We start from the raw sequence: 72089 nt of genomic DNA, 5'->3' as shown, positions 1-72089 counted from the left end.
TGAACATGTGTAAAAACTAGCCATGGTACTGTACCAAGGTGAATTTCACAACTGTCGCTCTGCCCACTTTTACCTCTCTCCCTGCCCACCATGGGAATGTGGCCCCCAGAAGATTTCCCTAAAAGGAATTTGGCCCTCAAGCTGAGAAAGATTCCCTATCCTAGCCATATGTGAACAGCAACACACATTTGGGCAGGGTCTTCCCCTACTGAATCATAACTGCTAACAATGACATCGCAACAGACAGAGTAAGATGTGATTTAAGAGAGCCTTTTAGCTTTCTGTTGGTGTGAATGAACATAAGTACCGGTTGTTGGTATACTGAATTTATAACCTGCCTTTTTAGAAAATAAAAGAGTCAACTTGTGATTGAGATAAATCATCAGCTAAAGGAACATCAGCTGAGAATTCCTCACCACTACAGAACAGCATTTCCATGGCAATATTCAAAGATGCAATTTTAATAAGCTAATGTATGGGCTTGAGCTCCTGGACTAGGATTCCTTGCTGCTGTTGTCAGGGGACAACTGCTCCTGCATCAGAAGATGTTTGTGAAGATGGCTCAGCTGCCAGCTGGCATGGGTCTAGATTCAGAATGAAGGCACAAAACAGAAAGCTGTGTGGATCAGAGGTGTGAACCCCCAAGTTCCTTGCATTGTTGTTCAGTTGTCTAATGGAGCAATCCTATGCACAAGGAGCTGGTGTAAATTTACACCAGTTCCAAACCCCATTCAGCAGCAGTTCTGTCTAAGTCTGGCAGAGGGGAAAATAAGCCTTTATGATAGTGCTCTGCACTGGGTTGCCAGGTCATGTGATGTCATGAGCTGGCTGGATGCTAAGGAGTAGTGGGAGGCTGCAGAACTTCTAAGGGAACCCTGAAAGGAAGAAGGTTCAGAGCCACAGGATTGGTGGTGGGACAACAATGAGTGGTCAGAGAGAGAAGGAGCAGACTGGGAGGAGGAGGTGTTGTAGCTGAAGAGGTAAGAGGGTTTGGTGAGCTGGAAGAGGCTATGGCAGAGGGCAGTCCAAAATCAGAGGCAGAAGTGGAGACTGGAGAGGATGGGAGTCAAAAGGCAGAGATCAGGCAGACTGCTGAAGAAGCCAGGGAGTCTCCCCCTCCTTCTGTGACCAGCTCCCCTCATCCCTGGTCTCCCAGAACACGGAGAGGAAAGAAGAGGATGGAGCAATGAGAGACAAGATGAAGGAGCCTCAGGCTGTTAGGCAGGTAACTGGGTGAGGAACCTTAGAGAATGTTGGGAAGGCAGGGACCTTCAGTCCTCGCAGCTGCCTCATTGGAGCAAGAACTACTGGGGAAAGTTGTTGTGAACACTAGGCCTGTGCTGGATTCTTTGAATAATGAGTTATCTTCACTAGCATCCTGTTTGCTTGTCGCTGCTCACAGTCCCAAACAATTTCCCTGTCTTACATCATCCAAACTGAGATCTTACACAATTTAAACCAGGGGTGGGCAACCTAAGGCCCAGGGCCGGATGTGGCCCAATCGCCTTCTCAATCCAGCCTGCGGACGGTCCGGGAATCAGCGTGTTTTTACATGAGTAGAATTGTGTCCTTTTATTTAAAATGCATCTCTGGGTTATTTGTGGGGCATAGGAATTCGTTCATATTTTTTTTCCAAAATATAGTCCAGCCCACCACATGGTCTGAGGGACGGTGGACCGGCCCACGGCTGAAAAAGGTTGCTGACCCCAGCTTTAAATTCCTAGGAGTTTATCTCAGTGAAGACCTTATTTGGAAAATAAATACAATCCAGGAGGTTAAGAAAGCCCAACAGAGACTCCATCTCCTCAGAGTATTGGGGAAGAACGATGTCAATCAACATTTGATGATCTCTTTCTACCGGTCAACAATAGAAAGTGTCCTTTCATACGGCATCACGGTGTGGTACGCTGATTTGACATCATCTGATAGGAAGTGCCTACAGAGTGTGGTGAACACAGCACAAGATATTATGGGCTGTCCCGTGAATCCACTGGATGAAATAGCGGAAGAACATTGCCACAGGAGAGTGAGGAAAATTCTCAGGGATCATTCACACCCTGGCCGGCACTTTCTTGATCTCCTGCCCTCAGGCAGAAGATATAGAAGCACGATTAGTCACACCAACAGGGTAAAGAACAGCTTCTGTCCATGGGCTGTTAGGCTGCTGAATGAAAAGATAACAACAGGGCAACTGACTTTCGGGTTTGGTGTGTGTGTGTGAGTAAACGAGGGGAATTAAGACTAAGAGAGCTGAGTGGGGGGGGTGCTCGTGTAATCTCACTGTATACAAGTTTACAAGTGACAATAAAGTATTTCAATTTCAGTTTAAACCCTTCCTGTCTCTTCCCACTAACACACAATTTGAGGAGAGGGCCCACCCTTCGCCATGATGGCCTTTTTGATGGGTCATAACTTGGCCTTTGTCCCCTTAACAACCCACACTAATCTCGCTATCATCAGGCTGGCTTGGCTTGTTAACAGAAGCTTAATCCATTGATTTAAGTTTGGCACAGTTTAACTCCCCAAACCTTGATTAATTCTAACTTTTTGGGGACCCAGAAATTAAGGGTGCCTCACACCCCACAAACCTATAACAATCTATGGGTACAAATCTGCACCTGAGTTACTACAGAGCATCAGTTGGCCTAACAGCCTAACCTGAAAGAAGAAATTAGAAGTCTCTTGTTATTGTTAAACAATTAGAAGTCAGTTACTCTTGTAGCAGGGACGCAGGTGGCGCTGTGGGTTAAAGCCTCAGCGCCTAGGACTTGCCGATCGAAAGGTCAGCGGTTCGAATCCCTGCGGCGGGGTGCACTCCCACTGCTCGGTCCCAGCGCCTGCCAACCTAGCAGTTCGAAAGCACCTCCGGGTGCAAGTAGATAAATAGGGACCGCTTACCAGCGGGAAGGTAAACGGCGTTTCCGTGTGCGGCTCTGGCTTGCCAGAGCAGCAATGTCACGCTGGCCACGTGACCCGGAAGTGTCTCAGGACAGCGCTGGCCCCTGGCCTCTTAAGTGAGATGGGCGCACAACCCCAGAGTCTGTCAAGACTGGCCCGTACGGGCAGGGGTACCTTTACCTTTACCTTTTACTCTTGTACTCCTATCCAGGGATCCGCCAGTAGATGCGAATGTACCTTCTGTCAACCACTTTTCTGAGAGCTGTGGAAAATGCACCCAGAGCACAGCATATTGAAGCACAACTATAAAGTTTTTACGTCCCCTTTAGGCAGACTATTAAATGACTAACTCCTAGCTCAAGGCAACAGGGAATGGAGTCCCTAGTGTGTGTTACATTTTCATTAAACCTAGCAGTTTATGGACTTTAGGGCTATAAATCCATGTTCTGTAAACATATACATAAAAATAAAACCACCTGCATCACGGCGTCCAAAGATAGTGGATTATGTTTGTTTTTATGACCCTCAGAAACATCTAAGGCTGGAAGCAATCTCAGGCCTGGGTAAAATAAGGATTTGAAAACATGAGCACGGAAGACTGAATTTGCCCATGTTCCTCATTCCTGGCTTTTCTCTCCCCAGACTGCCTTATCTGAATTTGAGATAAGGGGCTCCAGCAATGACTTATGTGGGAAAGAATGCTGTTATGTGCTAAATGTGTTGCGCTAAAATAAAAGCACTGAAATCCATGCATTTGTGAAACTTGGCATTTTCTCTTTCTTGCTCTCTGGAGAAGGTGGACTTAGAGAAGAAGCTGAGAACAATAGCTCTGAGGAAGCTGAGTTGCAGCTAAGGAATCCTTTGGGATGAGCAAGATCAGTTGGGATGAACAGCTTAGGGTGCAGTTCAGCCAGCTGATTCCAAGCTCAACCAGGCTTAGGTATCGTTAAGATCCCAACCCCAGCACAGCCAAAGATGTGGCTGTCCCTTTACAACTTCTCTCCCCCCTGTCATGGCATTTTCCTTAAGTTTAGGCATCTAAATTTCACTCTTGCCAAGCTAATCTCTCCCCCAAAGCATGGGGACTAGACACCACTGGTAAAACTATTCCCACTAATAAAAACGCAAAAGCTGGCAGTCACAATGAAGCTCTACGTTCACACCTTCTCCCCAATTTGCTTTATTTTCTCCCTTCCTCCATCAACCCAGCTTGCTATGGTATCCTTACGGTAAGCTTACAGACAATACTTTAGCTTTTAGCAGACACTTGTCTGCAGCCCTTTTTTGATGTCTGAATCACTGAGATACTTCAAGGGTCCCTGCTTTGACTCGTGCCACTTTCCAGAGACCCCACATTCCCCAAAACTCTCCACAGGAGTGCTGATTCACCTCAAAATTTGTAATCCATTTGAATCATCAGATTTTGTGTGAGTGGAATGTAATCTATTGTACAAAATTTAGATCCCATCTGTTGCTCCATCCACATTTCAGGACCAGGTGAAGTTTCCATACTATCTTCAAGAGCAACCACACATCAGACACATTATAGGAATCTTCTTGGGAGAAAAGACGTGACAAACCTAGACAGCATCTTAAAAATCAAAGACATCACCTTGCCGACAAAGGTCCATATAGTTAAAGCTATGGTTTTTCCAGTAGTGATGTATGGAAGTGAGAGCTGGACCATTAAGAAGGCTGATTGCCGCAGAAGTGATGCTTTTGAATTATGGTGCTGGAGGAGACTATTGAGAGTCCCATGGACTGCAAGAAGATCAAATTTATCCATTCTGAAGGAAATCAGCCCTGAGTGCTCCCTGGAAGGACAGAGTGTGAAGCTGAGGCTCTAATACTTTGGCCACCTCATGAGAAGAGAAGAAGACTCCCTGGAAAAGACCCTGATGTTGGGAAAGATGGAGGGCACAAGGAGAAGGGGACGACAGAGAACGAGATGGTTGGACAGTGTTCTCGAAGCTACCAGCATGAGTTTGACCAAACTGCGGGAGGCAGTGGAAGACAGGAGTGCCTGGCATGCTCTGGTCCATGGGGTCACAAAGAGTTGGACACTAAACAACAACAAGGTGGAGATGACAAGAGGAGGAACGACTGAGACCATATGGTGGGTACTTTTTATTTTGCATTCAAAAGCTGGTATTTATTTCAAAGTAAAGTGTGTTTTCCTTGCGATTCTAACCCATTTTTAGGACTATACTACTACTGGGAGTGACACACAGGTCTGGAGTATGCTGGAGGAGATAAATGGGAGTGAAAAAGTAAAGGACCCCTGGACGGTTAAGTCCAGTCAAAGGCAACCATTGGGTTCAGCACTCATCTCGATTTCAGGCTGAGGGAGCTGGTGTTTGCCTACAGACAGCTTTCTGGGTCATGTGGCCAGCATGTGTTGTTGGAAGGGTGCTGGAAATGAACGACTAGAGGGATGGAGCGAAGTTATTCAAGCTGCTGCCCAGCCATGCAGAATTTAAATACGAGGAAGAGGCAAGTCAGTGCAGAGGAAAGAAAAGCAGACTTTTCTAATTGACATCAAAATCAGCTTTGGGGAAGCTAGATTTGCAGATGATCTCATATGCAAACAACGGGGCTAAAGTGAAGCCAGCTTTCGACATATAGACATTTTGGCCCTTGAGTGTCTTGCTTCCTTTCTGGACTTTCACTTCATAGCCTGGTTCAGATGGAGTAGTGCCTGAAATTAAACAAATGAAGGGTTTTTTTTTTCCTGGCAAAGATGCCTGACCCAGCTGGATGCAAGAAAATACTGGATGTGTTTCAAGACAGACAAGCTCTGCAGCCTGAAGAGCTTCAGTGATTTTCTATAAGCATCTGAGATGTTGGGGGCTCATCCAAGTTGGGATAACTCTGGGAAGGATGTTCCAGAGAATCACTCCTTGGCTATTTAGGTCCATTATGGTTTAAGTGCTTTTTACATGAGGCATAGAATCTGCATTACAGTAATGCCACCCTGAGAGGGACCCTGACTTTTTGTATTTTGGCTATCATTCACAAAAGCTGTTACACAAAAGCACAGCGCCTTCTGTTAGAGTGATTCTGGGGATGCTTGAAGAATTTGTCATTTGCAAATTCCTATGCAAAAGGACCTGATTTGCACATCTCACTCCAATGTGCAGACCAGAATTTAGCTACCTACCTGATTTTGCACATATCTAAACATTATGGCTGGAAGTTTAAATGTATTAAAGTATATATTCAAATATGTATTTAAATGGAAAGAAATGGCATTGGGTGTAAAATATGGGACAGTCACACAGATAAGAAATAGATCTGTCCATTAATCAAACCACATTTTACTGGTGCACCTGAAGTGGAAACTGTGGTTAGCAGTACTGAATATTATTGTAACGTCAAACTGTGGTTTCAGACCCTGGCTTGTTCCAACCTCAAAAACACAGTTTTCTGCTTCAGATGTAACAGGAAACTCTAGCCTCCTTCAGGAATTATGTCTGAATGGGAAATATCAACATATTTTCTCTTTATTTATTTCATAAAATTTATGCACCACTTATTATTATATAAAAAACCCCTCAAAGCAGTTTACAAAAAGATACAACCATAACACCAGGAAGGATTTACAATACATTAAAACATACAAGAAGTTACGATGCTAAAACAGATTAAAATTCACATCAGTTTATGTCATGATCATTCTTAGAACATATTACAGTGTGAGGCATAAACACACATGTTGTTTCTGCCTCCTATTTTCCTGTTTGCTCAGACTCCACCCTTACTATGTCGACTTACCATATGTTAGGGCTGCCATACCTCTGGGTTCATCTGGACATATCCAGGATTCATCCATCGGAAATAGTGTCAAAAACTTCGAAATTTTGGAGATTTTGCAAAAAGAAAAAAAAAGCTTTGGCCAAAGAAGAGAGAGCAACTCTTCACTTTTTTGAAATCTCTCAACCCTACCATAGGTGCAGACTTGGGGGGGGGGTGGCATGTGATGTTAGCCTTTTCTTTAAATAAAATTTTGTTTTAAAGAGTCTGTGAAGCTAGACTGTGGATTTTCCCTCCGACCTAAATAGGAGGCATTCGGTTGTGAGAAAAACACAAAAACTGGCTTATTTGTCAGTGTTCAAATTCTGAGTATAGAATTACTCGGAGTTGGAGGCAAACATCAGTCATGGGATAAAAAAGACCAGGGTCAGTGCCCTCAATAGCTGGGATTGCAGAAGTGGGAATTTAGGAAGGCTGTTGGCCAGATTTAATGCATTGCTTATTACAGCCATTTCAACAAGAGCGCTGAACCATATAGCCTCTAATACAAACAACAGTCTCGTTACCTATTTATTAGGTCTCTGGGTATGCCCTGAATTTGTACCTAATATGGAGAACTAATAAACTCAAAGGGTTTTTGGAGAGAGACTTCCATTCCTCTAATATGACTTCAGTTGAAATAAAGTACCATATTTTCTGGCGTATAAGACAACTGAGCATATAAGACAACCCCCAACTTTCCCAGTTAAAATATAGAGTTTGGGATATACTTGCCGTATAAGACTACCCCCCACTGGCAGCCAGTCTTTTCATCCCTGTATGCACACCACAGCTGGGGCGTGGGGGGCATCGCAGGAGAATGGGGAGGAGGGGAGGACGGAGGGGAGGACTTCAAAGCTCCACTTGCTTCATCCCTCCTCCATCCTTGGCGGAAACCAGCCCCTTGGAGCGGTGCCCCACGATGCTGGGCAAGAGGTGGCGAAGGTGTTTTTGGCACTTGTGGGGCGTCTCTTCAGACGGGACGGGAGGGGAAGTTGCAGGGGGTGTGGGGAGAGAAAGGAAGGCAGCTGGCAGAGCGACATCTGTCGGCTGGGAAATGAAACTCAAGCCTCAAACACACACCCCCCCGGCTCCCGTTTCTGGTCCTCCTTGTGGGGTTGGGGCAAAGAGGAGGAGGCAGGGACTGGCCGGCTGCTGCCGCCACCCCACACGGCGCCAGGGCTGGCAGCACCTCCAGCAGGCTCCCCATGCACTCTGTGCCCCTCTTGTCATGTTTGTGGTTTGGGACCAGGTGGTGAGTCCGTACACCAAGAAAAGCCACATGCCCTCAAGCCCAGCAGACAGCGGGGGCCCCAAGCACCAGCTCCTGCTCTCAACGCCACTTTGCTCGCCGCTCCTTGGAGCGAGGGAGACAGGCCCAGAGCTGCCAGACCCTCAGCGAGGCCAGGAGCAGGCACAGGCCCGAGCCCCCCAAGCTAAAGGCCACCAAGCGCCGCCCACCAAGCGCCACCAGGGGCAGAGCGCACACCCCTCCGCCACCTCTGCCGTCGCAGCAGCAGCAGCCCGAGGCAAGCGAGCCCCGATCGGCCATCCAGCAAAGCGACCCGGGCTGCGCTCACCGGCTCCCTAGCCTCCTTCCCAACAGGTGGCTCCAAGTCGCCACAACCATACCTGACGTATAAGACGACCCGCAAGTTTTGAGAAGATTTTCCTGGGTTAAAAAGTCATCTTATACACTGGAACATACGGTAATTTTCTGATATAAACTCATTTTCTCCAAAGTCATCACACACACACACACACACACACACACACCCTTTGACTGTAAAAACTCCACTGTATTTGCATTGGTTAAAGAAGAAAGCAGTCATCTCCATTTCCAGTGGGAGTCGCTGAGAATTGGAACAGCCTCTGTCCACATAGCTCAACCCCTCCACCAGCATATCCCTGTCATCAGTTCAGCCTCTTAGGGACCAATACTATACCACAATCCACCAAGAAGAGTGGGTTAGGATCCAGCAGACCCCCCACCTCACATGGCCACGGGCTCTGGCAAACCATGCTATGCCACTGACCTGGAGAGCACTATGCTAGGGGATGATGGGATGCCATGAGAGCAGCTTGGAATGCTGACATTTGGCTTTTATAAACAGAGAAGGTTATTGCAGCAACCTTCCTGGATTCCAGTCTTAAGTCTTCCCGACACGAACATTTCCTTATCTGCTGCACCCCTCCACACACTTCCCCTAATGATCTCTCTCTCCTGAGCTCTGGAGGGTTTGTAATTTATGTCAGCTTCTTCCTAGCGAGCGAGCTGCTTCTTCCTATGCTTTCAGCTGAATCCAATAACCAATTAAGCCCGTTAGAAAGCCTTATTTGACTCGGTTTTTAATTTACTGTTTCGCTGTAGAGACAGCATGAATTAGTGCTGTTCATAAGAAGAGTTCAGTAGTTAACAGTGAGTTTTGAAATGGCAGGATTCCTGCGAGTTTGAGGAAGGGAAAAAACAGAACGGCAGCCCTGTGCTAATTTTGCGACTCATTTTTATGTCTGGAAGTCTTGTTCTGCTTATCGTATGCTTGCCTTATCCCTGGGACAGCGAGAAGAAGAATTTGGCCCACTAAATTCCAAGGCACATAGCATCTATCACTTGTCAAGCATTGCAGGCTGAGAAATGAGACTGAAAAGCAAACATGTCCACAACAATAGGTGAACATGAGCAAAATCAATGCTGTGCATGCATTTGCTGGGCATGCAAAATCCATGAGTGGTTTAAGAATAGACTAAAAGCCACAGCCTTCCTGAACCTGAGGAGCTGTGCTTTGATCCAAACACTCAGGTCCTGAGGAGGTTTGTTGTTGTTTAGTCGTGTAGTCATGTCCGACTCTTCGTGACCCCATGGACCAGAGCACGCCCGGCAATCCTGTCTTCCACTGCCTCCCGCGGTTTGGTCAAACTCATGTTGGTAGCTTCTAGAACACTATCCAACCGTCTCGTCCTCTGTCGCCCCCTTCTCCTTGTGCCCTCCATCTTTCCCAACATCAGGGTCTTTTCCAGGGAGTCTTCTCTTCTCATGAGGTGGACAAAGTATTGGAGCCTCAGATTCACAATTTAATTAAATTTGAGAGGAGCTATTCTGCAAACGGGAGTCCAGAAGCCAGGAGTCAGGAAGCCAAGAGTCCGAGGTTCAGAGAGCCAGGAGTGAAGAAGCCAAGGGTCTGGGGGTCAGGAAGCAAGGAGTCACAAAGTCAAGGGTCTGAGGATCGAGAATCAAGGAGTCAAATGCAGCAAGGCAGGGAACGTGTTGCTGTGGCCAAGAGCCGAAGGGAAGATGCTGACCTTATATCCCTTCCCGGCTCTAGCCACCAGGTGCTGTGAGTTACCAATCGGCCTCACCTGTGTGGCCACGCCTTGCCTCTTCAGAACAAACTTAGGAAGGTCCCAGTCCTGCGAAGCCCTACTGGTCACAGGGCCTGGCTCCTGCACACATGCCTGACAAGCTAGCTGGAAGGCATCCTTGAACTATGGCAATGTTTCCTGCTTGCAGGGATTGAGGATGGAGTGGTGTGCATTTTTAAAGTGTCACTGTTTTCAGATTCATTCACATGCTGGCAAGTTGAGGTTGCACAACAGCAGCTGAATGGGAACTCTTCAACAAGAAACCCTCTTCCTCCAATGATTGTGTGTGTGAGAGAGAGGGGGGGGCGTGATGTGGGGAACACGCTGGAAGGAGAACATTTGCTTTGATGCAACATCCTCCATCTTTCCCGTAAATGAGGGAGCATGAATGCTCACCAAATAGCAGACATTGTTTTGCCCCCTTGGAAATGAGTTAGGATGAATGCTCAGACTGTCAATGTCCATTCTACAAGTGATCAAAGTCCCGGCTGAGGACGTCGGGACCGGGGGCAATGGGGTGGGAGCAGGAATGAGAGTCCAGAAGCCAGGGGTTTGAGGGTCAGGAAGCAAGGAGTCATGAAGTCAAGGGTCTGAGGGTTGAGAAGCAAGGAATCAAGAAGCCAAGGGTCTGAGGATCGAGAATCAAGAAGTCAAGGAGTCAAACGAAGCAAGGCAGGGAACGTGTTGCTGTGGCAAAGAGCTGGAGGGAAATGCTGGCCTTGTAGCCCTTCCCGGCTCTTGCCACCAGGTGCAGTGAGTTACCAAGTGGCCTCACCTGTGCGGCTGCACCTTGCCTCTCCAGAACAAACTTAGGATGGCCCCAGTCCTGCGAAGCCCTACTGGTCACAGGGCCTGGCTCCTGTACGCACTCCTGACACAGACCACCTGGAAGTGCAGTTCATTTGGCCACAGGCTTGAGAGTGCTCTCATTCTGTCCCTGAGTCTTTGGATCTCACGTTACATTTCGCCGGGAGTTTATTCACGCTGCTCCACAGAGGGTCCCATGTGTTGCTTTCCAGATGGAAAATGCAAAGTGTGTTTTGCTGAACCAAGCAAGGCCAGCTTGAAACTGCAACCTTCTTTGAGACAATCAGCATTCATCACCAAGAAGGGTGTCCACTCAACTGCAGAGCATAGTGGTGGAGACGATAATGAGATGTCATGTCACAGCAAGATAAATATACATCGGGAGGTGTAGCCTTCCCTCCTTTCCCCTTCAAAATGAACTACCTGCCAATTTCCCTGAGAGGTTCCTTCAGCAGGGCGGGGTGGGGGTGGGCAGGGAACCCTACCTGTCTATTTTTTTCAAAGAGGCATTTTGAGATGGGAAGCATGCTTGTAGTGCAGCCATCAAAGCCTCTGCCTTCTCTGTGGGAACCCTTGAAGGCTAGTTCCATTAATGAGCAGATGATCTGCCTACAGACTTTGGACAATAAGACAATTTGTTACAATGGAGACATGCATTGCTAGGAAGTTGATCAGGTAGGGACACAGTAAGCCTGACTTACACATAGGGATGGCTGTTGCTATCTAGTTTCGCTCTGTTTCTAAGTTTTCCAACCTTAAGAGTTCAGGTCTGCATATTTAAATACAAGGTCTGTATATAACAAAAACGGGATGTGGGTGGTGCTGTGGTTTAAACCCACAGAGCCTAGGGCTTGCCGATCAGAAGGTCGGCGGTTTGAATCCCCGCGACGGGGTAAGCTCCTGTTGCTTGGTCCCAGCTCCTGCCAACCTAGCAGTTCAAAAGCACGTCAAAGTACAAGTAGATAAATAGATACCACTCCGGTGGGGAGGTAAACGGCATTTCCGTGCGCTGCTCTGGTTCGCCAGAAGCGGCTTAGTCATGCTGGCCACATGACCTGGAAGCTGTACGCTGGCTCCCTCGGCCAAAAAAACGAGATGAGCATCGCAACCCCAGAGTTGTCCGTGACTGGACCTAATGGTCAGGGGTCCCTTTACCTTTACCTATATAACAAACATCCATTTGTTATATATATAGAATCACAGAATTGTAGAGTTGGAAGGGACCCAATGGTCATCTAGTCCGACCCCATGCAATGCAGACATCTCAACTAAAGCATTCATGACAGATGACCATCCAATTTCTGCTTAAAAGCTTCCAAGGAAGGAGAGGGAGATCTTTCCACTGTCAAACAGTTCTTACCATCAGAATTTCAAAAGTTCAACACAGTGAGTGAACTGGTGTGTATTATTTTTTTAAGTTCATGACCCTTAATAAAAACATATGGAGCAAGCTTCTTAGGCTTCTGAATGCAGGCAGGAGACTACATGTTTGAAAGCTTCCTCATTGTAAAAATGACCTCTCTCTTTGAACAGCTAGCATGTCATGGTGAGAGCAAGGATGAATAAACGCCTTCTCCTTGAACAGCTAGCTTTCTGCAGGCAGGGCCCATGCACGAAAGAGCATTCAAACATATAACGTGTGGCTTTTTTATCTCACATAGGTTGATTGGAGTTTACACACTGTAAGAAGGAAGAGCTAGGATCTTTACAGTATGAAATTGTAATTCTGAATGCTTTTTGTGTAAGGACTTCCTGCATGTAGAGAACTAGCACACCAGGGAGAAGGCTAAGCTGAGAAGATCACCCTTCCTTGCCTGATCACTCTCGGTGGGCAGAGATGAAGGACAAAACAGAAATGTGCATCCCTGACGTACATATATATGTATATGTATATATGTGGGCCATCAAGTAGTCAATGAGGCACCCATCCTGAATGCAGAGAGGTTTTGTCAGCTACTTCTACAGCTTTTTTAGATGGGCCTGTAGCCCTGTCATCCTTGCCCCTGAGTTGCTAGCAAATGATTTGGCACATTCTTAATTGCTGAATGCCTATATAATCATCTTTGGCAATACATTCTCCTTTCCTGAGAAATATCCCATCCTGCAAATCAGCGCTTAATAGCCAGGAAACTCCTATCAATCAAGGTCCGAAGTCTGTATTCTGCAGCACAAAGTGCCTCATTGCATTTCATTTCCAATGATAACTCTCCCGAACATTTTGCTTGTTTCTGCCATTTTGGCCGTTTAGGGAAAAGCAATGGGCAGCCCTTCAGAATGGATTTTCCATTTTTATATGCTTGCCTTGGCAAAATCTCATTCTGACCATATATATCTAAACCAGCGATACAGTTGTTGGTACTTTGCCTGTGACACAAGGGCAGTGAGGTGATAAAACTTGAGATCTGCTGTAGTGTGTAGACCAGGCTACATTCTGGTCGAATCAAATCAACCTTACTTGATGGTTGAAGTGGGACTTAAAGGCAGGTGAGGAGCGGACCACTCTCAATCAGGCCAGGTAGAGCCCAGGAGAGCCCAGACTCCTCCATTTCCTCCCTAGGGGTGGAAGGAGATCAGCAGGGCTTCCTACGCACCATTGGGAGATGGGATCGCTGAGGAGTGTGCTGGAACCATGACTGCCATTGTAGCAGCAGCAGCAGCGCTGGGGATGCTGCTCTGTGAATCCTGCCACCCAAGGTCATTGCCTCACCTTGCCTCTTGGGTTGGCCGGCCCTGACTGCATGCCTGCCAAGGTATGCTGGGCCCAGGGGTAACCCGAGTAATGCAGTCCAGGTCCAGTCCTGAATCCAAGGGTTCCGTGAGGAGTCAGTCCGACAGGGCCAAGGCAGAACACTCAAGGCAGGAAACCAGGCAAGGTCAAGCACAGGATCACAGGCAGGTTCTGGCAAACAGCAGCATTGCTCCCGCAAGCTGGGGCAGGGTCCAGCAGCCTTTTATCTCTGTCGGGGTAACGGCCGGTCCTGATCCCCCAGCGACTCACCTCCCTGTCTCGCCCGAAGGCGAGCACTCCTCCTGTGAGTACTCAGGTCTCTCCGTCTCTCAGACCTTAGTCTCTGCAGCTCGGGAGACGTTGGTGGGTTACTAGACCCAGAGACCACCTCAGCCTCTCCTGACCCAACCGGTAGTGGAGCAGCTGTAAGTGATGGCCCAGCTGAAGGCAACAAGGTAATCCCTGCATCTGGAGCCAGGGCAGGCTCAGGCCCCTGACTCGGCCCAGCTGGTGCTTGTTGCAGGGGAACCTGTGCAGACTGGGGCTCTTCAGAATCAGGCCACAGACTACCGTATTTTTCGCTCTATAAGACACACCAGACCATAAGACGCACCTAGTTTTTGGAAGAGGAAAACAAAAAATATACTGCCCCCTGGCTGTCCTGGCTTCTTGCCTGGCCGAGCGCAGCCTCTCCTAGGCAAGGGGAGCCTTCATCCCCTGCCCAGGAGAGGCTGCGCACGGCTAAGGCTCCCCCAAGAGCCACGCTCCCTTTAAAGAGCGTGCAGAGTGTGTGTGTTATGTAGTGAAGTTTCACCCTGGGCCAGCAGGGGGATACTGTACATAGTTTTCACTCAGGTCTGTAGATAGTTTTCACTCAGGTCCACGTCAGTTATTTTAGGCGGGAAACTCTGGGTTGTTGTTGCTACAATGTTGACAGCCGGCTGCTTATAAAAGCAGGCCGGCTGAGCTGTTTGCTGTTCAGTTCTGTCCAGCTTGCAAGTAAAGAGCTGCTCTGGAGAAATTGCTGTGTCATCTGCTATGTTCGCCCACAACCTAACAGTGTGTGCGGCTCTTGGGGGCTTTTCCCCGAGGAGGGATTGCTGCCTTGGATTATGCGGTTGTAAGGGACCTCAAAGATCATGGGATGGGCTGCAGCAGAAGATCCCAGGTTGAATCTCTGGCATCTCCAGGTGGGATTAAGAAGGTCCACCGTCTTAACCCTTGGATAGCTGCTGCCACTCAGGGCAGACAATATGGACCAATGGTTTGGACTTTGTATGTGACAGATTCCTATGTTGATCATCTAATCCAATGCCATGCTGATTCAGGAAATCCACTACTGAAGCATCCTTGATTGGTGGCCACCTATTCTCTGATGGAAAACTTTTCCCTCTGATCACTAGAACTCATTTCTGGCCTGGGGGAGAGATGTACTATGCACCTTCTTGGACAGACTTCAAGCTCTTCTGAGTCCAGGAACCCGATTGCCCCCTTGGGATGTGGGGGGCTGACACATCCAAGCAGTTTAGGTTAACAGGGCACCCAGCTGACACAGTAAATAATCCATTCTGTCAGCAGGAATTCATCCTTTCTGCTAAGAATATTGCAAGCACACAATTTACACAAAATGGATTAGGCGATAGATCAAAGTTTTTCCACAATTTGTGAGGATGTTTTGTGTGTGTGTGTGACACCATTTTATATGCAGGAAGTCTTCCAAAGTTTCAAGCTGAAGTAGCACTTCTTTTTACAATTCAGCAGGGAACTTTGTCAATATCGTTCTCCTCTCCTATTTCTTTTCTTTTTATTAAAAAAAGAAGCAGCTGAAATAATGAACAATTGAGAGCCATGTTATTATTATTATTATTATTTACCATGTATTATCTCAACTGAACGATGCCTCACAGATGCTAATGAATTGCTTCTTCCACTAGCTGGTTATAGCAGGAAGGACGCTCACCTGAGAACACTATATTCAGTTATTCTGCTCAAGATGCGTTCAGGATAGTACCTGGCTTTTCTTGTCATTAAATTTAACTGCAGTGTTTGCGTTATCTTCATCCATCCCTTTTTATGGAGGCTGTGAAAAAAAAAGTGAGATGCAACATTCTTTGCGGGTAGAAAACTGCCTATTTCTAATTCTGTTTAAAGGATCCAGTGGTGTCAGGTGACACTTGAATAAATAAAACTTAGGAGTAGCAAGAGAGATTTTGTGAAGAAGATGATGCCAGATGTACTGCAGCTCTGGCACTGTGTAAGGTTGGGGAACCTGGGGGCTTCTAAATGGTGATGGACTCCAGTTTCCATCATCCTCAACCACTAAGCATCATGCCTGACTCCAACACCCATCAGCTCCAGCTAGAAATAGGGATGACTCAAAAGAGGGTCTTGTTTTCCCAGAGCTGGGGGTCATTTTGTCAAGCCCTCAGATGGTTCAGAAAGATTACTAGAGGTTTCCTGATCTTTTCCAGATGAGCTTGCATCAATGGAGCCTGGTCCATTAGGTCAAATGGCTCACTGTCCCACCTGTGGGAATGTTAAGGATTGTAGGAAATGATATATTGAATAAGTATTATCCTTCCTTTCACTCACGCTAGTGAGTGATGTAGCGAAGCAAATTCCCCTCAATATAGCTGGAAACTAGTTTGCAGATTCCTTTGACTCTCTTAGTTAAGATTATTTCCTGGTGTCCCCTTTAATCCTCCTTAAAAGAGTATTTCTGATAAAGTAACAAAAAGTTTACTCACATTTCAGTTCACGATTTGATTTCTGAAAGGCAGGCTTTACTTAATATTTCCATAAACAAAAGTGTGAGTTGATCTCATTGTCGGAACTCCGCTCGGCCAAGCCGATAAGGCCTCATCTTCCTCCAAGCTGAGCCTTTGAAATTGCCTCTGACGTGTTTAATGATAAGGCCTCAAGCACTTTCTATCCAGCAGGGTTCCCAGCACAGGGAAGAGACGAGAGGTTTGGCTACATTGTAAAGAGTTTTATTTCTAAACTACGCAGAACAGAAAAGACATCCGCTCTCTATGAAAGCAAAGAGCAACTGAACAAAGGAACAAAGGAACAAAGGAAACAGGAAACCACTAACGTCACATCCTGTCTCCCCTCCCGTGAGACTTCCAAGAGTCTGGACTGTCTCTGGAATGTAAACAGAGTCCTGTGACTCCACGCAGCTGCTCAGTGATAAGAACAGAAACTAACACTCATATGGAGACTGAACTCATGTGCTGCTGGCTGAGAGCCAGCAGACAGCAAAATTACCTTGCGAATACAAAATGGCTGCAGGAGAGCAGCGACAAGACAGCAAGAATCAAGACAGAAATCAAGACGAACTGCAACTGAGAAAATGGCTGTGTGACTCGGTTCTTTTATGGAGTCAGCCAGAGCTCATCCCATCTCCCAGGTCACATGCAGGGGGAGGATGCTCCAGACCAGTGGAACAGGAAGTTACACTGACTGGATGTCTCTCTGTCTGTGCCCACTCTAGGGAAACAAGGAATGTTGCATTTAACTGCACCAATAGATTATTTCCCACACCACACCTTTAACCAGACTGCTGCTCAGCTTCCTCCTCCTTAGTCTCAGTGTTGCTCTTGTAAAATTCAGCAGGGGGGAGGATGGGGGCAAAGTTAGAATGAGTTGGCTCTGCCTGTTATTTTCTCTGGCTCCCCCTACTGTTGGCCTCCCTACTTTCTGCTTTATGAGTTCCAAATGTCACCAGTCATCACTGGCTTGCATAATTTCTGGGTTCATTCAAGGGGAACTTTGGGAAGTTTGTCCATCTCTAATTACAAGGAAGCAGTGTTCGTTTTTAAGGTAAGGAAGAAGTTTTAAAAGCTTTAAACCCCAGAAGTGCAACGGCTGACCAATGCCTCCACCCAGAATTTTATGCAAACTGCATAAGGTTCCCTAGGATATATCTCCCAAAAAAAGAGTCAGTGCTGTGAATACAAACTTTTATACCATTGAGCCATTTCAAAAATAATTTTAATTGGGACCTGTCGCCTTCACAGCTGGGAGAGGTGGGGCATTATTTCACATCCTGAATCTTACTGAGAGGCTCTGCTTTTTAAATAAAAAAAGAGGATCTGCCCATTTTTCAGCAGGTCAACAGAAAAAGAGCAAAGAAATTTGTCACCCTTTTGGAAAATCATTTTCCGGAGCGAAACAGAAAATGGCAAGAGCTGTTTCAAAGTAGTTTCTAATGAGCAGGAATGGAGAGACTGTCAGATTTCTAGAGGCCTGCAGCATCACCTAAAAAGCTGCGTACCAGCCCTCTGCCACTCTTTCAACCTAAACAAACCACATTTCCTTTAATTTCGGATAAAGCGGAAGAACCACAATAATCAGAACAGACCCCTTTTGGAGATGGCTCACCGACACCAGGTCTCATAAAACCTCTTTGGGCTCATGAGATTAGTGACTCAAACCTGCACATTGCCTTGTTCTGTTCTCCTGTGAAACAGGAGGAACCATACATCTGATTAAATAACTATTTCAGTATGATACTATTTTATTCTAACAGCACAAATTCAGAGGCTTTGTGAGATTAGCGATAAGGGGCATAGAAACGCGGCGTTTGCTTCTGCATCTCTGCTGGTACAAACTTACCTTCAGTCATAATGAAGCCCTGGGTTTCTCTTTATTCTGCAGCACATGATATGTTTATTACAGGCTTCCGTGTTTTTTCATCATGCAGTCTTATCATTATACTGCATAGAGCCTGCCCCTGAGATAATGGCTTCAGAGCTGAGCCTTGCTGTTTCTGTGGCCTGAGCAGATTCCAACTTTTGAGCTTGAAAGAATGGACTCTGCTTTTATTTGTTGCATGGTTACATTTCTATTTACTGCCAAAACATCCTACAGTCTTTATGGGTACCCTGGTTTTTTTGTATGTTGTATGAAAATCTCAACATTTTATATGACTTTTTCTTTTAAACGTAAGCTGCTTGGAGACCTTTAAGGTAACAACTATCTAATAAGTTTTTTTTTATAATAATAATAATCCTACTTTTCCTCCAAGGAGCTCAAGGTGGCCTACATGATTCTCTCCCTCCCCATTGTATCCTCACAGCAAAGATCAAATTCAACAAGTTCATAAACGTTTCACAATGTTCCCCAAAATAAATGTGGAATTGTGTTTTCCTGCACCTCGTTGGCTGTATATGATTGAAAACTCGTTTTCTTTAACAGAGACATTGTCACTTTTTAAAAGGGACGTTTCTGCCTCTCTTCATGGGCTGAGCTGTGGCATAAAGCTAAATTGTGTGTTAAGGAATTGTAAATATTGAGAATCACAGCAACTACACACTCTTTAAGAGGATAGCAGTTCTTTCATGGATACTTTGATCTGGAGTAAACTTAAGGCCAGGGCTTGAATTATAATGGGCAGAGGGGCCCAGCTCTCTTAACTTTTGTGAAGTCCCCCTCCCCACGCAATAGCTATTGTGTTTTTAGAAAGCTATGGGGGATGATTTAACTAAAAAAAAAATTGGGGGGTGTTAGAAAAGTGGCTAAGCCTGCTATGAACTTGGGTGAAATCTAAATTATCCCTTTGAAATTGTGGTGAATGGGTAGCCAATATGGAAATGGAACAAGCAAGGAATCAAAGAGGTTATGTAGAATCTACAGTGGTACCTGGGGTGACAGACACTTCAGGTTACAGACTCCGCTAACCCAGAAATAGTACCTCAGGTTAAGAACTTTGCTTCAGGATGAGAAAAGAAATTGCACGATGACAGCGTGGCGGCAGTGGGAGGCCCCATTAGCTAAAGTGGTACCTCAAGTTAAGAACAGTTTCAGGTTAAGAACGGACCTCCAGCACAAATTAAGTTCTTAACCCGAGGTACCACTGTAATTGCAACTGTTGGAGCATCCAAAGGACAGCAAAGCATGTTTGAGGGTCTACAGGGAAACATTCGCACAATCCAACAAGCCTGTTTGAGGGATTCCAGTTGACCAAGGAGAACTGACTTGCAGATAAAGCTGCTTAAGAAAATAAAATCATTTACATTTCATGGAAAAGCAGGACAAAGAGTCCTGCACCACCTTTGAAGATGGACACATTCGATGATGAGAGATGCTTCCATGGCTTAAAGCAGGAATGGGCAAAACTGCAGCCCCCCTGTTCATGTGGGAGAACAACTTCCGGAAGTCCCAGGCAGCATGGCCAACGGTCAAGGATGAAGGGCACTATGCTACGGGGTGCCAAAACACGGTGCCACCTAAAGCCCACCACTTCTGGAAGGCCACATATTCCTCATCCCTTGACTAGAGTCCACTTTGCCAGCTGAATTGTGATCCATGGATCCACACATTCACTGGTGCTGCCACCACCACCACACTGGGCAGAATGGCAGAATTTGGCATGCAAAGGGAGAACTTTGGGTGTTGGGTGATTTTAATATTCCTTCCGAATTGCATTTGGGAGGGTAAAATTCAAGGCTAATACATTCAGGGCTAATGCAAGCATATGTCCGTATCTTTGGTACAGCTCCAATCTGCAATTTGCTTGTGGCTTTTCAATTTCCTGTGAAGGATGTGCTCATTTGATTTTCCTCCACCCCTTTCCCAACCTTCACTGTTTCCACAGATGCTTTTAACTACATAGGAGTCATTCTAGGAGAGTTTTGCAGCACTGCAGAATTTGACTCCATTCTGCATTGCTGTATAATCTGCCTTGCTGTATAATCTCAGCCATGGGTTGGTATTCATTGTTTTTGCATTCTGAAGCAACACCACCGACAACTTCATATTTGCTGCAAAGTTACAGTAGACTTCTAAACTCACAATTAGAAATCAGAATGAAGGTGACTTGCTACCCAAGATCTGCAATTAGGCCAATTTAATCACATACCCTCCAAGTGTCCTGATTTTCAAGGGGCATCCAGGAATTATGAAAGCTTCTAATTTGAACCTGGAATGTCCCCATTTCCCACATCAGTGCTGCCACCACTGAGCTCAGGGCTGCTGTGAGGGAGCAACTGTGTCAGGGACCGTGCTGAGGAGGGCTGCACTGAGGAGGAATGGTGGGAGCCACCCACTTCCCCTGATCCTGAGCCTGATCCTGAATCTTTCCAGGAGCAGGAGGACAGTTTAGATTTGGAGCAGTGGTTTGCAGAGGGGCATAGTTCAGAAGGCAGAAGCTGGGAAATACTGGGTAGGGAACCGCTAGCAGAAGCAAGACTAGAAGAGAGAGAGTTAACAGATTCACAGCTTCTGGACAGCATTCACCCCCCTTCCCCAAGGACATGGAGAGCTCAGAAAGTGTTAGAACAGAAAGCACAGAGGGTAGAAACTCATATTACAAGATGTAGGAGTGACGTAGATTAATGGGAATGGAGAAGGGAGTGAGCCTTAATAGGGAGCACCGTACCATTTCTAAGGAGGTGTGTTCTTTTGTCTCTCACTGTGATCATTAAAGATTCTAACTGGTAAGACGCTCCTTTTGTTTGATCTTTTGTTTACTGCCATGGGGGAGAAAGCCAATTCCCCGAAGCCTCAGAATCCCATTGCCTCTCCATGGCCTCTCTATAGCCACTGCTGCTGGCCTCCTCCCTTGGGCAACTTGTAGTGGCTGCTGAAGAATGGGCAAGGAGGAGGAGGAGGAGACACTTCTGACACCAAGGCCCAGACCAGCATGACACATCGGCTCTGATGGACTAGCAGAGGGTAGGGCTGCCCTGGGCAGGAAGAAAGGAAGAGTGGAGCAGAGCAGAAGGAGTCTTGGTTTTTTAAAAACAAACAAACAAACAAACATGCTTTGCGCATCTGCATCTAATCTTGCCCCCTTCTAAAATTTATTCATGGATATGTGTGTGTTTCTTAAATCTACCAAAGAACAGAATAAAATTGGGATTAAGGGATTTTCTCAGGACAGTGGAGTGTGTGTGTGCTTGGTCCCATCCGTAGTGTGTTAGTAACTCTTACCTTTCTTCTTTCTTCTCTACAGGGGAAGGGGGACAAAAATGGGGGAGGGTCAGTTAGTGGGGAGTGAGAAATGTCCCTATTTTCATCTGAGGAATATTGGACAGTATGGGAGCAATGCTCTTTTAACCGATACCATTCAGCCATCCCTGGACTTGGCGCCAAGCTGTTGCCATGTTCAATTCCCCTCAGTGCTCTGGGGTGTTTGAAGTACTGCGCTCTGGGGCATTGTGGGAAATTTGAAATTTCTGCTCATTGCCACTCATGAGCCTGGTCTATTGCTATGCCATGGTGAAGGATGTGTGTGACTGAGCGGAGGGCGTTTTGAAAGCGTGATTATGTGTGACTGCCCCAATAGCAAAATGAGCAAAAATCATCATGAATGTACAGTAAGAATGATTTCTGGAGGGGAACTACTTTGCATATTCACCATTGCAGGTAAATGCTCAAGGCATGCAAAAATATATTTCAGTCTCCCCAAGTGTGCTCTAGCGATAGTCCTGGATTTACAGAAGCCGTCCTGGTTTCTGATTTGATCCCAGAATGTCCCGCTTTTCCTTCTTTTCCTTAAAGGTAAAGGTAAAGGGCCCCCTGACCATTAGGTCCAGTTGTGGACGACTCTGGGGTTGCAGCGCTCATCTCGCTTTATTGGCCAAGGGAGCCAGCGTACAGCTTCCGGGTCATATGGCCAGCATGACTAAGCCACCCTCTGGCGAACCAGAGCAGCGCATGGAAATGCCGTTTACCTTCCCACCGGAGCAGTACCTATTTATCTACTTGCACTTTGACGTGCTTTCGAACTGCTAGGTTGGCAGGAGCAGGGACAGAGCAACGGGAGCTCACCCCGTCGTGGGGATCTGAACCACCGACCTTCTGATCGGCAAGTCCTAGGCTCTGTGGTTTAATCCACAACGCCACCAGGACACCCCTATTTCCATCGGAGAAATGTTGGAGAGTATAGAATAGATATCCCTATTTTCATCAGAGAAATGTTGGAGGATATGATATTTTCAAGATATTGAAATGTCTGGATCAAAGGGGTGTTTAAGGGGAGGTGTTGTGCCTTCCTAGTTCTTGAGCATGAAAGGGAAATGTGTTATCATGAGTCTTGCTCAAAAGCTTCTCCACAGGCAGCTGGTAAATCACAAGAGTAAATAAACTTCAGACACCTCTGTGAAACAATCCAGACAGGAGCTTGCCTCGTTGGTGGGGAATGATTTGTGTTCAGCAGGCCAAAAAAAAGGGAGGGGGGAAACCGATTGGTTTGCCTGACCCACCTCAGGTATGATTAAGTAAGACAGCAGCCTTTCTCCAGAGGGCACAGCTACAACATATGTCAGAGCTGGAACTTCCCCTAAATCATAATTTACTATGACATGCTGAGGCTTCCAGGATTCTCACCAGACAAATTGACAGTTTGGGAATAAAAATCACTGTCAGATTGCAACAACTTCCAATATGAGCTCCTTTCACCTGGTCTTCTTGAAGCTGCAGGAATTAAGTAACACACCGCTGAGCCATTTCTTCCTCCAAAAAGGAGTGGTTTTCAAGCTCCACAGCTTCTGACAACCCTTTCTACATTGATGGAAGCTCCAGCTGAGAAACTGCCGTAGGCTGGATCACGAAATCCCTGCATGTGGTGCAAGGAATTCTGGGAGAAGTTTTTGAGCAGAGACAGACAAATTAACTTGTTTCCAGAATGTATCATTTTCAAAAGTATTATTTATCAATATTCAAGATGCCATACATGGTGCTTTGTACTGTGGAACTGATCGATACCAGTATTTAGAAAATCGTTGTTTTGGGGGGAAGGTAAAACTGCAATCTGGGTTCGAGTCCAATATGCAGAAATGGCAAGACTGGTGGGAAAGATCAGAAACCAGGAAGACCAAGTATTTTTTTTATAAGACTGGAATAACTATCTAACATATTTGAGAGATCACTGTAAACAGTTGAAATCATTGTCAGGAATACAGTGACACTTGTAATGTAACATGGATTTTGGATACTATGATTATATAACAGATAGATTACAGCAGGGGTGGCCAACTCCCAAGAGACTGCGATCTACTCACAGAATTAAAAACTGACAGTGATCTACCCCCTTTTGGGGGGTTCAGGTCAAAGCTGTTGAGTTTTATTTAGGGAGGAGGAAAGCCCCAATTTTTGAGAATTCAAACCTGAGCTCAAGGGAGAAAGGGAAACAGCCACTCTCCGTAAGATCGCTGGGGAAACTGAGTAAATTCCGTCTTCCATTCTGCAGATCGTGCAACAGTGGAGGGAGGGATGAGGCAGGAATCTATTTTACCAATGCTAAGGAAAGGGACCCAGCGATTGACCGCGATCTACCAAAACCTCATGGGGATCTACCAGTTAATTGTGATAGACCTGTTGGACATTCCTGGATTACAGTAAAAGATGCAGGAATAAAATTTAGAATGGGAACCCATGGAGGGAAGGAAGGAGGCCTCAAAGTTTGAAAGAACCCTTTTTTAATGTGTAAAAATGTTATGTTTATGGTGTATAACTTTTATGTAAAACTAATAAAAGTGTGTGTGTGTGTGTGTGTGTGTAGGAGGTCAGTCCATATCTAAATCTCTCTTTTTAAAAAAGAATCAATCTTTTCATCGCAGGGAAAGGTGACAGTTGGTGGGCAGGCTAACTTTCCAGGCAGCCTGTCGACTTTTACTGATCTCTCACTGACAGATATCTGATAAGCTTCTGTCAGGCTGCCACCTTCACTATAATGCTTTAAACACCTGCTGAAATATTTTCTGTTTCAGGAAGTCTAGCCAGAGTAATCCTTTAGTTACACCTCCTCTAAATGTTTGTTGTTAGTTATGATATTTATGGATATTTGTTTTTAGTTGGTTTGTGTATATGTTGGTCCTGTTCGATATATGATTGGGCTTGTTGTATACCGCATGGAGACTTTTTCTGAGCAAGTGGGTTAAATGTTCTAAGCATGCAAGTTTCCAAGATTTATTCAGTACACAGTTTAAAAGCAGCTACTCTAAAGAACTAGAACCCTACACCAATTAGCCTCTCATTTCAGTTTTGGGGACGAAAGTAGTAGATTGGAAAGGGAAGAAATATCCTCCTCCAACCAATTAATTCTGAGTCTGGTCATCATTTTGATTTTGTATACTGCCATTGTTTCTCTTATCTGCTGTTGCTCTGACAATCTTTCCTTCTTGGGAGCTGTACCCTCGGCGATCCTAGTCAGCTGAAGTGAATAGGGTGACATCATAAAGCTGGGCAGACAAACAGATTTGACTAAGGCAAATGAAGCCAACTGTCAGTGAGGGCAATGCATTCTGGAACTGTTGATTGGGGAAGCCCAGCCAATTAGGGATCACATAGTGAATGGGATGGTGTCATGATGTGCCATAGCCAATCAGGGGTGGATAATTGATGGCATCACCGATGGTAAATGAAGCCTATTCACAGTGAGGGCCAGGCTTCCTGAATGGGAAGCAATCATGGGGTGGGATTGAGGTGTGACACTGAAAAACAAGGGGTATATTTAGGCTCAGTACTAATTCAGGCAACCATATTTTGAGTTGAATGAGGGCCAAAAGGCAGATGACATTTCTCTCCCCTTATATGCAGCACACATTTCTGTATGGTGGAACAAACGTGAACATGTGAATCTTTGGTCTAAAATAGCATCTCACCGTCTCAGTGAGATAGATTTTCATTCCTGACCACAGGTGAACATGTGATCCATTTGATCCAAAGCCCTTCCATTCCCCTGAGGCAGGGATCAGCAAACTTTTTCAGCAGGGGGCCAGTCCACTGTTGCTCAGACCTTGTGGGGGGCTGGACTACATTTTGGAAGGGGGGAAATGAACGAATTCCTATGCCCCACAATTAACCCAGAGATGCACTTTAAATAAAAGCACACATTCTACTCATGTAAAAACACGCTGATTCCCAGACCGTCCGCGGGCTGGATTTAGAAGGCGATTGGGCCGGATCCACCTCCTGGGCCTTAGATTGCCTACCCATGCCTTGAGGGGTCCTAAAACCTTTAGAATGGAAAAGAAACTAAACCTGAGTCCCTTGCCTCTTTCCTGAGTGACATGAGCTAGCAGGGTTTTGGAGATGGAAAATCACCCACCAATTCAGTCCTTTCCACACCTGCTATGCCCAGGGCCACAAAACTCTTAGTTGTTGATTTTCACTGTAACACAGAGACAATGCTCTGGAAACTGGGATCAAGGATACCCTTAACTTACAGCCCAGTGGCTTAAAGTTGGCATGTTACAGTTAATCATCTAATGCTTTGGTTGATGAACACAGTTAATTAAGGGTGGTAACTCTAATGATAATGCTCCACATTTGGATATTATTTCAGTCCTTTGGGGTTGGGATATAGAGGGTCAACAGAAGTTCCAGGGAGCCCTGTTCCGATAAATGAGCCCGTTTTTTTAACCTAATGTAGAAGGCTTGAAATGTAAAATCAAATAAAAGGACTAATGATGGAAGAGCAGGAAATGCACCTTTCAGGATAGGTGGCAGAGAGGCTAGAGCTCCCCTTTTCCTTTCTTCCTCACATATATAAGCTTGAAGCGTTTCCAAAAGTTTTGTCAGAAGCAACTGTAGGAAAGAGGCTGAAGATGAAAAGAACCTTTCCCTCTGGCCACGGAGAGTATAGCAAGAAATAATTGGATTAAGTTGAAGGAGCTGAGCAGCTAAGTATTAAGTTTGCTCTCCAGCTGAACTGGGCTCCTCTGCCTACTGGGGTCTTCCTTCTCACTGTTTAATTGCAATCTAGTTCCTTTGCTCAAGGAAGGTGTAAGGAGGAGGTGGAAATCAATGCACCGACCTCACCTAATCTCCTTACAAAACACATGCCCATCACTGCCGTATCCGCCGAGTCTCTCTCTCTCAATCTGCCAAAACTGTTGTGGCAGTTCAGGAAAGCCTCACCAAAGAACTGGGCTGCAATTACAGCTGAACTGAACAGGCCTAGCATGCGCATATATATATATATATATATATATATATATCTTCCCTAGTTGGTAAATAATAAGCTGCATTTTGTGCTTCAGTTCAGAGTGAATTGTGCCGGACTCGGAGAGTTTGTTAAGTGCATTTGCAATGACTAAACTCCAAACAGAGTTTGCCAGGACCACAGGTTTACCCATGTCAGATATGCTGTAGGGTAGAGATGCCTGAATGCCAGACCTTTAGGATTCCATGCTCTTTCTGTGCATGCTGAGTGGATTGTGGAATCCACTGTGATCCACTGGTTTCTGATTTGATTCTGGAATGTCCTGCTTTTCCTTTGTTGTTTTTGTTTAGTCATTTAGTTGTGTCCGACTCTCCGTGACCCCATGGATCAGAGCACGCCAGGCACTCCTGTCTTCCACTGCCTCCCGCAGTTTGGTCAAACGCATGCTGGTAGCTCCGAGAACACTGTCCAACCATCTCGTCCTCTGCTGTCCCCTTCTCCTTGTGCCCTCCATCTTTCCCAACATCAGGGTCTTTTCCAGGGAGTCTTCTCATGAGGTGGCCAAAGTATTGGAGCAATGCTGCAGACACAGGTGGAATCTAGACACATAGAAAAAACGTTGTGGAAATGCTTTTTTAAAAAACGTTTCAAAAAATATATTGAATTTCCCATAGCTCACCATCACCATCTAGTGTCACATTTGTATAACACACTTAAGAATGTTTGATTTGCAGCTCTATAGCTGAGTCCATTGACGTAGGCAGTTGCTTTTCCTGCTAAATCATGTTTCTTATTATCCTGCCGATCTCCCTTTCCCCCCCTTGTTCGTCACGTAGCATAGCACCTTGTTAAAGCGTTTGACCTTCCAGCCTGAAAGCCGGTGCTATTCAATTAGGCGGCAAGAAGATGGATTTGCCGCTAGAGTTCATTGCCCGCGTGCTGCCTCTAGCTCCCTAGTCTTCCTGCCTCGCTTTTAAAATAAATAAATAAACGTGCATCGATACGAAAATTAAATTGTGCGTATTATGCAGTCTGACTCGGTGAGGGGCTCTGCTTTTAAAGCAAGCTGGAGAATAGACCCTGGAATTTGTGCAGTTGGTTGTGCCCTGAGCTGACAATAAATGTTTCAGACAATTTGATAGAGAGGAAGGGCGTGGGAATCTCTACCATTATGCCCCCGTTGGACTTAAGGGCATGCAAGAAGAGCATTTCACGGGCAATAAATATGCAGCAGATCTAGGCTAGGGGTGCTCTATCTAGGAACAAGCAAAAACTTGGTCTGCATTGATCCATATAACACTGGTCTTGAAAGACCTACATTGGCTCCCAGTATGTTTCCAAGCACAATTCAAAGTATTGGTGCTGTCCTTTAAAGCCCTAAACAGCCTCGGTCCAGTATATCTGAAGGAACGTCTCCATCCCCATCGTCGAGGGGCCTTCTGGCGGTTCCATCACTGTGAGAAGCCAAGTCACAGGGAACCAGACAGAGGGCCTTCTCGGTAGTGGCACCCACCCTGTGGAACGCCCTGCCACCAGATGTCAAAGAGAACAACAACTACCAGACTTTTAGAAGACATCTGAAGGCAGCCCTGTTTAGGGAAGCTTTTAATGTTTGATGTATTACAGTATTTTAATTTTGGGGGGGGAAGCCTCCCAGAGTGGCTGGGGAAGCCCAGCCAGATGGGCGGGGTATAAATAAATTATTATTATTATTATTATTATTATTATTATTATTATTATTATTATTATTTCCTACAATAAAACATTGTATGAACGCAGTCAAAGTCTATCACCTTAACTTTTCCTTTCCCCCAAAGCATCACCCGCCCAGTACAACTATGGGGGTGTGGAGTTCTAGCGGTTAACCCTTTCCCACCACTCCCATGTTTGCAATGTAAGTTATTTGGGATTGGAAAGGGAGGAGGAACAATTCACCTGGCTACAGAATGTCATTTGGCAGTCTGGAAGCAGAGTTATTACCGTATTGGCCTGAATATAAGTCTCACTTCTTCTTTTCCAAATTCCGACCGTGAAAAGTTAAAGTGCGGCTTAAATTTGCGACCTTACAAGAATGGGCTTTTACGATATCGCTGCTGAAACAGACATACGGTGAAACGGAACCCCCCCCCCCCCCAAAAAAAAGTTTTATTGCCGATTTGCGAGCTTGAGACTGTTTATTTGCCGTTTACGGGTGTGAGTGCCTGCGGAATTGTGGCAATTGAATAGCGATTTTCGGGGGATTAAGATGACAGCGAAAAATGTGAATTTATTTAAAGATAATTATGAAAAATGCTGGTCAGAAGTGAAAAGAGATTTAGAAATATGGTCAAATTTGAAGCTTTCCTTGTTGGGCCGAATTGCAGTTATAAAATGAATGTATTGCCTAGAATGTTGTTTTTGTTTCAAACATTGCAAATTGTGGACAAGATGTACTGTTTCAAGAAGTGGCAGAAAGATATTTCTAGGTTTGTCTGGCAGGGCAAAAAGCCCAGAATAAAATTTAAGATTTTAACTGATGTAAAGGAAAGGGGGGGTTTTGCCCTGCCGGACTTCAAACTTTATTATGAATCAGCAGCTTTTTGCTGGTTGAAAGACTGGCTGCTTCTTGAGAACACAGTCATTTTGGATTTGGAAGGTTTTAATAATGCCTTCGGGTGACATGCATATTTGTGGTACGACAAGGTCAAGGTACATAAAGCATTTAAAAATCATATTGTCAGGAAAGCATTGTTTAATGTTTGGATAAGATACAAAGATTTATTGGAAAATAAAACACCAAGGTGGTTGTCACCAATGGAAGCTAAAGCTTTCAAAAGACTTAATATGGAGTCCAAATGGCCAAAATATTGTGAGATTTTGGAACAAGAGGGAGACAAATTGAAATTGCAGAGTTTTGAGAAACTAAAAAGTAAAGTACGAGACTGGCTTCATTATTATCAGATAATGGAGGTTTATAAATTAGATAAAAAAATCGGATTCCAGGTGGAAAAATCGAAATTAGAAACAGAATTGTTAGAACCTAAAACTAAGAATTTGTCAAAGATGTACAACTTGCTGTTGAAATGGAACACTCAGGAGGAAACGGTGAAGTCTGCTATGATTAAATGGGCACAGGATGTTGGACATAACATTATGTTTGCTGACTGGGAACAGTTATGGACCACCGGTTTGAAATTTACGGCATGTAATCCCTTAAGAGAGAATATTATGAAAATGATTTATAGGTGGTACATGACCCCAGTCAAGCTTGCTAAAATTTATCATTTGCCCGATAACAAATGTTGGAAATGTAAAGAGACTGAAGGTACATTTTTTCACCTTTGGTGGACGTGCCCAAGGATTAAGGCCTTCTGGGAAATGATTTATAATGAATTGAAAAAGGTACTTAAGTACACCTTCTTGACAAAACCAGAGGCCTTTCTCCTGGGCATGGTTGGCCAATTGGTACCAAAGAAGGACAGAACTTTCTTTATGTACGCAACAACTGCAGCAAGAATTCTTATTGCAAAATATTGGAAGACACAAGATTTACCCACTCTGGAGGAATGGCAGATGAAGATGATCGATTACATGGGATTGGCAGAAATGACCGGCAGAATCCGAGACCAGGGAAAAGAGTCGGCGGAAGAGGATTGGAGGAAATTTAAAGACTATTTACAGAAATATTGCAAAATTAATGAATGTTAGAATGATGTTGGACAGAAATTAAATGGTTACCAGCTGTAATGTAAAGGTTGAATAACAAGCTAAAATAAGTCACATTAAGTTATAATAAGGATTTGCTGAATTAAGAATTTGAATTGGAATACAAAAGGGGGAGGTGAGAGGAGGTCCGGGATATAAGGTAATGAAATAAGAAATGGGAATTATATTTGTTTTGTTTTGTTTTAACTGTGTATTTTTTTTTGTCTGTTGTTTTTCTTTTTGTATTAAATTTAAATATCTTTAAAAAAAAATTGAATAGCGATTTTCGATTTTTAGTGACTGTACGGTAACTTTTGTGGGCTTGCAAGATCAAAGGCTCAAATTGGCTTGGAATTACAATTCTACCAACTGCAGTGATTTTCAACCAGTAACCCAATTTTAAGAGAGTGGCTTATATTCGGGTATTGTCTTTCTCTCTCTCTCCCCCACCCTGAATTTTAAAGGTGCGGCTTATTTGCAGGTGCAGCTTATATTCGGGGCAATACGGTATTCCTCTTGTGGCTTGAAGCAGAAGAGCAATGATTGGCTGCTGCTGTATCACCCAGGCCCAGAAGCACCAGTGTGTGTGTGTATTCATCTGGACCAACGAGTGAGTGCACATTGGTGACTTTGATGCTTCCATTGAGATCAATGGGTGACCGTCATGACCCAAAGCAGCCTCTAAATCAGGTCCAGAATAGTTCAGGAAAGTCCCCACTTCAGAAAAACATAGTGACCAACAGAAACTCCTCAAGGAACATTGAATTGTTGTTGTTGTTGTTGTTGTTGTTGTTGTTGTTGTTGTTGTTGTTGTTATTTTGTAGAGTGCCCATCTGACTGGGTTGCCCCCCAGCCACACTGGGCGGCTTCCAACAGAATATAAAAACTCCATTATTTTGAATGGAGCACTCCCCAGATCAAAGTCAATTTCATAAAGCAAGGGCTCATCCTTAGTGATCCGTAAAGAAATAAGTGTACAATTTAAAAATACTCCATCACCTCTAACATGCTTTGAATTGCTCTTACAGGGCTACTTTGTTTCTCATCTGAACTCATTAGTAGTGATGGAACCTATGAAAATGCCTTATATTAAGTTGGATCATAGATCAATTTCATGGAGGATAATGCTATCAATGGCTACTAGTCATGATGGCTATGCTCAGCCTCCATGGTTGGAAGGGGTAATGGTTCTGAATATCGGTTGCTAGAAACTGCAGGAGGGGAGAGTGATCGTATGCTTGTGAGTTTCCAACAGGGGTCAGATTGACCACTCCCGTGATCCAGCATTGTTGTTTAGTCATTTAGTCTTGTCCGAGTCTTCGTGACCCCATGGACCAGAGGCACTCTTGTCTTCCACTGCCTCCCTCAGTTTGGCCAAACTCATGCTGGTAGCTTCGAGAACACTGTCCGACCATCTCGTCCTCTGTCGTCCCCTTCTCCTTGTGCCCTCCATGTTGCCCAACATCAGGGTCTTTTCCAGGGAGTCTTCTCTTCTCATGAGGTGGCCAAAGTATTGGAGCCTCAGCTTCAGGATCTGTCCTTCCAGTGAGCACTCAGGGCTGATTTCCTTCAGAATGGATACGTTTGATCTTCTTGCAGTCCATGGGACTCTCAAGAGTCTCCTCCAGCACCGTAATTCAAAAGCATCAATTCTTTGGTGATCAGCCTTCTTTATGGTCCAGCTCTCACTTCCATACATCCATAGTGGGAAAACCATAGCAAGGTGATGTTTCTGCTTTTCAAGATGCTGTCTAGGTTTGTCATTGCTTTTCTCCCAAGAAGCAGGCATCTTTTAATTTTGTGGCTGCTGTCACCATCAGCAGTGACGCAAGAAAGTAAAATCTCTCACTGCCTCAGTTTCTTCCCCTTCTATTTGCCAGGAGGTGATGGGACCAGTGGCCATGATCTTAGTTTTTTTGATGTTGAGCTTCAGACCATATTTTGCACTCTCCTCTCTCACCTTCATTAAAAGGTTCTTTAATTCCTCCTCACTTCTATTTCCAGCATGGAATCATGGAAAGGTAAAGCTGGAAGGGACCCCTGCAGTGCAGGAATCTCAGCTAGAGCATCCATGACAGATGGCCATCGAACCTCTGCTTAAAAACCTCCAAGGAAGGAGAGTCCACAACCTTCTCAGGGAAACCGTTCCAAACAGCTCTTGCTGTGTGTTTAGCCTGGAGAAGAGGAGATATGACAGCCATCTTCAAAGATCTCAAGGGCTGTTACATGGAAGAGGCAACAAGCTTGTTTTCTCCAGCTCTGGAAAGTAGGACTCAAACCAATGGCTTCAAGTTACATGAAAAGAAATTCCAACTAAATATCAGGAAAAACTTTTTGATGGTAAGTGTGATGGCCTGGGACTCGGGCTCAGACTCGGAACCAGAGGAGTCTCAGTCTGCACCAGATCCTTTGCCTCAGGCATCATCTGAACCAAGTATGGGGCCTGATCCTGAAGAGTCCCAGTCTGCACAGGTTCCCCTGCAACAAGCACCAGCTGGGCCGAGTCAGGGGCCTGAGCCAGCTATTGCTCCAGATGTGGGGATGACCTCGTTGCCTTCAGCTGGGCCATCACTTACAGCTGCTCCACTACTGGTTTGGTCAGGAGAGGTTGAGGCGGCCCCTGGGTCTAGTAACCCACCGACATCTCCCGAGCTGCAGAGACTGAGGTCTGAGAGAAGGAGAGACCTCAGTACTCGCAGGAGGAGTGCTCGCCTTCGGGCAAAACACGGAGGTGAGTCACCGGGGGATCAGGACCAGCCGCTACCCCGACAAAGATAAAAGGCTGTCGGACCCCGCCCCAAGTTGCGGGAGCAACATTGCTGAATGCTAGATCCTTCCCCGTCCTTGCCTCATGTCCTGCCTTGGCCCTGCTGGACTGACTCCTAGCGGAACCTTCGCATTCTGGACTGGTCCTGGAGCACGTTACATGTGTTACCACCGGGGCCAGCACAGTAAGATCCATTTAACAGTGGAACAGTCTCCCTCGGGAGGTAGTGGACTCTCCTTCCTTTTAAAGCAGTGGTTGGATAGTCTATCTGTCAGGGGTGCTTTACCCAGTGGTGTAGCGTGGGGGGGGCAGGGGGGGCAGCCGCACCGGGCGCAACATTGGGGGGTGCGCGCTCGCACTCACAGCTCTCTGCCCCTACCTGGCTCACTCACTCTCTCTCACTGCAGTGCTGGCTGTGCGAATCCGATCCGAGCTGCCGGGTCGCCGCCCACTGTGGAGGGGGAGGGTGCCAGGCATGCGTTGCGGTGTGGAGCGGAGAGAGAGAGAGGGAGGGACTATCTGGGGGAGGGACAGTGCAGCGGCCGCCCAGCGCAGTGCTGAGCGCGGGAGAGAACCACACCCGACCAGCCCAGGCAGCAGCAAGAAGAAGCTGGCAGCAGCGGCAGGTTAGGGGTTAGGGGCGCAAATTACTTGCCTTGCCCCAGGTGCTGACAACCCACGCTACGCCGCTGGCTTTACCTGAGATTTCCTCAATGCGGGGGGTTGGACTAGATGACCCTTGGGGTCCCTTCCAACTCTTTGATTCTGTGATTCTATGAGCTGCTCCCAGTCAGATAATACTGAGCTCATTGTCTGGCTCAGTATAAGGCAGCTTTCTCTGTTCTCAGCGGGTTGGATTGTGTCCTTCCAGATTCTCTGTTGCCCTGGTGATTTCATCGTAACCCGTCCATTTTCTCCCAGTTTAGCGGTGGTTAAGTTTATTTTACTTATGCAATGTTGGGATCCATCAACAGCCCCTGCCGCGTACGTTGTTTTTTGTGTGTATCAACAGGGAGAAAGTGGATGGAACCACCTGCCGGCTGAACCAAACGAGTCAAAATCAATTCTGCTTGCCACACAGTTTGACATTTGAAGAAAACAACAACAGTAGCAATTAACTATCATTTCACCTCACCACTCAAAGGGCAAAAGGTGGGCTGTCCAATGAGCTTCTGCCTTTGTAATCAAGGGTGGAGAAAAAAATCTATAAGTCCCTTTTGATTCTGAATTGAAACGCCACTTTCATTTTGGTCCGCTCACTAGTGATGCTCCAGACTTTTAATTAAAGCAGTCTGTTTAATTTTCACCAGAAGAGTCGAGTGAAGCAATGAAGGGGAAAAACGCTATGATTCTCATGGGCCTTGCCACCTTCCCAGTCAATAATTATCTCCGAAGAGTTAAAGATAGCATTTTTTAGTTCAGGAGGACAGACCTCTTTGCCTTGCTAAGGGATGCTCCTCTGTAATTATACATAATGGCTCACTTTTTAAAAACCTCAAAAAAACCCCACCATAATTACAGTACTTAGATATAATAGCCACATCCACTTAACACTACTGTATTCCTTTTTTAGCTTTCCAGTGGATAGTCTTTACCCAGCTATGAGAGCTCATATGATGAAAATGCAAAAGCTGCTTTGTTCTCTCCTAGGGTTGTCTGCAAATTGTCAGGGGCAGACGGCGACAGCTGGCAGTTATGCTGTGACTCAGACCCAGAGTGTGTCCGCCCCCCCCCCCCCAGGGTACCATCCCTCAAGTCAGAGGCTGAAGGCCGAGAGGCCAAGAAGGTAGGAGTAGATTCTTCAGCCAAAGGCAGAAAGCCAAATACCTAGTATTTATACCTCTGCTCTGCTCTGCTCAACCCAGAGGCCTCAGACCAACTATGAGTCACTGCTCTGAAACTTTTTGAGAAGCTGTTTTGCGGCATAATTTGTAGCTCCCGAGACAGGCTGGTGCCAGCCAGCCAATGATAGATCTACTGCCGGGGTAGTATGCTACATAAGTAAATTAATTAACTTGCATGGCAAGAAAACATAAGAATTGTGGCTGGTAGCCATTGATAGCTTTCTCCTCCATGCAGAGGGATTGCTTTGGGCCCAATATTGGAGGGAGAAGCCTGTGGTGTCCCACATGCCCACGCAGGAAGCCAAGAGAAGGCCATGTGGCTAGCCCAGTGCAACTGGTGTATGGGCAATCTTGTTGTTTAGTCGTTTAGTCGTGTCCGACTTTTCGTGACCCCATGGACCAGAGCATGCCAGGCACTTCTGTCTTCCACTGCCTCCCGCAGTTTGGTCAAACTCATGCTGCTAGCTTTGAGAACACTGTCCAACCATCTCGTCCTCTGCCGTCCCCTTTTCCTTGTGCCCTCCATCTTTCCCAACATCAGGGTCTTTTCCAGGGAGTCTTACCTTCTCATGAGGTGGCCAAAGTATTGGAGCCTCAGCTTCAGGATCTGTCCTTCCTGTGAGCACTCCGGGCTGATTTCCTTCAGAATGGATCGGTTTGATCTTCTTGCAGTCCATAGGACACTCAAGAGTCTCCTCCAGCGCCAGAATTCAAAAGCTTATGGGCAATCTAGCTGGAAGATATTTGTATTTTGAGGAGTTAGCGATCTGACATGGTTATCCTTCCTGCCCCCGATCCTTTCTTTTCCTTATCTTTTGTTAAGCTCTTTGATGGCATGAGAACAGCCTTTAATGTCCTAATCCAGAGGTCAGCAAACTTTTTCAGGAGGCGGCCGGTCCACTGTCCCTCAGACCCTGTGGGGGGCTGGACCCACCCTCTCCTGAAAAGACCCCTCCTCTGCCACTCACGCTACAGCCGCCAACACCGCCGCATCTTCAGCAGCGTTGTCATCGTCCTCTGCCTCAGCCAGGGGTTTGTGGGGTGCAGAGCCCAGGCCACTCGGCTCTTGGCCATATGCGGTTGCCTCAGCAGGAAGGAAGGGGTGTTGCCCAGAGGTCTCCACGGCTTCGGATTGGCTGCAGGACCTTCCTGCAGCCAATCCGAAGCCATGCCTGCGTGGCAAGGCCTCCACGCCATGCCAGTTTAGCATGGGGACTGACTGAGTGGGTGGCAGGGTCCGCAAGGTTTGCAGGCTGGATTAACAAGCTTGGTGGGCCACATCTGGTCCCCGGGCCTTAGTTTGCCGACCCCTGTCCTAATCTGTTGGAAGGAAGAGATAGTGATGAGTGCCTTCTTTGATATTGGACATTGTTTGGAGAAAGTGAGGTAATTGGGAGAGGCCGGCGAATTAATTACCTACATGTAGCCAGTAATGTATGACTGCACGTAGCCAGTCAGGCAAGTCACACGGGCTAGCTATCTAGCTATCAATAAATTAGATGGTTTTGGGGAGGGTTTGAGAGAGAAGCTTGTGCATGGACTGATTGCCATGGGGCCATGCAGCCCTGAGGCTACCTGGGGAGTTACTTTGCCAATTCTTTAGGGCTTCCAAGTGGCAGATTGAGGTGCTTGCTTGGTATGTATATAGCTCTTGCTGTTTAGAATGAAATACTTAATCTTCTCACTCACTTGTGTTTTGTATTACTTCTGAATCTCATTTTAAAAGAACTACCATTCATTTGGCAAGACACCTGCCACCCAGTCTCAGTTGACCCTGATTGGCTATACCGCCTCATGATTCCTATGAACGAAATGGATTCCTGATTGGTTGGGATCATCCATGTGATTAATGAATATAGAAGATGATTAAGTGGCCAGTTTTTAAATGTATAGTAGCAGCACCCAGGGAAAGCAATGGTGGTATTGTGTTTTTTTAAGGGTAAGTAATGACACTAATTGATGCTTTTGAATTATGGTGCTAGAGGAGACTCTTGAGAGTCCCATAGAGTGAGAGAATTGCAGCTGTCTGCTCCCCCTTTTTAACAGGGCATTGTTGATGTGACTGGCCCAGGGCAGGGCCTGACAGACCTATAAGAACTGCTGCTGTGGCTACCACCGAGGAGGACTCCCCTGCTCAGCGCCTGAGGACCCCAGTCCTGCCACTCACAGTCCTGCCCAGGGCGGGGCCTGAGGGGCTCTATAAAGGACTGCTGCCACTGCTGCTTCTGGGCAGAGAGGGCTCTGTTTGTTTTTGTTTTTTACCTATGTCATTTTAAACACTGATATGAATGGGTGTATTCTTAGTTTTTTGGGACGCAGGTGGCGCTGTGGGTTAAAGCCTCAGCGCCTAGGGCTTGCCGATCGAAAGGTCGGCGGTTCGAATCCCTGCGGCGGGGTGCGCTCCCGCTGCTCGGTCCCAGCGCCTGCCAACCTAGCAGTTCGAAAGCACCTCCGGGTGCAAGTAGATAAATAGGGACCGCTTACCAGCAGGAAGGTAAACGGCGTTTCCGTGTGCGGCTCTGGCTCGCCAGAGCAGCGATGTCACGCTGGCCACGTGACCCGGAAGTGTCTCCGGACAGCGCTGGCCCCTGGCCTCTTAAGTGAGATGGGCGCACAACCCCAGAGTCTGTCAAGACTGACCCGTACGGGCAGGGGTACCTTTACCTTTACCTTTATTCTTAGTTTTAGATTTTGATTTATGTGGAAATTGTTTCCCATTTGGTTGTGTATTTTTTTTGATGTGGTTTATTTATTGTTTATGACTTTTGTAATTATGTAAATCTTGTTATGCTGTAAGCAGCCTTGAGCATTGTTTTTTTAACTGTGGAAAGGCGGCATACAAATAAAAAATGAAAAAAAAAATGATAGACTGCAAGAAGATCAAACCGATCCATTCTGAAGGAAATCAGCCCTGAGTGCTCACTGAAAGGACAGATCCTGAAGCTGAGGCTCCAATACTTTGGCCACCTCAGGAGAAGAGAAGACTCCCTGGAAAAGACCCTGATGTTGGGAAATATTGAGGGCACAAGGAGAAGGGGGCGACAGAGGACGAGATGGTTGGACAGTGTTCTCGAAGCTACCAGCATGCGTTTGACCAAACTGCGGGAGGCAGTGGAAGACAGGAATGCCTGGTGTGCTCTGGTCCATGGGGTCACGAAGAGTCGGACACGACTAAACAACAACGATCACACTAATCGTTTTTTCCGGTCAATTTTCTACCCGGCTGAAATAGTGTTGCCACACACATCACCCCACTAGTACAAGATTGTTCGTTTCATGCTAGCCATCCTCTGAAAAGTGTCTCCTGGATCCTCTCCCCATCAGTAGTCTCATGTCAAAAAACCATGATGGTGAGAGCTGGATCTTGAGTGTAACAAATGTTTTGCATATGGATCCAGAAATAAGGTTTTCTTCCACAGGTTACAAATGCTCATCATTACAAACCTGTCACCCAGTTACCTTTCCTTCCATTGCAGCTACTATGAAAATAATGAAGGCAAAAGAAATGGCAGGGCTTCTGGGGCAGGGAGACACAGTGGCTGCCCAATGCTTTTCTTTAATCATTTCACTGCCTGAGAATTTGATGAATAGATTCCCCCGCAGATCCTACAATGTTCTTTATTTGTTTCAGGGGAAATATCATGCCTTTACCTTTCGAACTACTGGAGAATTATGTGCACAGGAGAGCTTGCTCTTGAAGTGTGGTTCGAACTGCCCGCATCGGATGTAAATCAAGAAGGGAAAACAGTGGTAGAAATCATTTGGTGCAAAGGCAAATGTCTTAGCTGGGGCCCAAAATCCTGCATAACTCCTTCTGTCAGGGATGGAAAGCTGAAATACAAAACAGCGCAACAGTGTGAAGACTGAGACCACATTGGCACCATATGTTTAAAGCACCATGATACCACTTTAAACAGTCATGGCTTCTTGCAAAGAATTATGGGAACTGTAGTTAAGGGTCTGGTAATTGCTAGGAGACCCCCCTATTCCCCTCACAGAGCTACAATTCTCTGAGGGGTTTAGCAATCAATCCCTTTTTCCAGGGAGCTCTGGAAACTGCAGTTCTGGAAAGGGAATAGGGTACAACTAAACCAGCCTTTCACAACTTTGGGTCCCCAGCTGTTTTTGGCCAGACCACACCTGGAATACCGTGTCCAATTCTGGGCACCACAATTTAAGAAGGGTGTTGACAAGCTGGAACGTGTGCTGAGAAGGGCAACCAAGATGATTGTGATGGCCTGGGAATCAGATTCAGAGGCTGAACCTGAGGAATCCCAGCCTGCACAGGAGTCCCTGCCTCCAGGACCAGCTGAGCCGGGGCTGGGGCTTGAACATGAAGGGCCCTCACCTGTGCCGGATCCTCAGGAGCAGACACCAGCTGAATCCGCTCTGGCTCCAGAGGTGATCGAGGACCCATTGCCTGCAGGTGCTCCACTCTTAGCCTCATCAGGGGAAGGTGAGGTTGCCTCTGGGTCCAGTAACCCTCCAGCCTCTCCTGAGCTGCGGAGGGAGGCAGAGGGAACTAAGTTCTCACAGGAGGAGTGCTCGCTTCCAGGCCAGGAGAGGCGAGTCACCTGTGGACCAGGGCCGCCCTATGCCTCGGGGCAGATAAAAGCCAGCCAGCCCAGTCCCAGGTTGTGGGAGCAACATTGTTGGTAACCTGTTCCTGCCGGCACCCTGTCCTGCTCTTCTACCAGAGTTCCTGACCACACCCGACTCCTTGCCTTGGACCCCGCTTCAGCCTTGACGGACAGCCTCCATACCACACCCTCGACCTTGGACTGGACTCGGACCATGCCTCACGGTAACCCCCCGGGACCAGCACAATGATCAAGGGTCTGGAAACCAAGCCTTACAAGGAGTGCTTGAAGGAGCTGGGTATGTTTAGCATACAGAAGAGGAGACTGAGAGGAGATATGATGGCCAACTTCTGATATCCTAAGGGCTGTCACATGGAAGAGGGAACATGCTTGTTTTCTCTTGTTCTGGACTGTAGGACCCAAACCAATGGCTTCAAGTTACAAGAAAGGAGACTCCGACAAAACATCAGGAATAACTTTCTGACAGTAAGAGCTGTTTGGCAGCGGAACAGACTCCCACGAAAGGTGGAGGACTCTCCTTCCCTGGAGGTTTTTAAGCAGAGGTTAGGTAGCCATCTGTCCTGGATGCTTTAGCTGAGATAGCTACGTTGCAGGAGGTTGGACTAGATGGCCCTTGGGTCCCTTCCAACTCTACAATTCTATAATTCTACAACTCCCATCATCCCTAGCTAGCAGGATGAGTGGTCAGGGATGATGAGAGTTGTAGTCCAACAACATCTGAGGACCCAGGTTGGATGTTCATTGCGTTGGCCTTGGCTGGGTTGGGGCTAACCTAGAGAGGCTTCGCACAGTCTTTGTAGCTGTGCTTGCAGAATGTTAAGTCACTCTTCCAAGTAGTATTTTTACAGCTGCCTGGTATCAGTCTTAAATTCTTCTCGTTTTGCATAAGCATCACAAGCAAAATGGCCAGGGGCATGTACCGAACGCAATGAATAAGTCAGATCAGCAAAGTAACTGAAGGAGGGGAATGGAGTGCACAGAAATAACATACTGAAAAGTCTGGCCCCCTTGAAGTACGAAGGGTGGGGACGTGCTTGTGCCTTATGCCACCGGGGCAAATAGTGCCAGGAAATGAATCAAAGCAAGGGAGGCAAAACAAAGTAGGAAAACACTCCCACAAAACAGAAGAGGTAGGAAAAAAAGATTGAAAATGTGCATATGATTTATGAACTGAAGAGAGTAAGGGGTTTTGGAACAAGAGATTAATGAATCCTGGTTCTCCTGCAGCAACACAAACACACGATTTTTAGCTTATTGTTGTCCTTAATAGTTGCTTTTAACAGTTTTCACTGATCATTTCATTGTTTTATCCTTTTTGTGAAACGCTTTCAGGTTTCTTTTGCAATCAAGCAGTACAGTCGTACCTTGGTTTTCAAACAGCTTAGTTCCTGAATGTTTTGGCTCCTGAACATCTCAAACCCAGAAGTGACAGTTTGTGAACTATTTTTGGAAGCCGAACGTCCAACAGGGCTTTCACAGCTTCCAATTGGCTGCAAGAGCTTCTTGCAGCCAATCAGAAGCCACACTTTGGTTTTCAAACGTTTTGGAAGTTAAACGGACTTCTGGAACGGATTCTGTTCAACTTCCAAGGTACGACTGTATATTGTTGTTGTTGTTTAGCCATTTCTGACTCTTTGTGACCCCATGGACCAGAGCACGCCAGGCACTTCTGTCTTCCACTGCTTCCCGCAGTTTAGTCAAACTCATGCTGATAGCTCCGAGAACACTGTCCAACCATCTCGTCCTCTGTCGTCCCCTTCTCCTTGTGCCCTCCATCTTTCCCAACATCAGGGTCTTTTCCAGGGTGTCTTCTCTTCTCATGAGGTTGCCAAAGTATTGGAGCCTCAGCTTCAGGATCTGTCCTTCCAGTGAGCACTCAGGGCTGAATTCCTTCAGAATGGAGAGGTTTGATCTTCTTGCAGTCCATGGGACTCTCAAGAGTCTCCTCCAGCACCATAATTCAAAAGCATCAATTCTTCGGTGATCAGCCTTCTTTATGGTCCAGCTCTCACTTCCGTACATCACTGCTGGGAAAATCTTAGCTTTAACTATACGGACCTTACAACTGTATATATGACTGTATATACATTTTATGAAATAAAACATATTTTATATATAATAATATATCAATATCTCACAGGTGGGAACCTCCTAACTCTGGGGCTACATCTTGTTCTGCAAACCTTAGTATCTGAACTCAGAACACTGTCCAGGTTTTTCTTTTGTTACACAACCAAAGTAAATTCAGGAATTCTCTTCAAAGAATGCTTAACGGTAAATATTTCTTAGATAACTGTTAAAGCTTGATGTTACGTCTTCCAGAGCAGTTCTGTGCACAAGAGGTTGTCTTAAAACAAACTGGTGTGTAAGTTAAGCTGGTGAAAAGTTACATCAGATCCTAACCCTGTTCAGCAGAAGGGCTGTTGTTGCTGCTCTAAGTCTGGCAGAGGAAAAACAATTCTCTAAAATAAGTGTACTTTGCTGGGTTGCCAGGTCATGTGATCAAGCAGAACAGACTTAAGAACCAACCCAAGTCCCCTGCCTTCTGGTCCTGCCCCTGCCACACCCCAACCGTAACTCTGGGATGAGCAAGTTATGATGGCATATCTTTGGCTGAGCTGGGTTGGGGAATTTCGTACTGATTGAGCTGGAAATCCACTGCATCCTACGCTGCTCGTTCTAGTGAATCTTTGTTGGTTCAAAAAAATAGAGATAGAGAAAGGAGAATTCATTGAATGCCAGGATCCAGGTTTGGTGCAGGTACTCTTTAGGAGAGAACCCCAACAGAGACTTGAAGGAATCACAAAATATGCAGCAAGGTAAAGCATAGAAATATTGGCTGTTAGACCTTTAAAAGATGCCTTTCCAAGTTCCTTCCAAAGTTTCCTTCTTCCCTCAGCATAGGAATAAACCACAGGTTTGGTAAGTTGAAATTTGGTTTACTTACAAACTCTTCAAAGGTCTGGTTCATGCACTTTTCCATACATCAGTCAGAAAAGTTGCACAGGCATTACAACATAGCTTAGTTACAAAGTGGTGAAATTTCCTAAATTATTGGTATAGGAACACAAGAGAGCCATGAGGGCGGGATTATTCTTTTGTTTTTGTTCTAACTATTTATTTGTGCTTTAATCTTGTATTGTTCTCTTGTAAACTGTACTGAGACAAAGGGCGGTTTTATTAATGATGATGATGATGATGATGATGATGATGATGATGATGATGTAGCTGAGCTGTAGTAGCCACCTCAAACCTCTTCACCTACTGACCTTCTCAGGTAGACTGGAGGAGGAACAATAGGCTTGATTACATATTTCCTCCCGATGTCAGGGACGTGGCATAGCTAAGTCTGGCAGGACAGCTTACTCTATGGTTTTAACCCCTTCAAGTGTTAATTAGACTTAAGCATGTTGGTTATATGAGGCTGGTTAGCCCACAATGTTGCCATAGGATTGCCCCTTAGTGTAACAATTCATATAATTCAAACCCCTTTTAATGAAGATGAATACAAGAAGCTCTATATTGGAGACATATCCTGTTGTTCTTTCATGTCAACCCCATTACAAAAATGTTCCAATTTGGTATGGAAAGAATTTCAGGCCAAACATTTTGGCTTGAGCTGAGCCAAAGTGTTCAGGGTCTGGTTATTCCAAAGGGGGATGTTTTGGCTTCTGGTTTCTCCTCCAGAGAAAGAAGCAATTCTTCAAACAACACATAGTAAAAAACTATGGGCTCCACCATCGCAAGGTGTAATGACTGCTCCCCACTTAAAACGAGGGGCGCCTTTTGCGTGGACGCGTGCAGCCCTGGATCTGGAGTGGCCCCATCAGCATAGGCTTTGCCTTCCCTCAGGTGGGATACCTGGAGGTCCCCGCCTACCCCAGTGAGTTGCCCAATCCCACCTGGGGGAAGCGTTGCCAGGGAAACCAGGCCAGGTAAGGGGAGGCATTACCTGCCCACACAATAGAGGGTGGATCTTAATTGTTAATCCTCACTTGGCTCCAGAGCTTCTCCCACCCTACCCACCCTCAGTTAATGTCTTCTTTTGCAGGTTAACTTTTCTTCATAGGTTTTGCAGGTTAACCTGTCTCCACAGGTATGCGGGCGCTGCTACGATAAGGTCGCTGTTGAAGGGCCGGAAAGGAATTTCCCTGCATTGGCAGGTTTCGCCTTTCCCGTAGGAAAACGTCACAACTTTGGCGGTATCAGGCCTTGGGCAGAATCCTTTAGTCCATCTTCCTCTTTGCGGCGGCGATACCAGGGTTCCCCGTTAAAGGGGTTTTTGAAGGGAGGCTTTGGCCGTACGCCGAAAGGTCGTCATTGCTCTCCCCTGCGGCGGCGTAACGGGGGCGGCTATCTCTGCTTGAACATATGTTCTCCAGAGCCGGCCCATCCCCCACACACACACTGGATAACCCTGATGCTCCCTAGGTCCCCGGCTGGGGACTAGGGAGGGAGAACGCCCAATGCCTGAGCCAAGGTCTACCCACATTTGAAATTTAATAAAGTTGTGGCCAATTTAATCCCATAGCACGTTGTCTAGAGTCGTTATTCCACATGACGGGGGGGACCACTCGGGATCTGGGGACTCCGCCTGTCCACGCAAAAAAATCACTATCAACTTTACTGGCTTAGCCCAGGAATTTGTGATTAGTACCAGAACCGAGCTCACAATTTTCTTCGTTCACAAAAAATTCCATTCCTGGCTCCCACCCAGTGTTCTTTTTCCATAATTTCATTTTGGGGGTGGAAAACTTTTCAGCTGTCCCTGCTGATATTATAAGGCATCTGGCACCAAACTTGAATCACAAGGTTTATACACGAGGAGCCCCACTGCCGGGAGAGAAGCCAGCTTGCAGATATCTCCATGTGAGTGCACAAAAGGCTGTAGAAATGTTTTAAGAACAAACTTTGCATGGTCTTGTGATATCCCATGAAGCGCTGCCAGGCTAGAAGCCAACATGCACAGATATGTGTGCCACTAGGGGTGCCTGTGGGGTTTGAAGATGCTAAGGGCGCTGAACGATGAAAATGAACAATGCTGTGCAATAAAATATGGTAAAAGCAAGACCTCTAAAGACTAGTGTTTAACTGAGGATTTATGGTGTCATATATACATACTGGACCTAATGGTCAGGGGTCCCTTTACCCTTTATATAAGGGACGCGAGTGGCGCCGTGGGTCAAACCACAGAGCCTAGGACTTGCCGATCAGAAGGTCGGTGGTTCGAATCCCTGCAACGGGGTGAACTCCCGTTGCTTGGTCCCTGTTCCTGCCAACCTTGCAGTTTGAAAGCGCGTCAAAGTGCAAGTAGATAAATAGGTACCGCTCCGGCAGGAAGGTAAACGGTGTTTCTGTGCGCTGCTCTGGTTCGCCAGAAGCGGCTTAGTCATGCTGGCCACATGACCCAGAAGCTGTACGCCGGCTCCATTGGCCAATAAAGCGAGATGAGCACCGCAACCCCAGAGTCGGCCACGACTGGACCTAATAATCAGGGGTCCCTTTACCTTTACCTCTACGACACAGATACATGCACTTAACTGGAGTCTGGCTCAGGATTCTAATTACAATCAAAGGCTAGATGAGCGCCGCAACCCCAGAGTCGGTCACGACTGGACCTAAGGTCAGGGGTCCCTTTACCTTTATATACATACAGTGGTACCTCAGGTTAAGAACTTAATTCGTTCTGGAGGTCTGTTCTTAACCTGAAACTGTTCTTAACCTGAGGCACCACTTTAGCTAATGGGGCCTCCTGCTGCTGCAGTGCTGCTGCCGCCTGGTTTCTGTTCTCATCCTGAAGCAAAGTTCTTAACCGAGGCACTATTTCTGGGTTAGCCTCTGGCACCAAAAATTTCCAGCTGCTCCTTGCCTAGACCTGTAGATAATACTCAGCTATCTGGATCAACAGCCTAACTAAGAACTCAGTTATATAGCTGCAAATAAAATGTTTTAAGTGCAATGCCAAAGGTGAGCCTTATGGAACATTCAATGTGTTTTATAAAAAACTTTTTCAAAAAAGAATTTTTATACGTGTCTAGATTCCACTTAAGTCTAAGTAGATTTCCATGTTCCTAAATAATTGGAGCAGGGAAGACGAGGCCTGTGTTTCCCCAAGTGCTCTTTCGAATGAAACTTTCGAGGGATAGAAACTCTCAAATGAAGGCTGCGTTTTGCATACCCTTCAGTTTTCCTGGGATTTGCATGTCGAGGTCCCCAAGGCACCCCAAATAATTCATACAGAATTTTTGTTTAAGGTTTTTGGCATAATTTTGGCTACAACTTTATTAAAATACAAACATGTGAGTGGTTGCTTAGGCACTGGTTGAGACTATCTGCCCCCGGTGGGGACAGACTGACATTTCGCAAGCTGAGAAAGTCAGAAAAGGGGACTACATTTGGGGAATAGCGACGGAGCAGGGAACCTGCCCTCAGCCCTCCCCGAATGCAACCAGGGGCTCTTGCGTGGCCCTAGCCCCTTGACAGGGTTTGGACAAAAGCAATGGTGAGCCCCTGTATTCCTTTAATGGAATCCCTTGCAGCAGCAGCAGCATTAGAGGGGCAGGCACAGCCAATCCATGCCAACCAAACCATAAACCAATGCCTAACCGCAACCTTACAAGTTGTGATGATTTGCTACGCAGTAGGCAAAAACCAAATGGCACCAGCCAATCAGCCAAATGGACAAAATTCCTACCGGGCCCCTGCCCCAAGAGCAGACGACCCCATGACAGGCATAGCAAGGACAACACAAACAGCCCTAAATGTAGGGGGGGGGGACAGGCAATCCGATGCACGGAGTGAAAAGTGGAAGCTCTACGCTTCGTGTAGGGAGTTTTAACATTTCTGGCTGTCAATCACAAAATGGCAACATTAACTTCTTCCCAACAACAAGGGAAGCCCAATCACAACAATGGCCGAAGATCAATTAGCCTGCCCCACAATCTTTGGAGTGTCTTGTCAGCCCCCACCACATCTCCATGAAGGACAATACGCTATCCCGGAATTACAGAAGCCATCTGATTTGATCCCAGAATGTCCCATTTCCTTCCACTGAGAGCTATTAGGAATGGCTCTGCCCCACATTTTGCTCTTCCCAATATGATCTAGGGCAGCATTTCTATGCCCCACACTTTTAAAAGCAACTGAAGAATAACCTAACATGACTCCTAATGTGGAGTTTGCTTGCTTGTTTGTTTGTTTTGGCAAAACCAGAAAGTGGTGATTCTTTAAAAGATCTATAATATCGATTGAGATACAATCTGACCTTTTTAGTAGGGAAATGGATCTGTTCTTGATTGCCTAGTGGATTTTTAAAGAAACTGCCCAGTTCTACAAATTCAGCATCCTATAAGGTTGTGCTAAAGTTAAACACGGAGAGATTTCTCCAGCCTTCTTAAAGAGAGTGTTTACATCCTCTCTTTGTAAACTGACATGATGCATTTTAATATAAAAGCAGTCAACTTATCTTATCATAGCAGCCTTAGAATTAGGCAGCCATGACATTTTTATACAGCCTCGAGCTTTTAAGCCAGGGCCAGGTAATAAACAAAGAGTCAAGGAAGCAGCTAAGATGAATACAATGTCATCTTTGCAGATGATTTGGAATACCTGGTAAATTGTTACCTTACATTTAGGAAGTTATAAAGAGCCCAGGATCAAGATGCAAAGTTTCTTCAATAGGGCTGAGCAATATATCAGCCAGAAGAATCCCACTCAGTGCTTGGCTTGAAGCAGAAGGCAATTTGTCAACTTTTTAGTTTTATAAAGTGGAATAAAGGTCTCGGAAAAATGCTTTGCACAAAAGATTTGTCATCATGGTCTATATGAAAAAGGAGGGGATTTGCTGGATAATATTCTAGTTTCAAGGCAATGGGGTAGTCTTGGAAAGTTACGGACTCGAGTGTGGGGATGTTCTGCAAAGGTCTTGTTAGCCTCTAGGGAGGCAATTCATCTTAATTTAAGACCCCCTCTCTACGACAAGGGATGCGGGTGGTGCTGTGGGTTAAACCACAGAGCCTAGGACTTGCTGATCAGAAGGTCGGTGGTTCGAATCCCCGCAATGGGGTGAGCTCCCCTTGCTTGCTTGAGAGGAGTAGGTGTTGGAAGCTGAAGAGGTTACAGGGTTTAGTGATCAGGGAGTATTAGTGCCAGAGGGAAGACCATAACCAGAGGCAGAAGCAAAGGCTGGAGAGGAGAGGAGCCAAGTGAGAGAGATGAGGTAGGCTGCTGAAGAAGCCAGGGGGTCTCCCCCTCCTACTGCAGCAAACTCCCCTTCCGCTTGGTCTCTCAGAACCAGAAGAGGTATGCACTGGGAAGAGCAAATACAAATGTGCCAGCAGAGTCTCAGGTTACTTGGTAAAGAGCCAGGAGAGGAGAAGACTTCATCAGCTGTGGGAAGCTGAGGACCTTCAGCATCCACACTGCTTCATAGGGACAAGACAAGACCTATGGAGAAGAGTTGCTGTGTTCATTAGGCCTGGCTCCCCTGAGCAGGCTTTGTTTCTTCTAATGAAGAGTTAAGTTCACTTACGCCTTGTGATTTATTGCTGACCTGGGTGGGGCTGTGGGTTAAACCACAGAGCTTAGGACTTGCCGATCAGAAGGTTGGCGGTTCGAATCCCTGCGACGGGGTGAGCTCCCGTTGCTCGGTCCCTGCTCCTGCCAACCTAGCAGTTTGAAAGCATGTCACAGTGCAAGTAGATAAATAGGTACCGCTCCGGCAGGTAAACGGCGTTTCCGTGCGCTGCTCTGGTTCGCCAGAAGCGGCTTAGTCATGCTGGCCACATGACCCGGAAGCTGTACGCCGGCTCCCTTGGCCAATAAAGCGAGATGAGTGCCGCAACCCCAGAGTCGGCCACAACTGGACCTAATAATCAGGGGTCCCTTTAGCTTTACCTCTACGACACAGATACATGCACTTAACTGGAGTCTGGCTCAGGATTCTAATTACAATCAAAGGCTAAATTTTGAGCATCTGAAGTTTTGAGAAATTTCATGTAACTATCACAAGACGCTATGAAGATTTAGGGGTTTTTCATTTCTGCTTCGTTTTTGTCCCCCCGCCTCCCCCCTCCCCAAAAAAAGACAACCCAGTGCTGTCTGCACATGCTCTGCCTCTGTGATTTACAAATGCACAGTTTGGTAACGGGCATACAGTTCTTTAGGTTGCAGCCGGTGCCAGTCTTACTCAGAGTAGACCCAACAAAGTTAGTGAATCTGAAACAGAACCACAGAATTGTAGACTTGGAAGGGACCCTCAGGGTCATCTAGTCCAACCCTCTGCAATGCAGGAATATTTTTGCCTAATCCGGGGCTCGAACCCACATCCTTGAGATTAAGGGTCTCATGCTCTGCTGACTGAGCAGTAGTTATGTTCATTAACTTCACTGGATCTTGTTGTAACACTGGCATTTGATAGTATTAGTCTGTATTCTGAGAATCTCCCCCCCCCCTTACCTCCCTCTTTTTATAAATAACTACAGTGGTACCTTGGGTTAAGTACTTAATTCGTTCAGGAGGTCCGTTCTTAACGTGAAACTGTTCTTAACCTGAAGCACCACTTTAGCTAATGGGGCCTTCTGCTGCTGCCGGGCCGCCGGAGCACGATTTCTGTTCTCATCCTGAAGCAAAGTTCTTAACCCGAGGTACTATTTCTGGGTTAGCGGGGTCTGTAACCTGAAGCGTATGTAACCTGAAGCATCTGTAACCTGAGGTACCCCTGTATTTTGCCCCTGACAGGATCATCAGAAGCAGAAAGGTGAAGCAACCTAAAATTGCACGCCCTTCTGCAAGATTGCTGGGAGAAGATCGTACTTTTAAAGGGGCATACGTAAGCTTTTCAGGTAGTTGTCAGGCCATGGGGGGCAGGGGGGAGCTCCATTTCTTGCAAGGTGCTGGATAGCAATGCAAACTCAGCTTCTGCCTTTGATCAAACCCCGAGTTCTTTGAGTTCTTTCCCTCCTCCGAGGGAAAAGTGCCTTGCTCCACAACTTCTGATGGGATGATAGCTGATGGTGGCAGTGGGAGACAGGTGAGGATGGAGCTGCTGTCATCATCCTATCATGTAGTGGGTTTTGATGTTTATGCCAGTGTGTTTGATCGGGGGGGCTCGTCTCTTCTTCCTAGGGCACAGGGAAGAGAGATGAGACAAAGGGCTTTTTGCAACATTCTATGCTATCCACTGTGCGGAGATGCTCCAATTTGAATGCACAACCCTTTACAGATAAAAGTGAGCAGAGACCTTTCAAGTAAACCCCCAGGATTCTGAAAACAAGGATGATGCAGGAATGGAGAATGGAGTGGCGGCCGGGAAAGGGGGAGTGGGTGACCCAGATCTGTTAGCATTAGATAGTAAATCCCCCCCCCAAAAAAAAGGTATGAGAAAAACAGTGTCCCAGTTCTTCAGGGGTTTCACCTTTTCACCCTGCCCTGAAGCAGCGATGTGATTAAGCAACAGCCTCCAGAAAAACGCCAAACAGCTCGCGTCCTCACGGTGCACCATAAACAGCAGCGTGGAGACATCTGAGCAGGGAAGCTTCAGGTGATTAGCAAAGCTTTTTCTCCTGCGTGACAGCAGTGCTGCGTTGCCAGTCGGAAATGCTTCTAAGGCAGGTGCACAGCCTGGGGGTCATTTTGGACTCACAGCTGTCCTTGGAGGCACAGGTTAATTCTGCATCCAAGGCGGCTGTCTACCAGCTCCATCTGATATGCTGGCTGAGACCCTACCTGCCCGCAGATTGGTGCATGCTTGGACTACCGCAATGCGCTCTACATGGGGCTACCTTTGAAGGTGACCTGGAAACTACTACTAATCCAGGATGCGGCAGCTAGACTGGTGACAGGAAGCGGCCCCTGGGACCATATAACACCGGTCCTAAACGATCTACGTTGGCTCCCAGTACATTTTGGGACACAATTCAAAGTGTTGGTGCTGCAATTTAACAAGGGTGTAGGAAGGGGGGTGCGGGGGCTGCAGCCGACCCAGGTGTCATCCCTGAGGGGGGGGGCAAAATAGCACACCGCAGGGGGCAACACATACTGTGGGGCCTGGCCTGCAGCGCGCCTGAGCCACGCCTCTCTCCTGGGAGTGACACAGTGGCTCTGGGCCCCATGTTGCCTGAAATGGCAGCGTGGGGCTTGCGTCTGCCAGGCGGACTCCATGGGCAGCTTGCCACTCAGCCACCACCGGGCGAATTGCCGTGGATCACTGTGGCGCCCCTGTGGGTGGCTTGCCCCATCCCTGCCAATCCAGGTGCCAGAGCAGCTGGCTATGCCTTTTAAAGCTCCAAAGGGCCTCAGCCCTGTATACTTGAAGAAGCGTCTGCACCCTCACTGGTCAGCCCGGACACTGAGGTCTGTTAGAATTCCAGCTCCATGACTGCAGTCATGGGGTTTTGACTCCACAGAGTGGGAAGTGACGGAGAAGGGATGTTTGTATTATTGTGTTCCGTGAAGTGGGACTTTTGTCCTTTGTTCTTTTTCTCTTTCCTGTCTGATGCTAGAGAGAGAGGGAGCCATGTTGCAGTGCTCCGTGTGTGTTTATATGTAAATAAAGTAGATTAGCCAAAATGTTGAGTGGCTGAGGTCTGTTATGCAAGCTGCAAAGACTCTGCGGATCCCTAAGTGTGTCGGTGTCGCTTGGCATCGGTCGCTGTGATGTTCGGGCTGAAGAAAGCTTTTGAAGCTCCCGAACGAAAGACCAGGAAGGAGAGAACATGCCAGTTGGGCATGTGTCTCTGCTGGGGTCCTACTCGAGTGTAGGCTGAGCTCCTGACAAGCTCAGCCTCTGAAGGCCTTCTCGTGGTTCCCACATTGAGAGAAGTGAGGTTACGGGCAACCAGGCAGAGGGCTTTCTCAGTAGTGGAGTCCAGCCTTTGTCTTCAACATTTGTGAAAGCTGTAAGAGGGAGGTGCCAACTGAGAGTGCCCCCTTTGCCAGTCTTCCTGTAGGAAAGTTATTTGGGACCTGAGCCATGTAGGGGGTTAAACATTGATTTGTGCCAAGAAACAACATGGCAACCAGTACAGCTGTTTCAAAACGGGAGTTGTATGAGATCTAACCCCAGCCATTTTCATGGCATTTTCACAGATGTTTTGCATGTATGAGAGTCCTATGATCAATTCACATTCTCTGGCATCCATTGCTGATTATGCACATTCTCCGGGAAATGTGCAAAATCCCCAAACTACACTGTCATGGTCATCCGTAGCTTCATGTGGAGGGGTGGCAGTGCTTGGTGTTTGGTAGGCTTCTTTGAAACAGCCTCAATCCTACTTCTTACATGCAGATGATGCTCAAGAGCTGTAACTGCTATCCCTGCGGAGAAGGTGGGCTGTCAGTCTCTGTTCCGACGCTGACAGTTGTAATTAAGTGCATTTTCCATCCCATTCATTTTTCTCTGGGCACAATCACTTTCAAGCCTGATCAACTCTTGGCAATTAATTGCCGAGTGAGCTTTGGAAGCATTTGAAGTGACTGATTGCTGGCAAGTCCAAAGAGCTTGCGAAGATGAAGTACAAGCGATCTGGAATTCTCCACTTGTGTATATATGGAATAAATGATTTCTCCAGCAGAAACGTGCAATCTCTAAGCCACAGTGTTGGCTGGAATGCAACAAATAATGAGGAGAGGCTCTGCGGGTCACATTCACAGGCTCTAGCTGCAAATTGTGTGATCGGTCCCCTTCCTGTTACTTTTCATTTTAAAATTGGCCTTGGAAGGGTGTACAGAGAGAGGCCACTTCGTTCTTCCCCTCTCTGAGCCATCTGGGAGACCAGGCTCCAAGTCTCCACTTGGCTATGGGTGACCCTGAGCCGGAATTGTAGTGGGTATTAAATGAAGAGTAGGAGAACCTTGGAGGAAAACAGTGGGGTATAATTGCAATAAATTAAATTAAATAATATGCAATATATACAGGGTGAGTCCTTTAAAAGGGGCCCCGTGGATACAGAGTACACATGTTCCACGGGGCCTCTTTTAAAATACTCACCGTGTGTGTGTGTGTGTGTGTGTGTGTGTGCGCGCGCACGTGCACACATATATCTGCAGATTATGCTCCTGGAATCCCATCTTTCCACTTGCCGCCAATCACCACCATCCCTGACACTCCCTAGTCAGGCCAAAACAGAAGTTTGGGTAAGGTGATTGTCAGGTGTGCGTGCAGGAGCCAGGCCCTGTGACCAATAGGACTTTGCAGGACTGGGGCCATCCTAAGTTTATGCTGGCAGAAATCAGCCATGGTCCTCTGTCCCTCTGCTTCAGCTTGCTGCAGTTTACAGACGCCATATTTTTTCCCCAAGCTCACATCCTGGCCAACTGCAATCACAAACAACCATTCACCTTACAGCTTGAGCCTTTGTCCTGATAACTAACTCTGAGCTGGATGGGGTTAAGTTAATGCCTCATGCTTGGCGGCCATTATCAGGCTGGCCTGGCTATCCTGGCATTTGAATCCCTGCTGGGTCTGGGGATTCAGGAGGGTTGATTAAATTCTAACACCTTTCTGGAATTTAGGGTAATCTGGCACTCAAGTCTCCTTGCTTTGAGTCCATTACTCGCACCGCTATACAACACTACCAGGGGCATTTTAAGACACTGAGAGGACCTGGGTAGAATGTCCATATAAGGTCAACTCCACCTTCTCACAGCACCTTTTGTCAGTTTCACTTTTCTGCTCAGCTGGGGGGCGGAGGATAAGTATGCATGTATTTTTTTATTTTTTTTAAAGCCATATGTTAAGATTTTATGACTAAATGAAATATTTTTACACACAATGACAAACGACATTCAGAATATTTCTGAAGTTATCTTGTCATCTTTTGTCTACCTTTCTTGTCAGCCAACTCAGAGATGATATTATATCAAAAGATACTTCTCCCAGAAGATCCAATTTCTTGAATGCAACTTATTTTTAAAGAAAGGTCGAGTGGGAGAATGTTCTTTCTCCCTCACAATTTGAAAACTGACAGAGTAAAGGTGCAGAGCTAAGGTAACACCAGGAAAAACCTCCAACCACAGGTCTTTGCGGTCAATGGTCTCCAGACGAAGATTTGCAGCAATTGCAGATCCATCACATCCCTCTGCAGTACCTAAGCAATGAATGCCTCTCTCTTGTTGGCCTTATGATGAGATGGAGGAAGACAATTCAGTTGCTTGTCACACACCTCTAAAAGGCAAAAGAGCCCCCAAAAGGGGGGAGGGAATTGGCATCATTAATCCTTTTGGCATTAGTAGGAAGATGGGGGAAGGTGATATTTTGTTCTCATGTTCCTGGAGTCAGCAGTTTGGGTATTTTTCCATCCCTGAAATGCAGGACTTCCCCCACCCCAATGAAATAGATGTAACTATACCATCAGAATTCTCACTGCAGCCAACTTCCTTTCTGCTTCCATCTGCAGATTTAGTGTTTTCCTGTCTTGGCATAAAACAACACAGCATTCTGTGATTAATAAGGCAAATAGCAAATGTTCCCTCTGTTCCTCCAGGGCCTGGAAAACTTGATAGGAGAAGCACCTGCTTTTCTCATCCCACTCAGATGTGTCATTTGACTCTGTCTATGAAACTGAAAGGGAGTGAGCCATATAACCTGGCTCTGATTTTTTTCTGCTCTGCTCTGCTATTTATCGAATTTATTTATCGAATTTGTATCCCGCCCTTGCTGCCCAAGGAGCCCAGGGTGGCAAACAGATCATAGAATTGCAGAGCTGAAAGGGAAACTCAGGGTCATCCAGCCCAACTCCCTGCAATGCAGAAATCTCAACTGAAGCATCTATGACAGATGGCCATCTAACCTCTGCTTAAAAACATTCAAGGAAGGAGAGTCCACCGCTCCGTAAACTTTTATTCTTATTACAGAACAATCAAATCTGTGTTGCTTTATTTGTGGTTTTTACCTGCCCAGTTTTGCCTGAATTGCCACATTACAAACCTCAGTTCTCGAATGGCTCCATTTTCGAACCTTTCAGCTCCTGAACGCCAAAAAAACACGGAAGTAAATGCTCCGGTTTTTTAATGTTTTTCGGAACCTGAACATCTGACACGGCTTCCACTTGGGTGCAAGAAACTCTTGCAACCAGTTGGAAGCCGCGCCTCGGTTGTCGAACGTTTCAGAAGTTGAACGGTCTTCTGGAACGGATTATGATCAACAACCGAGGTTTGACTGTACTGAGAAAATAAAGGGAAGTGGGAGAAAACAATTTTGTTAACTGTGATAGCCAAGAGAGCCTCCCCAAGAGCTGAAACTTTTGACCCTTGTCAAAAAGGAGCTTCCTTATTGTCAGGGAACTGCCATCGGAGCGCAGGGTGGTGGAGAGGCTCTCAGATGATGGGAGACCCTCGGATGCTGGGGAGGGAACCAGCCGGGAAAGAGGGAGAGCTTCCGCTGAAGAAGGAGGGGGGAAAGAGGCGTCGGAGGTAAGGCTCAGAGACGCTTCCAGCGAGACCAGTGGAGAGAGCTCAGGACCTCCCCTTGGAACGCCTACTCTGCGCACAAAGCTGTCGCGCAGGGAATCAAGGCGGAGACTTTCTGTCAAAGAACTTTTATGTTGGAAGAAGTTCAGGAAATGCCCACTGACGGATTCTGCCAGTGATTAAGACAGCCACAAACTGAGGGCTGTCCGGCTAGGGAGAGTTTTAACCAACGGCTCAACTTGGAGCGTTTTGGGAGCTTACGCACAAGCAACCCCTTATCCCATTACACTTATACTGAGCCAGACCACTGGTTTATCTGGCTCAGTACTGTGCACTCTGACTGGCAGCCAGTCTCTGGGATTTCAAACAGGATTTCATCCCTACCTGGAGATACTGGTGATTGAACCTTCTACATCCAAAGTAGATGCTCTACCACTGAGCTACCACACTTTCCTGTTGGGATGCTGTCTCAGAAGCGTAACAAAGTGCATAGCAGACAGAATATGTGATAGGAGGAGATTAAATGTACATGACTGTTTATCCAGCAGTTCCTCCACTATCCTGTATCTGATCACGTCAAGCTTTTAAATTTGGGTTAGGGAGATAGGACAGGGCGTGACAGGAGAACCCTACTCATTGAGTCCTAACAACCTGAAGACTGGGGGGGGGGTCTTTTTCTTCCCATCTTCCTCACTGCTTTCTTCTGTACCAAAACCCTCCCCAGGTCACTATCCCCTTGCACAGTATGTGCTATGTTGCACGCCTCTTGTGGGAGCCTGTTACACTTTCAATCTGCTCCTACCTTCAGAAAGTTCTTCCTGATGTTTAGTCAGAATCTCCTTTCTTGGAGCTTGGAGCCATTGGTTTGGGTCCTACCCTCCAGAGCAGGAGAAAACAAGCTTATTCCATCTTCCACATGACAGCCCTTCAGATATTTGAAGATACACAGTTTAAAGGCAAAAACAAAGCAAAAATATTCTGAAGCTGATTAAAGCAGTCTAAAAACAATTTGAATTAAAAACACTCCCATCCCATGAGCTCAAGGTGGCCAGGAACAGTATGCTTCAGGCACCATGTGCCTGGTGTAAACAGGTTTTCAAATTCCTCCTGAATGTAACAATGGAGACAGGCACACATCACTAGGGATGGATCTCCACAACTAGGGAACAACCACCGAAAAGGCCCTGTCGTGGACGAGCACTAACTGGACAGTTCCCTGTACGCAGCTCAAAAATTGTTTTACTACACCCTGGTCCTCTGCGAAGTTTGGTGCACAGAAGCCCAATTGAATTAATGGTTTGGGACACTATTTTTCTAGGGGAAAAAGGTGCCAGAACTCACCATGAATGCCTCCATTGTTCTTTTATAGTGACAATGGTGCCCACCTGAGAGCACAGCTGTCAACGTTTCCTTTTTTTTAAGGGAAATTCCCTTATTCTGAATAGGATTCCTCGCAAGAAAAGGGAAAAGTTGACAGCTATGCATGAGAGGTGCCAGAATGAGTTCTGGTGACTTCCGGCTAAAAGAAAGCCCTGGTTTGGGAACACCTAACTCTGCCTACTTACAGATAGGTAGCCGTGTTGGTCTGCCATAGTCAAAACAAAATAAAAAAATTCCTTCCAGTAGCACCTTAAAGACCAACTAAGTTAGTACTTGGTACTAACTTAGTACTTGTGTATCTGAAGAAGTGTGCATGCACACGAAAGCTCATACCAAGTACTAACTTAGCTGGTCTTTAAGGTGCTACTGGAAGGAATTTTTTTTATTTTGTTCTGCCTACTTAGAATACTTGCCCAATTCAGAAATTCAGAAAATGCTTGTAAGGGCATGAGGGAAAGGGATCATGCCTGGGCATACAAAAGTTTGAAACTTGGACCAGGACATGGTCCCTTTGTTCTTAGAACTGTATTTTGCTTGACTTTGTTTTTTATTCCATTTAGATTATTTCCTCCAAGGAGCCCAAGCAACCCTCACAACCAAGAGCTAACACAATGATTCCCCATAAATCAGTGCTTTTCAACCAGTGTGCCGTGGCTCCCAAGGGTGCCTTGAATGATAGTCAGGGGTGCCACGGGCAGCACTGGCCTCTGTCCCTCTTTCCTTCCGTCCCCCTCTGATGCTCTCTTGTGTCTCTGCCTCCCAAAAACTTGTACAGCTGTTTATTGCAGCAGCCATTGCTCCTGCAGCCAATGGGAAGCTGTGCATGCCTCCTCCGTGCCGGAAGGAGCGCCGGCAATAGCGTTTGCGCATGAGTGCATGCGCGTGCACACACTCCGGCCCACCGGGGCGTCTGTGGGACCGTGAACCAGCCCAAGCCACAAAAACATGCCGACCCCTGCACTAGATGTTCCTCAGGGTCTCTTCCAACTTTACAATTTGATGATTCTATGATTCTAAACAGGGCATAGAAACACAGTAAACAGAACCTATATTCTTAGCTTTTAAAAGTGGCAAATAAATATCATTACGCTCACGGCTCTTGTAAGCAGTTTGCTGCAATCTGAATTGGCTTTTGCAATCTCAGTGTGTGCGTACCAGAGATGAAGAAGGATTGCAGATGCAAGCAGACTCGATACGGTAATCTGAATTCTGAAGTCTTGGTAATGACACCAGAAAGGCATGTGCCTTTGGGCAAATAACAGCACAACAAGGCAGCAGATATGGGATAGTATGAAAGATGTTCCCCCTGGCTATCTTTTCTCTCTCTCTCTCTCTCTCTCTCTCTCTCTCTCTCTCTCTGTGTGTGTGTGTGTGTGTGTGTGTATGCAGAGAGACACACATGTAGTCACATGGGTAGACAAGCAAAATATCTTTCATGGTATAGACACCAGAGCTGAAAGATCCAAGCGAGGTACCTCAGTTCAAACAGGTACCTCAGTGATGTAAGGATGTGCTATCTGGAAACAAGTGCTGGGGCATCTGGTGCATGGAAAAGGGGATTTATTTTCCAGCAGAAACAGAAATGTGCTTTTGCTTCTTGTGCAAATTCAGTCTGGAACGGAGAGACCTTGGTCCATAAGCCACACACTGATCTGATCCCAACCGCAGGGAATCAAATGGGGGGCACTTATTTTGGGGGCATTGGTTTCTTGCTGTTGGCATCCCTCTGTCTTGGGAGACGATGAAGGAGTGCGCCTTCAGGCATGAAGTCAAACCATTGCAGAATTACAGCGCCTGCTGTGGCTGTAGAGGCCGACACAGGAGAAACATGTTTTGGAGCTGCACTGGCTCCCGGTGAAGTACAGGGTCAGGTTTAAGGTGCTGGTTTCGACCTTTAAAGCCCTTCACGGCCTAGGACCCTCGTACCTACATGACCGCCTCTCTCGGTATGCCCCATGGAGAGCCTCAAGGTCCATAAATATTGGTCCCAGGCCCTAAGGAAGTTAGATTAGCTTCAACCAGAGCCATGGCCTTTTCAACTCTGGCTGCGGCCTGGTGGAACTCTCTGCCTCATGAGACCAGAGCCCTGCGGGAGCCTTTGGCTTGGAGCCAGTTTTATTCCCTCCCCCTCTTTCTTTTTCCTTTTTCCTTTCTCCTCCTGTGATGAGGCTGCATTTTAATATTTTAATGTTTCAATATTTTAATGTTGTATTTTAATCTTGTTTTTAAGTTGTATTCATTCAACTTGTTTTTATTATTGCTTGTTAGCCGCCCTGAGCCTGGCCTTGGCTGGGGAGGGCGGGGTATAAATAAAAATTATTATTATTATTATTATTATTATTATTATTATTATTATTATTTGTTGCAGGTGGGGCAGATGAAGGCATCTGGTTGTGCTGCTGCTCTGGTTGTCTCTCTGTGCTCCTCCCAGTTTCCCATAGGGCACGTCCTTGAGGATTCTGCGATCTTCCATTCTGTGGACTTGACCAAGCCAGCATAGATGTCTCTGAGACAGCAGTGTGACCATGCTGGAATGTGGCACATCTTTGTTTGCGACTCAGTCCTGCCATGTAATGGCCAAAACCTTCTTGGTGCAGTGCGTGTGGAAGGTGTTGAGGCATCCCTAGAAATAACGCCTTCCTTTCGTGATGAGGAATTCTCTCCCCCTCACAAACACACGCTTCATGATGCAGCTCAGCTCAGCTGGCCTTGGCTAGCAGGGATGACAACTGATCTTAGCAAAGTGTTCCAGCCTTCACTGTTTCAAGGATTTTGTCAGCATCCTTGGAGAAAACAAGGCCAAATTTATCCCTCTGGAAGTGGTTGCTTCAGATTCAACCACAGTCAGACTCTGTTATAACCACCACCAGCAAGTCAGGCTGGATCTGAGTAACCAGGAAGAAAAATGTGTGGAATCCTTGCAGTGGTGACTTCTCTTCCAATACATCGCCCCTTGAACACACAAATTCTTCCTCCATCTGGAACAGCTCAACTGAGTGCAACTTCAGGGAATCAGGGAATCTTAGTAATAAATTTATTATTTATACCCCGCCCATCTGGCTGGGTTTCCCCAGCCACTCTGGGCAGCTTCCACCAAATATTAAAATACAATAATTCATCAAATATTATTAATAATAAATAATAAAATTTTATATATATCCTGTCCTCCCCAGCCGAAGCCAGGCTTCCCTAAACAGCTTCCCTAAACAGCTTCCCTAAACAGCGCTGCCTTCAGATGTCTTCTAAAAGTCAAATGTCTTCCAAAGCTTGTTTGTTTCTTTGACATCTGATAGGAGGGCATTCCACAGGGTGGGCACCAATACCAAGAAGGCCTTGTAAAGTTGGAAGACACCCTGAGGAACATCTAGTCCAATGTAGGAATATGCAGCTGGCCGATATGGGGATCAAACCTGCAACCATGTCGCCATCAGCACTACGCTCTAACCAACTGAGCTATCCAACAGCAAAGATTATTTCCTGGTCACCATCATCACAGTCTCATCAGTGCGCAATACGGCCCTGTTGCAAGATTGGGGAAGTAGATCTGGCAAGTGGGTTGGGGCTGATGACAGCTGTCATCCAAAACATCCGCAGGGCATGAGGTTGGGGAATGCTGCTGTATTCTACACTTCCATCAAAGCACCCACAAACATTCTGAAATCCATCATCCTCCATAAGACTTCAGGTGGGGACCATCTTAATGTCCTCCACTCTCACTGATGCAGCTAGCAGTGAAGATCATTTCACATGTGTTAAGACTCATAGAACAGCTGGCCAAACACTGCCAAGTCTGCTTCAGAATAGATGCCCACCATTCTGGGTCTGTCTCAGGCAGAGACCAGAATTTTCTGTCAGCCTTCTGCTTCGACGGCACTTGCATCACTCATGTCAGTTCAGGGTTCTTGTTTAATGGGGAGAGCAAAGGTCCCTTCATATTTTCTCTTCTGCAGGTTTCAAATCAAAGAATGAGCAGCATCTGTCATCCCTCAGAACAGGCAATATGAGGATTCTAGTTTATCACAGCAGTGCACAAGTAAACACCCGTAACCTTCAGGTGGCACCATCGGAAAGGACGTTGTGGGCATGTTCATATCGTTCCTATCTAATACATATATTTAAAAAAATGTTCCTGTGTGTCAGGGCCAGATTAACTCCTCTGTAAATCATGTAGTTATGTATATCCCAACAGTTTGAAGGGGTCCTTCAGTGCTATTTTTCTAGAAAAAGAGGGGCCAGAACTCACCATGAAAACCTCCCTCATTCTCTTAGAATGGCAATGGTGCCCACTTGAGACTGAGTTTCTGTGAGTTTCCTCTGGAAAAAATAGCCCTGGCTGGGACCATAGACACCATCTCTGGAAGAGTGCCTCTATTGATCTAATAGCCCCAGCTAGGAGGAAGAGATGGGACATGGATGGCGCTGTGGGTTAAACCACAGAGCCTCTTGAGCTTGCCGATCAGAAGGTCAGCAGTTCAAATCCCTGCGACCGGGTGAGCTCCCGTTGCTCGGTCCCTGCTCCTGCCCACCTAGCAGTTCGAAAGCATGTCAAAGTGCAAGTAGATGAATAGGTACTGCTCCAGCGGGAAGGTAAACGGCGTTTCCGTGTGCTGCTCTGGTTTGCCAGAAGCGGCTTAGTCATGCTGGCCAGTAAAGCGAGATGAGCGCCGTAACCCTAGAGTCGTCCGCGACGACTCTAACGGTCAGGGGTCCCTTTACCTTTACCTTTACCTTTAGGAGGAAGAGAGGAATGCAGGAAGCTGCCATTTGTTGAGTCAGATCATTAATCCATCTAGGTCTATACTGTCTCCACTGACCGGAAGCAGTGGCGGAGCTGTGAGGAGAATCAGAACTTACAGGGTTAAACAGTTCTGTGTGACGTCTCACATTCTGAGGCGTGGTTATATTCACATACGGGAATCTTTCTTTGTGTGTTTCTTTTCTTTCGTTTTTGACTGAGAGGCAAAAAGGATGTCCGCTCTCTCGCCGGGCGGAGTTACGATGTTTTTCTACTCATTAAAAGTCTGTTGGAAATTAGCAAGAAGCCTGCATTCAGTCTGATTTATTATCCACACACAAGGCAGCAGTTTTCTCCCGCTGCTGAACTCTGCTAGGACTATGCTAAGAGAGCTAAGGGAGCTTACATTTTCTATCGGCACGGACGTCCATCGGCGCAGCAGAAGCGTACTGGGCGCCATCTTATCTAACAGGAGCTTCATGCATGGCGCTTCCAGGGGGCGTGGCGGTTCCGGGGGCATGGCACACTGCCTGCAGGGGTGTGGCGCGCATCCTGGGGGCCTGGTGCCCAGAACGGGGGGGCAGCCATAATGGCACCCCACTGGGATTGCGCTGCCGGGGGCGGTACGCTCCCCCCACACTCCTCTTCCTCCGCCAGTGACTGGAAGCAGCTCTCCTAGGTTCTAGATGGGGATGTTCGCAGCCCAACCTAGGGATGTAAGAGATTGACCCAGGGACCTTTTGCATGCTAGGAATATGCACTACCACGAAGCTGCTTTGATACATGGTCCTTTCCAAGAGCTCCTCTTCAGACATAGGTCTCTCCTGGACCTAGCATAGCCAGCTCTTCGGCTTTTCCTCTGCAAAAGTGATTTATTTGGCCCTGCTGTTTGAACCACTGGCATGTGATCGAACAGAAAAGCCGCATTTCCAGGGGCCCCAACTGCATGTGGTTTATGGGCAGAATACAGCTGTGAGTGAAACGTGTCTGCTGAGTCACTGGTGCTAGCAAAGGGGGAGAATAGCATAATCCAGGCACAGGCAAACTCGGTCCTCCAGACGTTTTGGGACTACAACTCCCATGATCCCTAGCCAACAGGACCAGTCGTCAGGGATGATGGGAACTGTAGTCCTAAAACCTCTGGAGGGCCGAGGTTGCCTATGCCTGGCATAATCTCTCGGCTTTGCATTATTCTCTTCCCTCTTTTGCTGAGAGGTTGGAAGTTCAGAGCTGGTATTGGAGCATATTTGGGGGGTGGGGAATAAAGCTTTACAAAGTGATGAAGGGACTGTCTGGGCAGCTGTTAGGGTGGCAGGATGGAAAAGAGAGTAGGGATATTTAATGGTTGTGCAGCAGAGGGAATGTCAGCTGCTGACGGTTTGCTTGAAAGCTGCCCCTACTGATTTGAAGAAACCAGAGGCCTTTCTCCTGGGCATGGTCGGCCAATTGGTGCCAAAGAAGGATAGAACTTTCTTTATGTACGCTACAGCAGCAGGAAGAATACTCATCGCAAAGCATTGGAAGACACAAGACCTACCCACCTTGGAAGAATGGCAGATGCAAGTAATGGACTACATGGAATTGGCGGAAATGACCGGCAGAATCCAAGACCAGGGAGAAGAGTCGGTGGAAGAAGATTGGAAGAAATTTAAAATCTATCTACAGAAACGCTGTAAAATTATCGAATGCTAATGACGTTGGAATGAAACGAAGTGGTTCTAGTAATAAGGCAAAATAAGAATATGGAAGAATGGATTGATATTAGACGAAAATTTGAGGTTATAATATGTGAGGATAAACAATTAAGGGTAAATTAAGAGGGTATGAATTTGCTGAACAAATTTTTAAATGGAATGCAAAAAAGGGAGGTGTGAGGAAGTCATGAAAATAAGTAAATGAGTGGTAAGATATTAGAAAGATGGATTTTTATTTTTTATTTTTATGTTAAATTCTGGTTCTTGTATTTTTCTTGTGTTTTTTGTTTACTCTTTTGTAACTTTTTTCTTGTTAAAAATTTAAAAAATATCATTTTTTTTTTTTAAAAAAAAGCTGCCCCTACTGACATTCCACCTCTTCTGCACAACTATCAAAGGCATAGCAGCCCTCTCCTCTTTTTTACCTGGCTATTCAGCTGCTTGTTTTTGTAACTAACAGATTACTCTTGTTACCAAAGTTGGGGGTCACCCTACTCTCTGCCAACCGGTAGCAAGATTCCAGGAGGTCACAGGCACTCACCCCGGATCTGTGTTCTTTTGAAGAATTGAAGACGTGGCAGAGATTGCCATAGCTTTAAGAAATATGATTTATTCACATATTCAGTCTGCATGGAGGGAGTCCAGATCTTACAGCATGGTCATTTCAAGAGGGGCTCGTTCCCCACAGCAGTCCAAAGCATATCCCCCAGCCAGCCTTCAGCCAGCCTGCCCATGATGGATCCCAATCTTTTTTCTTCCCTGTCTTCTTCCCAACAGACCTTGCTAAAAGACACCCTTTTCCTTTCACTTCACACCCAGTTACCATGGCCACCTTCTGCCTGCCCAGGCCCAAGATTCCTCTTAGATAGGCCATTAATATATATATTTTTGTCATGTTAACACCTCTATCCCAGGTGAGGCAGGGAGTGGGTGGCACTGTGGTCTAAACCACTGGGCCTCTTGGGCTTGATGATCAGAAGGTTGGCAGTTTGAATCCCTATGATGGTGGTGATGGTGGTGAGCTCCCGTTGCTCTGTCCCAGCTTCTGTCAACCTAGCAGTTCGAAAGCATGCCAGTGCAAGTAGATAAATAGGTAACACTGCGGTGGGAAGGTAAACAACATTTCTGTGCACTCTGGTTTCCATAACGGTGTGTAATTGCACCAGAAGTGGTTTATTCACGCTGGCCACATGACCCAGAAAGCTGTCTGTGGAGAAACGGCGGTTCCCTCGGCCTGAAAGTGAGATGAGCGCTGCAACCCTATAGTCACCTTTGACTGGACTTAACCGTCCAGGGGTCCTTTACCTTTTTATCTTTTACCCAGGTGAGGCCCTGGCTTGGAAAGGAAACTTAGCCTGTATTTTTCCACTGGCCTGAAATCTTCCCTTCAATACTCCAAATACAGTGGTACCTCTGGTTATGTACTTATTTCGTTCTGGAGGTCCGTACTTAACCTGAAACTGTTCTTAACCTGAAGCACCACTTTAGCTAATGGGGCCTCCTCCTGCTGCTGCGCCGCCGCTGCATGATTTCTGCTCTCATCCTGAAGCAAAGTTCTTAACCCGAGGTACTATTTTTGGGTTAGCGGAGTCTGTAACCTGAAGCGTATGTAACGTGAAGTGTATGTAACCCGAGGTACCACTGTAATCAAAAACCTACCATTTATTAATTTCTAGGGTTTAAGGGATCCCCCCAAATCTCTAACATTATAATTAATGAAGGAATAACAAAAAAAATTTACATGCATCCCAGTCTCCAAGGGTGCCAGTACATACCAGTGCTTGGTCACCAGAGACGGTGGTGTCTTTTATGGTTTATGGTTTTATTTACACATATAATGAGGTTGGGAATAAGATAGAAAGGCTCACAGCTGTAGCAATTCAAAATCTTGCCCCTCATTCGGTTCCTAGGGACAGGCTCCCCAAAGTGATAGCTTTTGTTTCAGCACAGAGAGCAAGCCTCTGGGTTTCTGACCAACCCAGCCCAACACAAGACTAGTCCCAGATCTTTTGTTCTCGTGCACTCGATGATGGCATCACCCCAAGCCAGGGGAGTGGGGAAGGCTTGTCCTCTTTAGCTTACCTTCTGGAAGCATCTCCAGCTCGTAGTTCCCATGGGAACCAGTCGCCTGCACTCATTAGTCATGTACAGAGATACTTAAAAGCAGTAGTGCAGTGGCAAGTTCAGAAGCACAGGTTCCCTTCATGACAGCCAGGCCCCCTTTTAAGATGATACAACTTTCCAAGATTATGCAATGATCTTATAATTATGTAATAATAACAGTTAGCATTGAAACCATCTCACCTTTCAGCTACATCTACCATTTTCTGTGCACGTACCTTGGCAAATGATTTGGAGTGCTCCAATATCTTCGACCAGAGAGAATTCAGCTGTGTTATCCTTGAAGTTCCATTGTATGTAACAGAACTTGCACAACACCATTCCCTTGAAACTCTTGTTGTTTTAATATTGCTTGATGCTTAGCTTTGGCACACAGAGTGGCTAAAAAGCTCCCCTTTTGTGCTGATTGAGTAGTGTGAGGATGCTAGAGAACTTGTTGTGGAAATGGTAAAGGGTCTTGACTGACCCCCCAATGACCCGACCACTACACCGTTGTTCATCAGACTTGACTATAGACAATAAACTCTTGGCTAGCACTGATAAAGAGACTGCTTTGCCAACTTTAGCAGCCGATCTTTCTAAAAGAATGTCCCATTCTACAGATATAAAAAGACAGAGCAGATGGCAACAAAACTATATTGGTATGTTTGTTTGGCATTTTAGAGACCGAGAAGGAATAGACAGGAAGTGAGAGGAAGCAACCACAGGAAATGTGCAGGTGCTTTCAGACTCTTGCAGTTTTGGGGTGGGATTCAACCACGTAGTGGCAAATTCTAGAGGCACAATTAAAATTGATTTGGAGGTCTTGCACAGCAGATCCATCTCCTCCAAAGGCCAGGCTTTCTGCAGTAAGGAAAGTGACAGAGAAATGCACGGGAAGATAATGCTTGATGCAGTGTCATTCTAACCTCACGGCAAACAAATCAGGATAAATGCGCAAGAAACAGATCACCTGAAAGTACCTTGGGTCTCAAGAAAGAAGACTCACACAGTCCCAGAATCCAACAGCCTCAGAGCACCATGGTTGCATTCAGTGGTATGTGATCCATGTGACGCCCTTGCAATCTGGTGCCCCTGGCCCTAACTGTTCCCACCGATTATATTTACCAAGCTTCTGATTACAGCATCCAATGTATTTGGCTAAGAACTACCAACCTTTCCTCAGGGTGACACCTATAGCAGGTCACTACATTTGACTTCTGGGAAGCCCTGGACATTCTGGGAAGCGGACACGGAGCAATAGTTCCGAACTACAAGAAAAAAGATTCCACCTAAACATTAGGAAGAACTTCCTGACAGTAAGAGCTGTTCGACAGTGGAATTTGCTGCCAAGGAGTGTGGTGGAGTCTCCTTCTTTGGAGGTCTTTAAGCAGAGGCTTGACAACCATATGTCAGGAGTGCTCTGATGGTGTTTCCTGCTTGGCAGGGGGTTGGAATCGATGGCCCTTGTGGTCTCTTCCAACTCTATGATTCTATGATTCTATGATTCTATGATTCTATCCTTTCCTGTCACCAGCACTACAAAGGCTGGAATATCTCCCCGTGCTAAATGCCTGCTTTGGGAACAGTACAGCCAAGCCATCTCCTTGGTTTCCACTTGGGCAGACTTCACCAGCATTAAATTTTCTGGTATTTTGAAACCAAAGCCATGGGGGAAAGGAAATAAAATCCTCCATCACATAGAGCAGCATGAAGCAGGTACACATTAAGCCATAATGGGTCCATAATGCTGTCTTATTAAAGCCATCTTTATAATGGGGATTTATTATTTGGTTAATAATCCATAATGACTCCTTAACAAGTAGAATCCCAGGCTGCAATGGTCACATTTGTTCAAAGCATAGTCACTTTTTGCAGAGAGATGGATTCTTATTGCTCCGTTACAGTTCTCCCCACAGGCTTGTGTTGGAACAACACAGGCAGGAGTTGTAGTCCGGCAAAATCTGGATGGCAACAGGTTCACCATCTCTGGGCTATTGGGACTGGGAACTCAACGCTAGCCTTGAGGCATCTAATCATAAGCTTGCATTTTTATTAAAGCTTATATGTTTAATCAGGGCTTGTATTTTAAAAATGAGCTTAAAATGTTTTATGCCAGGCAAAAGACCAGCTGCCTAGAAGAACCTTGGCAATGTTTTACTCCTAGACAAGGGGCCCCCCTGATTTATAGCAGAAAACAACTCTCAAAGTCGTAAAAAGGGAATTACAGGCTGACAGCCAAGGTTACACTGACCCTACAAATTAAGGGTGGATAAATAGTAAAATGAGCCATATCTTCTTCCTAAGGTTAAGAAGGTCAAGAGCAGTGAAAAAGCATCTAGCTGGCAGAAAGAGAACATTTTGGGAAATCTTTTTTAAAGCTGTTTCTTTCTTAAACTAAGATCCTTTTAAGATTTCTTTTCCTTTTAAAAGGTTGTTTATGTATTAAATATATTAGTTTAAATATAATTATGCAAAGGATTTAAGAAATGCTAGATTCTTATTTCATATAGTTGTAAGAGTTGTAACTATCCTGAAATTAAGTCAGCCACCAGCCAAGCCCCTTGCCAGACAGAAGACGCCAATCGAGCACTCCTGATATATGGTTGTCAGGCCTTTTGTTTAGAAACCTTCAAATGAAGGAGATCTCTCAATGTTGATGTGAACTCAATCCTTGACATATGCATAAGATAAAAATTCAAGATTAATTATCTGTTTTGGAAGGCAATAGGGCAAGGAGGGCAAGAGGTGAGCTGGTAATTAAGATTCCTTGTTGAGACACATGTAAGATATATTACTACTTATTTGTCATTTATAGATAGAAGAATATATAGCTTTTTGATTTCCATAAAAGGGCAAGAGGAAATGGGTGTATCTTTTGTGATTGGTTCTAGCAAACAGCCAATAGGAATTTTAACCAGGCTGATTGGACAGAGGCAGCCACAGGAGGAGCAAGGGGGCTGGATTAAGGAAATATAAGTGCTGGCCAGAATGGCAAGAGGCCAGGCCAGAGCTTGGTAACCATATACCACTGTGCCTCATATTTATTTGTCTGACAAATAAATTACTATTTTAATTTCTCTATTGCTGCGTTGAATATTTCATTCCAGCTAAGCGTTAACCACAAGTAGTGAAAAATGCATCATGGTATTCAGAGACAGAGGCGCCATCTGGAGGGGGGTGAGGGGCCTTGGCCTGCCTAAATTTTCAAGGAGGGGGATGGGTGTTGGGATTCAGAACTTACTGGGTTAAGTTTGTTCTGAGTGTGCCTCCCATTCTTCTGACGTGATTGGAAGGAGGGAGGAGCTCTACTTGTTGTTCTCACTTTGTCTCTGAGAGAGACGGACGCCATGAATGCTAGCAGTCCAGGAGAATCTGAGGAATGCTGAGCTGTAAATATTTGCTGCAATAAAGAACTGTTGAATTTGGACACACAGTGCTTGGTGTGTTTATCTGGATCTGAAGCAGACAGTGCAACAGTTGTTCCGCTGTGTTTTTACTCTGCAAGGCGAAACCGGAGAAGAAGAAGGTCTGCGCAGCTTGGCTGGGAAGCGTGCCGGACCGCATTATACTGGGGCTAATTGAGGCCATAAAGTAATTAGCCAGCCAGTGCCAATTAAGATCTTATCACAGATCCTTCACAGGTTATGGGGGACCTAATTACCGCTAATAAAACTGTTGCTGAGAGTCTGCCGGTGAGCTTTGAAGTCAGCTTTGAAGAGCTGGGAGGACGCTAGACGAAGCGGAACAGAGGTCTGCGTTCTGTGTTTTGCCTGATGCTGAGAGGCAGAGAGCTGGAAAGCAGCTGAAAAATCGGGTGCCGGAGGGCTGACTGGTGATACGTGAGTACAGCTGGGGCCCCGGGGAAGAGGAGAGAATGGCAGACAGCCAGGTCCTTGAGGACGTTCCACTTGAAAAGCTCACTTTAAGAAGTTGGGCAACCTGGTCCAGAAGAGTAAGGGGTTGGTTTCTGGTTACTGGGCTTTGGGATGTAAGCCAGAAAGAGCCACTTCCCCTGACAGACATTGCAGGCTTTGAGGCTGTGTTGCCTGAAGAAAGCCAGCAGAGAATGCAAAGAGAGCTTGCTATGCTAAAAGCATGCGTACATGCATCACTTTTGCCCAGTTTGGAGGGCGTAAAGTCCGCAAGGGCGGCCTGGGAGGTGCTGAGAAGTTTGTGTGAAACTTCAGCAGGAGGCCAGGGCCCTGGGCAAGTCATGAAGAGCCCGGAGATGGCTGTAGCCCCAGTCCCTGAGGTGCAAGTCGGGGGGGCTGAGAATTCCAAAGGCAAGTTTCAAAAGTTTTCCACTGTGAGTGCTGAAGTGAAACGCAGTTTCAGCGAGGGCAGGGCTGGCACAGAGTGCTCTTCCGAAAGAAGGGGGGCCAGGCCAGCTGAAAGGAGCCCTGGGCAGTATTTTTCCACTGGGGATCATCGTATTCAGCCAAAGGCTGGAAAGCTCCGGAGAGCTAGACGCTTCAAGGTCGGCCACCTGGACAAAGGGAAGATAAGGCCTAAAGAGTCGCGTGGGAACGCAGAGGCCAGGCCGGTCTCCAAGGCAACGGAGGAGGCTACTTCTACGGAAGCTGCCAAGGTCCTGAGCAAGGGGGAGTTGGTTGCCAAGACAACCAGACAGAACTGCTGCAGAAGCCCAAAGAGTGGGGGCAGCGAGCCGTTTGTTGCCAGTATGGTTTTGTTTGAGAACAACTCTGAGAGACACACTAATTTTCGTTTTTTAATCGACTCAGGAGCTAACTGCAACCTGATCCCAGAGACCCCTGCAGTCGAGATGTGGAATTGCAAGGCAATTCCGGCTGGGAAAACTGTTCAGTTTGCAAGTGGGGAAAAGAAAAATGTGAATAACATTGCAAATGTCTTTTTTTCTGTTTTGCAGGAGCAGATGGAAGTTTGCATTGTGCCAGGAGTGCAACACTGTATTTTATCTGTGCCTTATTTGTTGAAAAAGGGGTTTAAGGTTTGCTTTGAACACGATGTTTGTACAATCTCCAAAGGAGGGAAGCAACTGGTCAGAGTTGCAAAGGGGCAGAATGATCTCTTCATTCTTAAAACGTCTCTGGAGGGTGAGGGGAAGGTTGAGAAAGCACAAGCCCTGCGTGCTACAGTTCCCACTCATGTTTCATGTTCTTGTGCGTGGCATAAGAAGACAGCACATGCTTGTCTTGAAGAACTACAGGTGCTACCTGAGGTTTCCAAAGGATGTAGAATTGAGGAATGTGCAAGAGTCCTAGATTGTCAGGCTTGCAGACAGGCAAAGGTAAGAGGGTGCAGTTACCCCAGGGTGGAGAGGGTAACCACAAAACCTTTTGATCTTGTGCACATAGATCTGTTGGGTCCCATGAAGGAACCAAGTCTGGGAGGGGCCAGGTTTCTGCTGACGCTGCAGGATGATTTTTCGCAGAACACCTGGACACATGGTCTCAAATCCAAGGAAGATGCAGCACAGCTGATTAGACGTTGGATTGAGGAGGTGGAACTAAGGTTCTCCACCAGAGTCAGGGAAATTGCTAGTGACAGAGGTGCACAGTTTACTGGGTCTGCTTTGCAGAAGTTCTTTCACAAGAAAGGGATAAGTCACACAGTGACTTCTCCTCAACAGAGGGGGGTGGCAGAGCTCAGAAGTGAGGCTCTGGTTAAGGCTGCACAGGTGATGCTGTCAGATTCTGGGTTATCTCCAAAGTTTTGGATGGAGGCAGTTAAATATGTGAGCTTCACCTGGAATCGGTCCTACAATTCAGTGGTAGGAGACACACCGTTTTTCATGCTTCACGGGAGGAAACCGCAGGTACACTTCCTCCGTGAGTTCGGATCAACGGCCTTGCTGCCAGTGCCTGAAGCTTTGCGAGGGCCAGGTGAATCCAAGTTCCAGAAAATGATCTTCTGTGGGTATGAGCCAGCGGCTCGTGCATGGAGGTTTGCGTACCCGTCAGGTGATCAGAGTAAGCTGCTGATCAGTAAACACGCTGAGTTCTGTAAGCAGGAGGAAAGGTCAAAGACCCCTGCCAGACGCGATATTCTTTCAGAATGTCTTTCTGATTCAGAGCAGGAAGGTTCTGATGAGGAGGAAGGAGAGCCAGGGGCTGAGTCTGCTGATGACGATCAGCTCACTGACCAAAGTCAGGAGCAGGATGGGGCATCTCCGCAAGTTGTAAAAAGGGAGCCCAAGAGTGAGCCTAGTTCTCCTGTGAGGGTAATTCCAAGGGTTCGAAGACGCGTTAAGTCAGAGGGGGAATCCCGGGATGCAGAGGACACACCTGCTGACCACAGTGAGTCAGAGGAAGTGCCTGAGTTTGTGCCCAGGAGGTCCAGTCGCACAACGAAGGGAATTCCACCTGAAAGGTATCAGGCCACAGGTGCGTGGGTAAGTTTCGCACAGTGCGAATCTGAGAGTTGTGAGGATGTTACACAGATGCCTGACAGGAACGCCAGGAGAGGGCGCAAGGCATTGGGGAAGGGATTGATCTCACAGAGGTCTGCAAAGGTACATCCACAAATCACCTCAGGAATGGAGGCAAGAGGGGGTGTTGGGATTCAGAACTTACTGGGTTAAGTTTGTTCTGAGTGTGCCTCCCATTCTTCTGACGTGATTGGAAGGAGGGAGGAGCTCTACTTGTTGTTCTCACTTTGTCTCTGAGAGAGACGGACGCCATGAATGCTAGCAGTCCAGGAGAATCTGAGGAATGCTGAGCTGTAAATATTTGCTGCAATAAAGAACTGTTGAATTTGGACACACAGTGCTTGGTGTGTTTATCTGGATCTGAAGCAGACAGTGCAACAGTTGTTCCGCTGTGTTTTTACTCTGCAAGGCGAAACCGGAGAAGAAGAAGGTCTGCGCAGCTTGGCTGGGAAGCGTGCCGGACCGCATTATACTGGGGCTAATTGAGGCCATAAAGTAATTAGCCAGCCAGTGCCAATTAAGATCTTATCACAGATCCTTCACAATGGGCCCACTCAATATCCCAGGCCAACATACACACAGCATGCGCACACACTGTGCAACATTTCCACGCTATGTGTGTAAGCCAAACGCCATACGCAGTGTACCGGAAGAAGAAAAAATCGCCATTGTTGAAGCAATGATTCTTCAACGTTTGCTGGACTAGTTATGTTGTGCGGATGTCTGATTATTGTCTTCCAAAGCAACTACTCTATTCCAAACTTAAAAATGGAAAGCGTAATGCTGGTGGTCAACAAAAGAGGTTTAAAGACTGTCTCAAGGCAAATCTTAAAAAGGTAGTGTAAACACCAACAACTGGGAAACACTGGCCTGTGAGCGCTCCAGTTGGAGAACAGCCTTTACCAAAGGTGTGATGGGCTTTGAAGACGCTCGAACTCAGGATGAAAGGGAGAAATGTGCTAAGAGGAAGGCCTGTTTGGCAAACCC

Source organism: Podarcis cretensis, assembly GCF_951804945.1.
Source record: "Podarcis cretensis genome assembly, chromosome: 7".
Classification (NCBI taxonomy): Eukaryota; Metazoa; Chordata; class Lepidosauria; order Squamata; family Lacertidae; genus Podarcis; species Podarcis cretensis.
This window is presented reverse-complemented; position numbering follows the sequence as displayed.